Source organism: Thermobia domestica, chromosome 9, assembly GCF_964235325.1.
Source record: "Thermobia domestica chromosome 9, izTheDome1.hap1.1, whole genome shotgun sequence".
Taxonomy (NCBI): domain Eukaryota; kingdom Metazoa; phylum Arthropoda; class Insecta; order Zygentoma; family Lepismatidae; genus Thermobia; species Thermobia domestica.
The window spans coordinates 28,811,400-28,883,488 of record NC_137462.1 but is presented as its reverse complement, the minus strand read 5'-3'; the positions used below and the strand labels follow the sequence as shown (position 1 = coordinate 28,883,488).

The 72,089-nt window shown below is 38.7% G+C and overlaps 2 protein-coding genes across 3 annotated transcripts; both read left to right on the top strand.

Annotated features, from left to right (window-relative positions):
* Positions 1-21,220: 21,220 nt before the first annotated feature.
* On the top strand, positions 21,221-66,302 carry LOC145694512 (uncharacterized). 2 transcript variants are annotated; one of them, XM_081770823.1, is made up of 2 exons: positions 21,221-21,349; positions 64,467-66,302. In XM_081770823.1, the coding sequence occupies exon 2, from the start codon at positions 64,486-64,488 to the stop codon at positions 65,614-65,616; it is 1,131 nt and encodes a 376-aa protein (XP_081626949.1). In that variant the 5' UTR covers positions 21,221-21,349; positions 64,467-64,485; the 3' UTR covers positions 65,617-66,302. The 2 variants fall into 2 exon arrangements, with proteins under 2 accessions (XP_081626949.1, XP_081626950.1); XM_081770824.1 differs by lacking the exon at positions 21,221-21,349 and adding an exon at positions 21,459-21,590.
* LOC145660772 (protein GVQW3-like) lies at positions 59,872-60,276 on the top strand. Its single transcript, XM_081726178.1, has one exon. It carries the CDS (start codon positions 59,872-59,874, stop codon positions 60,274-60,276), a length of 405 nt encoding a protein of 134 aa, XP_081582304.1.
* Positions 66,303-72,089: the final 5,787 nt, after the last annotated feature.

The following is a 72,089-nucleotide window of genomic DNA, read 5'->3' as shown; positions in this document are numbered from 1 at the left end:
TTACTTTGACTTACGATGTCTTCTTTGATATTATAAATATTTCATTTGAATCCAAGTGCTTCTTCCTAGAAATGATTAGGAAGTTCTCTGGTAGCGTATTCAAGTTTCCTATTACAAATTTACTGTATTGACGCGATATAGAGAAAGGAAGTACAAAATCGGTAAACAATGAACTTTTGCTACCGTTGAACTAACATCAGCTCAAAATAACCGTTTATAACTCTAATTTTGTAAACTGAGCTTACAGTAGGCTCTAATAGAATATCTGAAGATCACAATAAAGTCCTCTCAAACAGAGAAGTAAATATAAGCTAAATTATATACAAAAACAAATGTAGGTTTGTATCTAAGGTTAACATCCCATGTTTATGCACCGAGGCTAAGAGAAAGAGTTTGTATCTGTTTCTTGGTTTATGATTTCCAATTTCTGCCAGTTTCCTGTTTGCCAGTTTCAATCTTGGTAATCAGTGAAACTCACGCGAGATCTATTAACGTCCAAGTACTAGATAAGGTGTTTACTTCGTCAAAACTATGTTATTTCTCTGTATCCTCTGCTTGATTTGCCGCAATTAAACTGTGTATGTTATTAGAGACAACAGGCTTTCACATAGAGAACATATTGTGTTTTTCTCTGTCACCATTCCACCACAATTTGTTGATTTACAAAAAGTGTTCACTCTTGCCCTGGTTCTCCATATTTAAACAACAGAAGGCGGCGACAACTTACGGCACCAGGGACTCGCTGCTAATAATAAAGAAGCTGAGACATCAGAGAAAAGGACTGAAAATTCTCAGTTTCTACAAGTGAAATTTTCTCCTAGAGTATTCTCGTGCCTGGAGTCTTGAAGCTTGGGATTTGTGAATCCATATATCAGTTCTTGGATGGACCCAGCACGACTATGCATTTGAAATGCTACTTGAATTAGAATTAGTGAAATCCGGTGTAAAAATAAATAAAAGTAACAGCCGTTCGACGCGCGTCAAATAAAAATGGCTTAGCCCCGTTGATGACTAGCTAGGTAGTTTAGGGATGAAGTTTCAATTAAAATAAAAGGAAGGGTAAGGGGGGAAAAGGAAAGAATGTCACCGAGAAAACGGCGTTTGAATATTGAAAACCGCGTAAAAAGAATAGGGTTAGTTAAATCATTGCCCATTTTTACATGGATATTTCTACATTTACGCGTGCACGGCATATACAGTCAAATAGTATCAAGAGTCACCAGCAGATAGTACAAAGCACCCGAAAAATCACATACATGGACATTCCTTGTATCTTTCCCCGTACCCTTGATATACGTACATCATATCTACTTTTTAAGAGAATGGAAATTCCTCTCTACACTGTTTATGGGAGTTTGTTTAATTCAATGTTTATGGGAATAATGAAAAATGGGAGATCTCCAAAGTCTTGACCAATCGAATGCGCAGAACATTATGGGGAAGAGAAGTGGTAAAAGAAATCCGTTCCGGGCAGAATCCTTCCAAAGTCGAACCGGAAGAGTCGATATTGGAGAACAATGCCACTCGTAATGAGCTTAGTGTGTGCGTGAAAGAAGGGGCAGAGGGACGGGGTGGTTAGGTGTTATGTATGGCTCATTTGAAGATTGGAAAATCGATGAACGACAAAAGATAAAGCGAACGAGGGAGAAAGAGAGAGAGAGAGAAAGAGGATAAAATGCCAAGCATGGTTTTGCCTCGTGTCAACTTGGCCATTCACAACGAGCGGCAATTTCCAGCCTCCCAGAAACTATGGCGAACTTCCAGACAACAACGTGACCAAGCTCATAGAGCAATCTCTCCACCCCCACCAAATCCCACATCCTCCCATTTCTCTCCAGTTTACGCCATAGTTAGCATTGTTAGCGTACCACACATTCCCCCGCGGCGGTTATTCTCTACTGTACCTTGTGGATAAAATCTAATCTCGGTCCATACACACAATGGGCCATATTAGACTTTAAATGGAAAAAGTTACTCCATCGCTCAACGTTGATTGAGATTATCCCTCATACTTCTCCAGTAGTCTATATAATTTTATAACGCTAAAGAATTCTCCTAAAAGGAAATGAAGCGTAGTAAATGTCAATAATCATTATCATGTTTTTTTTTACCTGGCGCCTTACTTGGTTTTGCCCCCTATGGTACGCTCTACTTTTTAAACATCTAATTTCAGTAATCTCTCTGTGAAGTTTCTGGCTCCATTACCACGATTGTCGTTAGAGGGGGGAATATTTTTTAGTCAAACCTAGGATTTTATTTTTGGGGGGTAACATTTTTTTTAGACATATCGTTTCTTAGAATAGGCTATTGTATTTTCTCGTATCATAATCCAATATTTTGAAGACCTTTTCCATATAGCCGGGATGGGGATGGGGATGTATAATAATAATAAATTGTAGAGTGCAAAAAAAAAATCATTCATAAGCACACAGGGGCGGATTTAGGGGGTGAGATATATATGTCGTTATATATTCCATCCCCTGGATCCGTCCCTGTGTGCTTATGAATGATTATGTTGCACTATACGATTTATTATTATTGTTATTATTATTATTATTATTATTATTATTATTATTATTATTATTATTATTATTATTATTATTATTATTATTATTATTATTAAGTATTCTGCCTTTTGTAGGTTCTAGCACTAATGAGTTTCTTCTTCTTTCTTTTTTAGTTTTACGTTTGGGAATCTTTTCTTCTATGGCGGTATGAAGAAGACAATTTCTTAGCAAGATGTATCCAATCCAATTGGTCTCCTGCGAAGGATGCTGGCTAAAAGCATCCTCTTCTCTCCTATCCGTTTTAAAACGTCTTCGTCTGTTACTCTCTTCATCTTCCAACAACACCACATTTCGAAACTCTCTAAATATTTCTTCTCTAACTTTCGTAACGTCGAAATGTATGAGCCATACAGCCCAACAGTCCATACATACAGTCCATATATAACATTTGACCAACTTCCTCCTTAGTCCAATGTTAAGCCTGCTAGTTAAGAGTGGTCTTTTCTTGTTTATTGCTCCTTTGACTATGGCAATTCTTGACCTAATCTATTTGGCCCCGTTAACCATTTCTCGTCAAAATACTTCCCGGATACTTGCAATTATCGACACTGTTCAAATCTGACCCGCAAGGATGCGTTTCCACAAGATATTCTCATTACTTTCGATTTTTCGATGTCAATTTCCAGTACATACAGCTTCCCATTGGTAACTATTTTGTCAATCATCTCAAGTAGTCTTTCTTCGGTTCTAGCTTCCGTATCATCTGCATACCTGATCTTGTTAATGATCTGCCCTCCATTCTTGAAATCCCCAATTCCCATTAATGCTTACTTTATTAACCATTTACTGTAAATGTTTCATAATTGGGACGACAAACTACATCCTTGTCTGACTCCTCTTCCAATCTCCACACTATTAGTTTCCTCTTCATTCAAACACAACTTCACTCGTTGTCCTATGTACTAGTACATGTTTTGAATGAGTCGTCGATCTCTGCAGTTGACTCCGATTTCTTTAAGTATTTTCAGAAGTTTCGTCCAATTGACTCGCTCGAAAGCTTTTCGCCAGTCGATGAAGCACAAACACAACTCTTCCTTTACATCAAGAATTCTTTCTGATATAATTCTCATCAATCCAATAGCCTCTCTGATGCCTTTTCCTTTCTGGAATCCAAATTGATCTTCTAACCTCTCATCTACCTTACTTTCCAGCCGCCTGTTCAGTATGCGCGCAATTACCTTTCCAGTGTGGAAAATAAGGCCAATGGTTCTGTAAACGCTGCACTTCTTTGCTTGCTTTTTCTTGGGCAGTGCAATCATTGTAACATCAAGAAAATTCTTTGGCCATTCTCCACTCAGGTAGATCTTATTAATAAGAGAATACAGTATTTTCATTGCATTTACTCGTAATCCTTTGAGCAAATCTGCTGGTATGTCGTCGTCTCCAGTAGCTTCTTTTTTTCGCTGTCTTTGATGGCTTGTGCTACTTAACTTTTCAATACACTGAGTCCTTTTTCGTCATCATCTTCATCCACTTCTTCCTCTGCTTCGATTGCAATATCTTTGGAGCGGTTCTGTCGATCATACGAATCTTTTATGTATTCCTTCCAAATTCTAAGGATTCTTTGATGGTCAGTGACTACATGATCTTGTTGATCTACGATTCCAAACATGCATATACTTTTGTTAGCTTTCCCTCCTGATCCTTTGCTTTCTGATACATCAGATCATATCTGCCGCGCCGTTGAAATTGATTATGTCTTCACATACCTGTTCCATATACGTCCGTCTCTCTTCTCAATTCATTCTTCATCCTTTTGTATTCTTTGATGTCTGATTTTCGCTCTTCTGCGTTCCTCCATCTTCTTAAATATCGCTTGAGTTATCCATGGTTTCTTTGGTACTCTTCTCATCCTGTCAATGTTATTGTGGAGTGTGGTGACATTTAGGAGATTATACCTCGAGAGGCGATCAGTAGATAGTGGGGTTTTACTGAAAAGTTTGTCGGTCCTCCAATGGAAGTCAATTTAAATGTTTGCTACTCGTCGACTATTTCCACCAATAAAGTGTCATTACGTAGTTTCTGTCTGTCAATATAAGTAATTATTTTATTAATAAGGAAAGGAAACAAATCCTTACGAACACTCGGATGACTAGCTTCGACATTGGCACTATCAGTGTCTTCATCCTTACAAGGTATCAGACAACAGCATCGCGATACTTGTCTTTCGTACATTCTTTACTTCAGAAGCATATGCGGTCAAGAGGAATTAGGGGTGCAAAAAGCCCATTAAAGACAGAGGCGGATAGGCATTATTAGGGAGGGCGCGGGCGCTTTATCCCACAAGAACCAGTAGCATCTTTAATGTCACAAATCAAGTTCCACAGTTTTATGCACAAGTTACACAGTAAGTCAATAGTATTAACAATTAAAACCTTATATTCTTTCATCAGCATATTATTCTGAGTTCTTCAAAGTATTACGTGAAATTTAAAAAGCACCTATACTATATCACAAAATGAGCAGATGTTTCAGTGTACTACTTTTTGATGCTCCTGTATTTATCACCTTTTCATTTGAAACACTCCTTAACAAATCTTTTCCAATAGACATCAACATAAATATTTCCAAATATCCTGAGACATGATACTCCATAACCTATTTTTAATGTATTTCAGTTTTGAAAAACTCTCATATGTTAACCTGAGTTACGGGCAAAGTCAATAGAAATTTCTATGTTCGTAGCAAACCTGGATACGCATTACTGTACAAATTACAACTCTGCAAAAATAGAAAAGTACATTGGATAATTTTTGCAACACGTTTTCCACTCACTTTCCTTGTGAAGAAACGTATTAATTTCTTCTAATTCTGAATCACTTGCGCCATCAGCACAATCAGTCGTTATCTCTCGGTTTTCTTGTCATCAAGACTGACTTCCAAGACTTCTCACTTCCTTCAAAAGTCCAAGAGAAAATATCTATTGGAAACTTCTGTACTGATTTTTTTCAGAAGGTAAGTAAGTTGAAAGCCGTGTCTGAAGGTTCTCTTACTTAGTTGAAGTTTCTAAGATCTAAACAATCCATACACTATATCGCTTCTTGAATCTTGAAGAATTACTCGAAATTACCGTATCCAATATTGTGGTGAATGCTTCGATGCAGTACCTCGTCATTGGATCATCTTCACATTCATAGGAAACATTCTTTTCCATCTCCGAAGGCGAGTTGTCGACAGGTCAATAGAAACAAATATATCACGTTCTAATTCTTCAAATTCGTTATTGGCCTATTCTGAAAAATCTTAACGCTGCATTCTTAATAGATTCCAAATCAGCTCTCTGGTCTTTCAGTTAGGACACAGCAGTCTGCATTATTTGATACGACTACAACCAGGGGTGTAGCCAGCAGGTTTGTGTAGGGGGGCCCGTCGTTTTTGAGGGGGGGCAGCTACAATGTACAAAGACAAAAAATGTGTTGCTGCTAGTGTTTTGAGGCCAGAAAAAAATAAAAATTTTGGTTTCCTTCTGGAAGACTAAAAACACTATTTTAGCTTATTATTATTATTATTATTATTATTATTATTATTATTATTATTATTATTATCCACAGTGGCGTATTTACGATTTTGTTTCGGGAGGGGCTTTGCTAATTTTCGGGGGGGGGGAGCTTTGCCTGAAAATGTGAAAATTCTGCAAGATATTTCATATAATTTACTATAGTAAGTAAGATTTCGGGGGGGCTTAAGCCCGGAAGCCCCCCCCCTAAATACGCCACTGATTATCCATAAATTATATTCAAAATAGTTTGTATTATGCTTAATCAAGAACTATTGCCCGGGACCAAACGCTATACTTTGTGCACAACTATAAAGGTAACCACGAAAGTTCTGTCCCTTTTCGTGGAGGTCTGTGTTCAATTGGACCTCACACCGTGATTGAATGCGAGTGGAGATAAGGCGTTGAGATAAGCGAGTGGAGATAAGTGGAGATCAGTTGTTGATGTGGGTATACCCAATATACTACCTGGTTGTGGAAATTCAGACACACCGTGAACTTGCGTAAAGACAGAGGGAACATGGGACATCTACAGAGCGTCATAAGAGCATGTATGCTGAACGAGTTCAAATGGAGGTCAAACGCCGCTGTAGCAGGACAGAAGATATGACAGGCCTTTGGTGAGGGTGTCGTGAAGACGCGGACATTGCAGCGATGATTTTACAAGTTTAAGAACGATGACGAAACATCCGAAAACACCACGTGCCAGAAGACCAATACATGTACAAAGAGGAACTGGGACTACAATTCAGTGTGTGGAGAAACCATTCGGCAGCACATCCATCAACTTGTGAAGCACTACAAGTTGGGTCGATGGGTCTCTCATATTTTGACTCCGGGCCAGAAGGCAACGCGGCAGTCGCCTGTGTTTATTTACTGTTTCGGAGCCATTTCTGGGCAAGGCGTTGACATATGATAAAAAGTGTGTCCTATACGAAGCTCCACGGCGCCGTCATCATTGGTTAGCATCCCATGAACCAATTTCAAAACAGCAAAAACCAGCACTGTACCAGAAGAAGGTCCTTCTGTGTGTTTGGTGCATCGTGCATCGGGAACTGCTACCAGCTGGTCAGAGTATCAATGCAACTGTGTACTGTCAGCAGTTGAGCTGTGCTCAACAAAAACTCAAAACTCTGGAGCCATCACTTCTGAATTGCAAATGGGTCCTCCTTTACGGGACAATGCTAAGACCTACGTGGCTAGGATGACTCAGGAGACCATTTTCCGCCTTGGATGGGAAACAATATTGCAACCACTATATTCCCCGGGTATTGCACAGTCCGATTATCACCTGTTCCATTCTTTGGACAATCATCTTAGAGGACGCCAGTTCAAATCCCTAGTAAAAGTCCAAAATGCACCTCATACTTTCTTCGTTTCACGGCCCACCAAGTTCTACCGCGATGGATTCCATGGCCTTCCAGAACGTTTTCAGAAGGTCGTCGATGCTGATGGGGACTATTTTTGATCTTTCAGGTTAGGTGACATATCGATGTTCGAAGGTGGTGGGTGAAAAAGCAACAAAACTTTTCTTGGTTACCTTTATATTTAAATTTAAGACCTTGTATACAGAACCTATATACACAAGATTGATTTTCTTTGAAATTTCACTTAATTTCTTTATGGTTTCCTCACAAAAATATTTATTTATTATTCGTGACTAAAACAAAACATAATTATTTTATTACACTTAGTCGAAATAAAACAGAGCGAATGAAATCCAAATTGAATAAAAGCATCGTTTCTCACCAAATTTTCCATCCTCTATGTCTTTTAAAACACTTGTTAAAGCATATAAAATATACTGTACTTACAAATCTGTTTAGTACCTTTGTTTTATGGCTGTATTTGTAGTACCTTGTTAAAACGTTTGTCTTCAAACTGTCAAATATAAATCGCAGTAAATTATGTAATCTGCTGTCACAAAAAGTATCCTATTTTTCGATCGGTATAAGGAAGAGATACTATACTATTTTTCGATCGGTATGGAAAAACAATATTTCTCCGTACTATTTTACCATAAATTATTAATTGTCAATAAACTTTGTTACTTTTAAATGAATGAAGCGAGATAATTTTACTATGATGTTTTAAAAGCTGGTCATTTGGGGGGGGGCAGGAAACCATTTGGGGGGGCCTGGCCCCGATGGGCCCCCCTTGGCTACACCCCTGACTACAACACACCAGCATCCTGCGTTTGGAGATAGTTTGACGTAGGGATCGTCACTTGAAATATTCGCAGGAACACTTGTGATGTCAGAGTTCTTTTGAGCTTGAGAAGATCTTTTATGTCATCTCGCTTTACATATACCTTCTGGGTTTGATATTTTCTGTAGAAGCAATTTTCTTTATTGTTATGGTCAACTCTATGTACAAAGTACTTTCTAGGTTCAAATAATGACCAAACTTTTTCTGCAAAGCATAGTGTACTCTACATTTTGTTTCCGCATTAACTCTAAGATGCCTTCGTTGACATTTGATCTTCCAAATGTCCTTTCGTATATAATACTCACGCATAAATACCGCACAGTCATTGAGCAAAACTAATAATGACACAGAATCAATACAATTTTTTATCAGATCGCGTATACCAAGATTGAGTATATGAGCTTAACACGACACGTGTAACTGATCATAGGTGCTTTGATGAATCCGAATATTGTCCTTGCATGTTACTTGCGCCATTGGTTGAATTTCCAATACACTTTTTAATATCAAGGTTCAACTTCTGCAGAATTTTCAGCAGAAAACCGCAAAAAATAATCCATGCATTTTACAACGGAAACAATTCTTCCTTTAACAACATACCGTAAAACAACAAAGCACTGGTCTGATGAGTACAGTCTAGTGAACAGAAAACATTCCAATTTGACATATTTCTTTCAAAATATCTTCTTTGATAAATGTGTTGATAGCATCCAAAACATAATTCACCGTGTTTTTTGAAAGTTACGTGACCACCATCCTGCTTACTTCCTCGTACATAACTCAGTTTACTCTTCTCGGTGACTTCTAAATTACTTTTATGCCATGCGGGAGGTTAAAATTTGCTTAGCGAAAGAATAATATCCAAAAAGTTTCCATGATCTGTAGCTGTGTCTTCCAGTCTATAGGCTGCTTCATTTCCTTTTCCTCTGTAAGTGAACCCTGTTTTACCAGTAAGTTTCAGCACTTCGACAACTCGATGCATTACCTGCTTTTCTTCTTAACCTGTTACTGCCGTTGTTATATCTGTTCATGAGGAAGTGGTTTCTTAATACTATGTTATCTTTTGTTAGATACGTAAGCATCCACGCTGGTCTGCTATATTTTGGAAGACTTATGTTCTCTTAGTCGCTGATAAGCGTGTTTAGTGTTACGTTCGTCACGCACAAAACCTTTAAGAAACGTGTTTGTTCGATCTGCAGAATTAGCTGTGCACACATTGCAAAAACGCATTTTGAGCAGGGCAATATGACAGCCAAGCCGTGTTGGTGCCATCTGCTCATTTATAAGCAAACTCAGGATTAAAGGGTATGCTTTATTTTGTTGATGGAATGGGGGCCGCGGTGGCTCAGTGGTAGAGCGTTCACCTCTGGTGCTTGGGGTCCCGCGTTCGATCCCAGCCCCCGCCAAGTGAACTCTGTGGTGGACAAACACCGTGTGCGTGGGTTTTTTCGGGGTTCTCCCGTTTCCTTCCACTTTCTTCATTCCACCATTTCATTCATTACTCATCATCACCGTCTCCTTTAGCCTAACCGGCATAAGCGTGGGACGTAAAACTCAAAGATTTCATTTCATTTTCATTTTGGTTGATGGAATGGAACTCAAAAACTTGAGGATATCATCCTCTTGTGTACGAGTGAAAGAGTTCGTTGCTCTGTTTGCTGCTGCATCACGCTTTTCAATGTTTTCACTGACTTCGGAATCAGCATCACTAGTACTAGAGCTTTTCTGTTCATTTTCTTCTTTGACAGCAACAATCGTAGCTGATGTTGGAAGCGCACTAATTTCAGGACTCAAGGAAGTGGGACCTTCTTGTTTATTTTCCACTCTGACAGTGACATTCGTAGCTGATGAAGTGGGAGCACTAATTTCAGTATTCATGAAACTAGAGTTTTCCTGTTCATTTTCCACTATGACAGCAGCATTCGTAGTAGATGAGGTAAGATCGCTAACTTCAATACTGTGTTCAGTCTGTTGGTAGTCAGTAGTTGATAGTCTTGCAGGTTTGGAAGCACTAAATAGGTATGTGATCTTTTTGCAGGCATCAGCATCTGCTTGTGATAGCTTTGCCTTTTTTCTACGAGGACGCATCGATTTTCATGATTTAAAGGTTGGTCGATTCAGTCCGAAATTTTCTTTTATATGGTGCATCTTGGGGGGCGATTCTTTGAGGGAGTGCACCGGGCGCTGCCCGGTGGGCCTATCCGCCCCTGATTAAAGGCGACGAAAAATGTGCAGCCCAGTGGCATAACTGAGGGGCCCACCGCGAAGCAAATGTCAAGAACTATAGGTTACAAAAAATGAGCTGAATACGGAATGTCCATTTCCCTGAACATTATTTACTTTAGAAAAGAAAAATATGCTCTGGGTGAAAATTCATCTTTTCTAGCAACACCAGTTTAAAAAATCATCTTAACACTCGAAAGTTAAGGGAAAATAATATTTGTCTTTTTCGGTGAGTATTAATTTTAATTGTAATTTTATTATATTCTATGGATTTATTAACCATTGTCTTCTACAGGGACATAATATAGTGGGAAGTTAATGGGAATGGGAAGGTGGAACAAAAATAATCCTGCGGGAGGCCGACATTCTTGCGTTACGCTACTGGTGCAACTCCGTAAAAAAGAAGGAAAACAAAACAACCTGGCTAAACGAAAAGATAGATCCTTACCACCCACAATGAAACGTAGAAGTGCAGATTTTTTAGATTGTATATTTGTTTTTTCTTCAGTTTTAAATTTAATGTTTTGTTTATTACTTACTATACTTTACTTTTTGTATTTTTAATATTTTTTCCGAGACTGAGGACATGGTCAACACGAACACTGAATCCACACAACAACAGGCCAGGAAGGGGGCACGTCTACCTCGGATGGAGGAAGACATCCACCACGGATTACCCCGATGAACCACTCCCTATATTCCTAATGGAAATTCAAATCGTTCCCACAATGCAACAAAAGTGACTCTGCGACACTACCGGCTAGATTTGTAACTAACTGTATCGTCTGCTACTGGCAGTAATTAAGTATATCATTGGCTAATTTTATCAGACTCACGCGCTCTGAATGATTTGATTCGTTCTTGCTTTTATAGTGCGGCTGTATAGCTAGGATATTTCAACATATTGTGCACTTTTTGATAAAAGCACCAAATTTGGCACAGAGCTATATAGATGTAAGATGAACAAATTTGGATGTGGAGCCATCGGCCAACTGACCCCTGGCGGCCGTGGTGGCCATTTTCCAAAATGGCCGCCATTGGACACTCGAAAGACAACAGAAGTTAGATAAAGTTTGTTGCTGAAGGTTTTAATAGATGCTTTGAAGAAAAGTATGACAGATAATTTGTAAGTTATATATATTTAGTTCATAATTTTACATTTCAGAGCATTCCCCGTCGCAAGCACACAGTGGTGTGCATTCCAGACTGGCCTTCTTGCACTTGCACTTTTTCATGCAGTCTTTGCATTTGCAAGAGACGAGCTCCCAGCAGATCTTTTCATACACGCCGCTGGCGTTAATCCAACCCCAGTCGGTTGGTGATGGCAGTGTTGGTGCAGGAACCATGGCCTGATCCCAGACATGTTCGCCCTGATATACTGCTTTTCGGACGGGCTGCTCTTGTTGGTGGGATCAGCTAGACGTTGTTTTTCTTTGCAAACAGTTTGCGACGTGCCTTGTCAATGTCAGTTTCTGTGCTTTTTCTGCCATAAAGCAGTATGATGAACCTTTCAATTATATGCATGGCGTCTTCATTAATACGATCTGGTGCAATGGGGAGAAGAGTGAGCGTCTGCGTGAGCTCAGGTAGCATTGTCACAACTGCCCATGCTGTCCTCTTTCCACGTCCGGAGAAGCAGGAGACCGTGTCGCAGCCCGAGCCTGAGCTTTTTCAGGACCCAGAGCCCGAGCAATTTCGTGGGCCGCCAAACAGTGGGACGTCTTCCCCGAGCCGAAGGATACCCACACTTCAGTTTCCTCATTCAAGGTGCGTGCCAGAGCCACCGCCAGAACAACAATATCAGTGTCTATTGTGCAGATGAGGATCTTCTTGTGACCATTGTGAGCAGCGTGGGCGGCATGCAACGTAATACGGGTATCGGCTTCCTCGTGGTTGCAAGGTGCCAGGGCTGAAGTATCCAAAAGCTCTGACTTTCTCAAGACATCATCTCCTTTAGTGATGAGCAGCTTCTTATCTTCAAGCCGGAATGAGTCGTAGAGGATGTCAGAGGAAGATAAACAGTTCTTTCTTGTTTTCGTTGACTCTGAGGAAGCTGGCCCAGTTCCCGGGTATAGTTGAATTATCCACCACGTGGCTTGATGAAATTTTGAGATTATGTGAGGCACAAAATTTGCTGGGCATATTCTTTGAAGGTTTTTGCCGTAGCAGGCTTCAGCAACTGCATGATGACTGCTCCATCTAGGACAAAGCAGCTTGTTGGAGGAACCTCAGATCTAGGCTGACTGAAGTCTTCTAGACAAATGAGAAGATCACTCTTTACACCAAACCGGATGCCACCGCCGTCGGATAGTGCAGGAGGGAAATCTTGGTTTCCATGTTTGAAGAATTCGTCTAGATTTCCATCCCCGTTCTGGCATCCAATATACAGACGAGAGTAGAGGTTCACGTCGTTTCTGAGGGATTTCATTTGCTGCTTGCCCTTTGCTTGAGGTTTTGTTGTAAGCTGACCAAATATTTTGATATTGTTTCTTTTGATAGGATCATGTATGGGTTTCGTTCTCTTCACCAGGCGTTCTTTGACAAATTTGTCAAACTGCACCTGTTCCACTTTATATGCACGACGGAGGTCGTCTACAGCTCGACATGGCGCGATCTCCTTGGTGTCAAGTACCAACAGATCTTGACTATCCACTTCAAATGGATTCCCAAAGTCTTCCATCACTTTGATCATTGACTACATCTTTTTGGAAAGCAGTTTGCACACTCGATGTCTGGTCATGATGCTTTGTGTCTATTGATCGTTCTTGGCTAGAGTCCTGGAACTCTTCGATGAGCCTGGAAACCTCTGGTTCTGCCACCATCCACCGTCGCATTGCGCTGGGATTGTCAGTTAGACCTACTGCACCTCCATCTCCTTTTATAGCTGCAATGTTCTGTTCGTGGGCCTGATCGATGGGGATTGTGGAGAACGGCCTAGTCATTTTATGGACTGTGAAATTCCCTGTGAGGAATTCATCGGCAATTTCAGGGTGTTTAGTCGGCAGTTCCACCATGTTTCGCAGATGCACAGGAATTCAGCGCGCGTAGTTGGTGTGATCCAAGGCATGGAACCACGCTGCTAGTTCTTTGAAGGCATCGACGTACATAGCAAACATGCTTGGCGCAGAGAGCGCACGTACACTAAGATCGTCAGTTCCAATTCCAGTACAGTTGCCCAGTAGTGGAACTGGGGATAAGTCTCCGCCTTTTGCTGACACCACTCTGCGAACTCAAGCTGCTTGGTGCTGGCGTCACGCAACTGGTCAATGTAGTGGTTGTATGCGTTCTGCTGCAGGATGAAGAGGGCTGCTGCTGTTACTTGATGCGCTCTCCTGGTTTGAGTGACAAGTGATGCCCGCAGGAAGGATCCACAGTCCTGGCACTGGTGATCTCTGTCTCGTCCAGTGCTTGCACCCATCCGCTCCCTCGCAACAAGTCACCAATGGTCTTCAGTGCCATCTCGATATGAAGACCTCCGAAGAGGATAACGAACTTCTCTTCACCGTACACCTGTGGCCACTTCTATTGGATTTGCTTTGCCAGTGCAAAAAGCGGTTGGTCGAATGTGAGCACTGGAATCTAGCTTGGGTTAAGATGTTCCACTGCATTCCTGACGACATCCATAGAGTGCTCGATCATAGCGACGGTATCGGCACTCTCCAGGAAGAGTGAGAATAGTGAGGTGGGGCAGATAGTCCGACTTGGGTTACTGGGCTGTAGACTTGCGTGGTATGCAGCCCATGAAGTATTTTCTAATGGAAAACTTTCTTTTACGGATAATTGGGCGTGTTGTAGCCAAAGATATTCTGTTTCAATATGTTGCTTGAGGCCGCTGCTGCATCTCAGGGATGTCACGTTGGTAACCGGTACCTGCGTGTTCTTGATGCTGCTGTTGACGGGTGGAACATCTGCATAGTATTGTGGCAAACGGTCAACTGATTTGATGTCTCTTTCGTTCGACCCTCCGAGGATACTGATGCAGCGGTCAGGAAGGAAGGATGTTGTACCAGCGAAATAGCAGTCCCATGAAATGACTGTTTTGAGGTCGTAGAACTTGGTTTATGGTTGATGTTGTCTACTGCGGTTGTGGTGAAGACTTTGCCTCTCATCTTGGGAGGGCAGACTACTTGCTTCTGATGGTAGAGGCGGCAGGCCCTGTTCCCCAACTGTGCGGAGAGGGACAGGACTCGGTCGTAGGAAATAGAAATTCCTATGTGTGACAGCTTGTCGACTAGCTTCCTTTTACGAGTGCGTGCGTGTAGCATGAGTCCGATATAAATGGGAAGTGGCGTCTCCTGCGTGGTGGCGTGCCGGTCTGGTCGAGACGTACTGCCTATGTCGGCTCTTCGGTGCTTCACACAATTGAATTTGAAGAGTTGGCTGATAGACAGTGCCGCTTGTGTAGTGCTTTCTCTAAGGTCTTTGATACTTGATCCCTCCAAGATCATAGTGACTAGGGCAAGCAACACGGATGGCACGGAATCCTGTTGACATTCTGAACGAAATTCGTTGAACCCATTGTCATCTCCGAAGATCTGGCGTCGCACAATTTGGGCAGCGCGCGCGAGATGGACAGCATCAGTATCTGTATCCAGTTCACAAATCTTTGCCAAGGCATTGCCGAGGTCTTCATTAAATGCAAGCAGGACATCGCGCCCCTGATGCTGTACACACATGTTAGGAAAGTAAGCAAGCAGTGTCTGTTTAAGACGGGTCATGTGCACTTTGCCTTCATACTTGATTCCCAACATTTGTTCCATCTGCGAAACATATAACTGGGCCAGGGTCTGCAAGTTTGAAAACCGGAGCCGTCTTGCCTTCCGCTAAAACTTCTTCAATAAACAGGAGCAGCTGTGCAAAGGCAAGCCCTTCTATTGCTTGTTCATCATTTCTACTTTTACGAGTCATTTCCTTAATCTTCCGAACGCGGTTGTAGAAATTCACGAGACAATTGCGGTGGTACTTCCCATCTTGTGCAATCACGTCCCCAGCGTTGAGTTTCGTCTGTAGGTCCATATCGTCCAGAATCATTGCACACGACCTGACACGTGAGTCCAGTTGGAATGTCGCAGCTTCATGAAGAGGGACACGACCAGCAGTTTCTCCGCAAAAGAAACATTTCACTTCTCGTTGTTTAGGCTCAGTACTTGATTGTCGTAACAGACTGCATTTTCACTTGTGGCCAGCAGCTTTCTGTACTTCGTCATCTTCGCCTATTTTCAGCTGCCTCTTTTCTGCTCTCTCTCTCTAACTTGGTTTTGTTATACCTCAGCATGCAGGTTTTGTGGTATCGTGCATTGTTTGCAACCAATGCTGCTTCAACGCCACTTCCTTCATCTAGTCGACTAAAAAGAAAAGGATTTGGGGAGAAGCTCAAGGTCATTGAACCTTTTCAGATATCCTGCGAGAATGCTGTAGCTGCTCCCCTTGTCTTTACGTGTATTCTTGGATGGATATGTTGCGACTCTTGCGTCACTTCTTGACATATGATGCATAATGACCAGTCTGTCTCTGTTCTTGCTGTTCAGCCGGAGGTAGACTGTACTATTTCTGCTTCTTCACCACGAGGCTTCACGACTTTGAAGAACTTTGACATTGCTCTGGAAACAGAGAAGGAAGAATGAGTAAATATGTAAATTAGTATTAAAAAGCAGCATATTTCGAAATTTAAAAACTAGCTCAAATTAGTGATTGTTTATAATAGTCCGGCAGTTTAGCGGGATATTTCAACATATTATGCACTTTCTCATAAAAGCACCAAAATTTACACTCCGGTAATATCGTATATCAAGTGACACTCCGGGAAATTTTTTTCAATAATTTTACCAAAATTGTGGTTGTATCTGTAGTTATGCAATGGGAATGAAAGGGTTAAGTATTACTGTTGTAGATATTGCGATATATTACAACACAGCATGTTTTTATTCAAAATATTCAATAAACATTCACTAAAACATTCAGCAACAAACTTTATCTAATTTCTGTTGTCTTTCGGGTGTCCACTGGCGGCCATTTTGGAAAATGGCTACCACGGCCGCCAGGGGTCAGTTGGCCAATGGCTCCACATCCAAATTTGTTTATATTATATTTGTCTACCTCTGTGCCAAATTTGGTGCTTTTATCAAAAACTGCACAATAGGTTAGCTAATCCGCAGTACTATTAGTAGTTTGGAGAGCCCTACTTCCTGGAGTGGCGGCACCACAGTCTCCACAGTTTCAGCGGAAAGAGCAGCTAAAACCTCTTATATTATATTATTACTTTATGACATCCACTGACCATCCACCTCCCAGGCTCTCACCAACTACCTGCGAGTCCAGTAGCGATATTAGCGGCTGAGAGGACATATAAGAACAATCAAACGAGGGGTGATATATGCATGTTAAATCAAACCGCCTTCTCAGCTCCAACCCCTCCCTGTCGACGGAGGTGGAAAAAAAGAAATGCTTTGCATAAAGTTGTCCATTTTTTTTTAAAAAAAATTAATCTGTATTGCTATATGTAGGCAGTGTAAAATGAATACAGAATGTTGTATTATGACAATTGATTGATTTGCTACATATGCGAAATAGTGAAAGTAAGATAATTAAATTCGTAGTTTATTGATAATATTTTAAGTGAATGTGAAAGAAATATGTTATAAATTTTATTTATTGATGATATTACAGTATAATTATACGTATGTGGAAGTGTAAATATATGCATAAACTGTAAATATTAAATAATGAAAAGAAGGAGTTAGAGGAACTTGGCAGAGCCTAGCAAGTAGTATGTAAACCATTACCAGCCTTGGTAAAACCTTTGTGAGTCAGTAAATTAGAGACATGAAATTTGGTACTTGACTTTTAATTGAAAATAATTAAACAAGTGGTTCAGTTTTTTTTATTTTTATGTTTAACCTAGTAGTAAAAAAATGACTGGAAATTTGACGTGGAAGGAGCTAAATGGGTGTTGCTCTTATTATAATAAGTTAAACGCAACATCAGCGCAGGGGCGTCATTTAGGGGGGCAGGGAGTGGCAATTGCTTCCCTGAGTTTGAGATTTCTATAGATTTTATCAATAAAATAGTAGTAAATCAGTGAAGTACGCGAAATTTTACTTATGTCAAGGGGTTTCCCCCCCCCAAGCAAATAGCGCTCCTGCATCAGCGGTTTGCTGTTAGTCATCCTGGATCTGAATATTACACTAAATGGTTTAAAAAAATGGTCTGTGTTAGTATTAAGTTGTATTAACATCACCTTTTGCTATGTATGTTAGCGCATGGGGACCCTGATTCGATTCTAGTTCCCACCAAGTGGACTTTATGGTGGATAAACACCGTGCGCGTGGGATTTTTCGGGGTTCTGCTGTTTTACTTCACTTTCGTCATTCTACTATTATTATCAAGGATCTTATAAAATAGAGGATTTGCCCATACGTATCTTCATCCTATTAAATCAATGAAGCCAGAAAACAACCGAGAATCGGCACGTCTGATTGGCTTCTCTCGTTTATGCCATCGTCTGATTGGCTACTTTCGTTTCCGCCATGATTGTTGGCTCAAAACATTGCGATCCTATTGGACGAAGTGAGCAGAGGAGGGGTGGCGAAACTGTGACGTATAGCTTTAAGATCCTCTATTTTATAAGATCCTTGATTATTATCTATTTCATCAACAATCCAACCTTTAGCCTCTGTACAGATTCCTGGCACGTTAAACTAAAAATAAAAGTGTTGAAGAAATATGGGGGCCGTGGGTGTTCTCCTCTCTCTTCAGCAGCACTATACTTCAAATTATAGGACTAGCTCGGGAAAGTAATACTCCCGGAAGTAGGAACTAAGCCGTGGTGGATCTAGCCCGGACAGAGGGCCTAACCCTCCCAGTTTTCTGAGTGACTAAAATAATTTATTATTAATATACTTTTGGAAGTTTATAGTAAACTCATGATATACCTATCATAGTCTTGGTGTCTGGCTTGCCCCCTCAATTTTTACCTTCTAGATCCGCCACTGGAACTAAATATACAGTTCTTATTGGTTGGCGTTATTCGTGTCTCGTCACGTAGCATACATACAGCAGAAATCAAAGACTTGCTGCTGTCGCTCCTGGTGACCGAGCCTACTAGCCTTACGGGCTAGTAACGAAAGTTTCTTTCGGCGTGGTTCAAACTCAACCCCAGCATTTTTTAATTAAAAAAAAATCATAACTTTTTTCATTTAAAGATGAAAATAATGCTCAAAAAGTGATTACTTTTGTGTAGAAAAGTAGTATTAGTAGTAGTAGAAGGAGGAGGAGGAGTATAGTAGTAGTAGTAGGAGGAGTAGGAGTAGTAATAATAGTAGTAGTAGTAGGAACGGGTTACAAGCCCCGCAGGGCACGTTTTGTTCCACCTTGAACCCCATAATTTAAATTTCCTGATCAACTTAAAACAGGTAGTGTTCGAAAACACGTACTTCCAGGAATATTAGTCTCCCAAGCAGGTCGTGTTTTAAGTTTATCACAAAATTTATATCAGGGGGCTCAAGGTGAAACAAAACGAGTCCTGAGGGCCTTCTAACCCGTTCCTACTACTACTTCTGCTTCTACTACTACTACTACTACTACTACTACTACTACTACTACTACTACTACTACTACTACTACTACTACTACTACTACTTATCTGCACAAAAGTAAGTAAATTTAAGTTTTTAGCATTATTTTCATATTATTTTAATAAAAAAAAGTGTTATGAATTTTAATTTTTTTTAAAAAACTTGGTTCGGCCGGGTTTGAACCCAAGCCAAAAGCGATTTCCGTTACTAGCACGATCGGCCACAAGGGCTGACAGTAGCAAACGTTTAATTTGTGCTATATGAGTGCTATGTGGCAAGACATGAATAACCCAACCAATCAGAACCGTGTATTTTTCATTCATACTTAAGGAAGCATTACTCTTCCGAGCTAGTCCTCTTTAAACAGCTGGCTAGGATAGCGCGTAAACAGCTGGCTATAGTAGCGCGCCAAAAATACTTACTTCCGGGAGCATTACTCTCCGAGCGGGTAGTGTCAAAATATTGAAGGATCTTATAAATACAGGATCTGCCCTTACAATAAAATCTTGAAGCCATACGTCACAGTTTCGCCACCCCTACTCTGCCCACTCCGCCCAATAGGATCGCAATGTTTTGAGCCAACAAACATGGCGGAAAGGAAAGTAGCCAATCAAACGATGTCGGAAACGAGAGTAGCCAATCAGACGTGCCGATGCTCGGTTGTTTTCTGGCTTCATTATTTAATTGGATGAAGCTATGGCGCAGATCCTCTATTTTATAAGATCCTTGAAAATAATATATATCGTTTCTTTTTTCTACAACCAGATGCAGTCCTAAGTCCCAGTCACTTATATAACTAAGTAATATTATTAATTAGGTTGTGTTAGTACATTCAATATAAAAATAGTCATTAATACTGCAATTATTGCAGATAACATGACCTTGGTATACACACTAGAATAGCGTGTATGTCAAGTTTGGCAACAGCACTCAGAAGAATTGTTTAAAAATTATAATTCTTTCACTAATTACCTTCTTATTGTCCTTGTAAAGATTTGCGCTAGGCTACAAGACATTGTCCCACTTATCAAAGATGAAATTCAAAGAGGCCGCTAGAAGTAATTAAATTAAAATATTTCATAATTTGCACATAAATACAGCACCCAGATGTATGACATAAAAGCTACAGTTCAAAAACCACAAACCAACCTGTGCTAGGTGACAATTACAAAGCACAAATACTATCTAAATGAACTAGGACAAGGCGAAGGTGCTGAACCCGAGGTAGCGCGGGTGGGGTCCGAAAGGAACAGGCGAGTCAACGACGGTAGATATACGCGTGAGCGACTTTAGTGAAAACATGGTTTTTCGCAATGATACGAGTTCCAATAGCACTTGTAATGGTTTCAGACTAGTAACGCTAGACTTGTAAATATAAAGTACAGCTTTTGTACATTGAGCAGATATACTCCGCCGGCGGAAAATAGTACCTAATAAAATTATTTTTCTATATGTACGCACTTATTTTAACCGTCATAAAGCACTTGTAATGATTTTTACACTAGTAACCTTACACTTGCAAAGCTAAAATACAGCATTATTACTTAGTATTTAATTCTACCGTGTGCAAAAGTTTGTTCCATATAAACAAACATGACTTCCCATGCAGAATATTGCATTTTACCTGTATTTTTTTGTTTTTTTAAAAAAAATGTGGTGTGTCTAAACTTGTCCAGCGCCTAGAATTGATATTGCACCCAAACTAAAGCAATCCATTGGAATTTTACATATTTTGATCAGAAATGATTAATCACCTAGTTTTTTGGGATGCCCTAAGAGTGTCTGGCTGCTAAAATCCATGAATCGGCCAATTCATATACTATTTTATATTTAAATGCATGGGTATACAAGATGAACCTATTGTGATTTTACTACCACAGAACACAGAACATTTTAACAATAATGATCACCTAACAACTTGAAGACTGGAACTGTCTGTGCCCGCGAACTACACAAAGGTTAATGAAAGTCATTCTGTTAATTAATTATCAAGTTCTTATGGATAATGTAAGAGGATACAAATGACTCTAGTATAGTCTTGAAAATTGCTACGTGCCTTTAGAGAAAGGCTAGTAAATGTGATAAAGAACTGAATGGGCAGTATTTTGTAAAGTAAATATGAGTATGGCCAATCACCAGAAGAGGAAGAGGATGTTAGATTATCGTCTGTGTTAATCCAAGTAGGGTTGCTATATATCTTCAATAGCATTTACCCGTGTCTGCATGAATCGTACGAGTGTTTACAAAGTGTAATATGACTCTGGGATGAACCCCTATGAGAGGTAACGTTGAATAAATATTTGCTCTGCTAATAGATTACAAGGGGAGCTTGCAAGTTTGGTTAGTCAGTAATCGTGGGAAGAACTCTTCTTTCTAGTTAGGTGGTAACACTGCCTTTTTTTTCTGGTGTCCATTGTTATTTTAATTCGCTTTGAATTTCACATTATAATTTACCGGAAAGTAAAGTTATCTTAATTTTCTTCTGTGCAAGCCAACAGATTCGAAACTTGAAACTTAAAACAGGTATACAGCAAACATTTTTTTTTTTGAATTATCGGATTTTTCGATTTTTATAGGAAGTAGATTATGTTAATTGTGTAATGTTTATTTTTGATAGATGCAGTCGATTTTTTTTTTGTAATTTAAATCTTTGGTATAAAGGTATTTTGTAAGATGAATATCCCGTTAATATTTAGTCGAAAATAATCATAGAGGTCTGGTTTAGTTAGTCCACAATTTGAAAACAATTTACAAATGAAATATGGAACTTGAAACTCAACGTTTGACCGAAATCTCTTACTCATCAATGTTAGGTTGGCACTGGCACACACGTTCCGGTATACCGGTGAGGTTTGAGCGTGTGTGCCAGCTGCTGCAGGCCAAGCAACCCAGGCGTAGCGACCTGTGCAGGCGACCAGAGAAGAATCGAAATTCAATTCTTACTACCTGCACAGGCGTGTAGACCTGAGCGTGTGTGTAAGTCATTTCGACACACCTGTACAGTGCTTAGGTGAGTTGTGGCTAGTTCTTGAATAGGGAGCGTCGGCCGTCATCTTCTTGTTTGCTCGTCATCTCTCGACATAGTTAAAATCTTCAGGTTTACCGTTGCGTGTGTGTGCTCTAGCTGCACAGGTATACTTTCCAGTATACAGGTACAGGTAAGGTTTGCCTGACATGTATATCGTAACGTGTGCGCCGGGCCTTTAATATTTATAGAAACATTCTAATCTGTCCCGCCCAATGTTCTTAATATATTGTAGAAGTCCAACAAATTATCTTAAAATTCTCTGCGTAATATCTGGTGAGTTACAAATATTTCTTAGGAAACTACTCAAGGTTTTTGAGATCGTCTTCCTTCTTATCCAGTGGTTAGTTTTATTCAACGATGTCGAAACGATGTTATTACAATTTTCGGGTACTTTGTAACTCCACACACACTACTTCATCTTCCTGCACATCGAAAAGCAGGGATGGTTTGAAAGTATTTTACGACAGATGATGCGTATTTTTACAGATAAAACATGCGCAATATTTATGTGCACAACACTTACAAATAGAGGCTATGTGCTTATGCTCACCACAAGCTAGTATTACATCTAATCCGAATCAGGGCAGGGCGAAGCAGAAACGTAAGCACGGAATGAGTCCGTAGGGAAAAGGCACAATGCCATACGCACAGAGACTCGTACTAGATGAAAATAACAGAGTTACTTTTGATTAGGTGTTTACGTTTTGTACAGATAGATGTAAAAACTGGAGGAAAAAGTTATTTGGCTCTGGGAAGAGTGGGTGTATCCTCTTTTCTTTTTCCTCCACCTTTCTCTCAAGCCATACATAAGTGTTTGAAAAGGAATCTTAGAAACGGAAAGAACAAAAACGTTAAGAGATATTGAGAAACGGTTTTCTTTTCGTAATCGATTGAGCGTCCCAAAAATAGGTTCCACGTACTCCATCAACCCTGTTTCAATCCGAAAGTGGCAAAAGACAACCATTTCCTGTTTCAACATTGATGACCATAGAACAAAAATGGTAATAGATAGCGACATGCAGTTTTCTGGAATCGATTCATCGTGACAAGAAAATCTACCATAACCACCCATCATACTCTACCAGAATCGAAAGTGATTCATTCGTACTTCCGATAAATTTACTGGAACTTCCGGTTTCAATTTTGATTTGTATAGAGCAAAAACGGTAAAACATATCGAGGTGCGGTTTTCTCGAATCAGTTCGGTAATAACCCTTTATTTAAACCGGAAGTGGTAGCGATCACTTGTTTCCAGTTTCAACGTTGCTAGCCATAGAACACAAAAACTATTAATAGAAATCGATTCACTGTATCAAAAGAGGTTACTATCCTCACCTGTAACACTCTATTAAACCGGAAGTAGTAAAAATCAGTCATTCCGGTTTCAATCTTGATCGCCATAGAACAAAAAATTGCAATAGATAGCGAGCAATAAGCGTTTTCTTGGAATCCATTCAATCTCTTATGGAAATATGCCACCTCCACCCGTATTACTCTACTAAAACACGAAGCGGTAAAAATTTACTACTACTACCTGTCTGAACGTTGATCACTATAGAACAGAATCGACATTAGATAGTATTAAGTGTTTTTTTTTAATCGATTCACCGTGTGAAGAGAAGATTCTATCTTCTATCTCTCTATTGACACCGGAAATGGAAATCTTCCTATCGCGTCCATGAGTTTTAAATACAGCTGTTTTAATATTCCATTCTCATAGTTTGAAAGTCTACTGTAATTTCAAAACTGTGAAACGAAACTCTCTTGTTTAAATTACGATGAACTTTTATTATGCTATACTTTTAGGCAAAAGTGTCATTTAAGTTTGACGGAACAGATTATATGATAACTGAAGCGGGTAGTGGACCAAGAAAATGGACGTCTTACTTCTCTCGGAAGTGAGAAACCTCTTTCTTCTGTTCTTTCGTGATCATCGTTTGGCGGCGTTCTTTTTTCTGCTTTGGGGGGCTATGCAGAATCAAAACCTCAAAGAACACGGAAGCTGCATAGGCCTAATGGTTTCTTCTCGAGGCTAAGGGAGAGAAGGAGTAGTAATGGGGTTACTCTGCCGAACTCTTAATAATCCAATTTTGGGTACCCATGCACCATAGTGAATGAATTAGGGATGCTTTGGCCCGGGATTACGTCACCTATTGAAATTTTGCTTATGCTTATTCAGGGGCCATGCACGATGGTACGAATGAATCAGAGGTACCTTGGCCCTGCTATGACGTCATAGAATTGGGAGTATTGGATCAGAGGTCATGATGATTCTTTAAAATTACTAAAAATATGGCCTTGATGATTCATTACGTTATGAAATAGTACCGGTTTACGAATGCTTTCGTTTCCTTTTATGGCATAAAATTTGGATATTGTTATCCTATGGACTAACACGGGTGCAAATGAAATCTTTAGTTTTACGTCCCACGCATATGCAGTTTAGGCTAAAGGAGACGGTGACGATAAGAAAGGAATGAAAGTGTGGGAGAAAATTGGAGCATAATGTTGCCCACCACAAAACTATTTTCGAGGTGTTTTAAATCAGGGACCACATACAGCAGAGGTAAACGCTCTACCACTGAGCCACCGCACCTCTACTGGTATGAATGAATTAGAGGTAGTTGGTTCAAGCTAATATGTTCGTTTGACGTCACTGAACTGGGATTGTTAGCTTGGAACTTATGATGGCTTGTTTCGTTCCCTTTTATGGGTATAAAATTACCAAAACAAGGTATGATCTCTTTCTTGATGACCTACTACGTTATGAATTAGTAGACCCCAGTAATAGTATAAATTAGTATTAGTATTAATATGAAACTCGAAAACTTTGGAGTTCCTTTGTGGCTAACCGGTTAGCGTATGCGCCTTTAACGTGAGAGACCAGGGTTCGATTCCCGGAAGGAGCTCATGCGGTTCGGATTTCACGTTAATTAGTAGGTTCTATTTTTGCTGCTGAACTTTGGGAGGAATACATGATTTTTGGTTATCCCTTTGATGAGATGAACTAACACTGGTGCAAATGAAATCTTTAGTTTTACGTCCCACGATTAGGCTAAAGGAGACGGTGACGATGAAAAATGAATGAAAGTATGGGAGAAAATTGGAGCATAATGTTGCCCACCACAAAATTACTTTGAACCAGGGACTCCATACAGCAGAGGTGAACGCTCTACCACTGAGCCACCACGTCCCTTATTGGTGCGAATGAAGTAGAGGTATTTGGTTTGAGCTAATGTGTTTGTTTGACGTCGGGCTGAACCTATTTCACTTTTGGGACTCACATGGACCATAACGAATGAGTTAGAGATGTTTTGGCCTGGGATTGCATTACCTATTGAAATTTTGCTTATGTTTACTCAGGGGCAGGGGTCACTCAGGACACATAAGATTACTTTGATTTTCATCAGGAGTTGGGGGGGCGGGAGGGGAGTATCGGACCTCGTTCCCTTTGATGATTATTGATTTTGGAGCCTTATTACGTTATATGGAGGAGTATTTAAAATTATTTCCTTAAATTTGATAAGTACTTTGTGATCCACTTTGTTCCGTTTCAGGGGTGAACATGGATACCTTGCAACCGTTCCGAGTTCGATTCTTGGTGCTAGTTTAGGAAATGTTGAATTTAACGTCCCCAGCGAAAACGATGGTGATGAGAAATGATAGGACGAAAGAGGGGAAAACATGTTCCCTTTTAGGGGTACAAAATTGCCAAAATATAAACGTAAGCAATACGTTGTACCACGTGTTTGGTCTTTTGGCCCAATTTATCCTTTTGGATGAGGTCCTATTACCTTATATAGTTATATGGGCGTATACAGGGGTTCATTATCTTTCATAAGATATGGGTATATTTGTGCACCCCTTTAAAATTTGGGTGGAGTACTTTGGCCCACACCCTTCAATTTTGGAAATTGCCCAATTTAAACATTTGGTATAATAGTATAGGGCTCTAATATATATTATTATAAATTTGGGTGGTCCACCTCGTTCCTTTTAGGGACACAAAATTACCAAATTTTACTGCAACCACGTGTTTGGTATTTTGGCTCATTTTATCACCTTGGATGAGGTCCTATTACCTTATATTGTTATATGGACGTATACAGATGTACATTTCCTATTATAAGACATAGGTACATTTGTGCACCCCTTTAAAATTTGGGAGGAGTACCATAGCCCACCCCTTAAATTTTGAAAATTTTCCAGTTTAAGCATTCGGTATTATACTACTGGACTCTAATATGTATCATGATAAATTTGGGTGGTTCACTTCGTTCCGTTTTAGGGGTACAAAATTGCCAAAATATAAACATAAGCAATATGATGTACCACGTGTTTGGTTTTTCGATCCAATTTATCCTCTTGGATGAGGACCTATTACCTTATATGGTTATATGGTCATGTATAGGGGTCTATTCCCTATCATAAGACATAGGTACATTTGTGCATCCCTTGAAATTTTTGGGAATGGTACCTTGGCCCACCCCTTAAATTTTAGAAATTGCCCAACCACGTGTTTGGTCTTTTGGCCTAATTTATTCTCTTGGATGATGTCCTATTACATTATATGGTTATATGGTTATATATAAGGATCTATGCCCTATCATAAGATATAGGTACATTTGTGCACCCCTTGAAAAATTTGGGAGGGGTACCCTGGCCCCACCCCTTAAATTTTGGAAATTGCCCAATTTAAACATTTGGTATAATAGTATATGACCCTAATATATATTACTATAATACCCCTATACACTCCTCTTAAGCTTTTTGATAAGAGAGAACCACGATACTTTAAGGTTACCTTCTTGGTGTTGGTGTTAGTTCGTGTAATTTATATCTTAAATAACATTGACAGTTTAGTTAAAATCATCTCAAAATATTTAGCCAAAATTTTTCAGTGAGTGCAAAGAGGGAATTGTTTCACGGTTAACCGCCAAACGTTATCCGGTTTTTAACTATTCGATTAAAAAATTATCGGTTTTTAACTATTCGATTAACAAATAAACGGTTTTTAACTATTCGATTAAATTTTGAGTCCACTATTTTCCAGTTATTACAAAAGTTCAAGTGAAAATTTGAAACTAAATTTTTTCGAACTCAAATTTTTTCAAATCAAAAATATTCAAACTGAAATTTTCGAATTAAAAACATCAAACTAAACTTTTCGAACAAAAAAGTTGAAATCAATATTTTCGAATTCAAATTTTCAAACAAAAGAAAAACTGAAATTTTTCGAATTATAAACATCGAACTAAAATTTGAAATAAAACTTTTCGAATTCAACTTTTTAAACCAAACAATTTCAAACTGAAATATTTAAACTAGAAATTCTAAACTAAAATTTTCGAATCAAAACATTTCAAACCAATTTTAGAACTAGAAAGTTGAAACTAAAATTTTCGACCAAAAAAATTGAAATAAAACTTTTCGAATTCAAATTTTTTCAAATCACACAATTTCACACTGAAATTTTTGAACTAGAAATTTTAAACTAAAATTTTCGAAAAATGAAATCACAATTTTCGAACTAAAACATTTCAGTCCAAATTTTTGAACTAGAAAGTTGAAACTAAAAGTTTCGAATTCAAATTTTTGAAATCAATCAGTTTCACACTAAAATTTTTGAACTAGAAATTTTAAGCTAAAATTTTTCGAAAAATGGAATCAAAATTTTCGAACCAAAACATTTCAATCCAAATGTTAGAACTAGAAAGTGGAAACTAAAATTTTTCGAATTAAAAGTTTCAACCTGTTTTCGAACTAAAAAAATGTTTATAACGAAATTTTCAAATCAAATTTTTGGACCTAAAATTTCAAACCAAAATTGTCGAACTGAAAGTTAAAGTTTCGAACAAAAGAAATAATTCGAAATTTTCAAACTTCTTGAAAATATTTAACCATAGCCGTTTACTGATTTTAAAATTTTAATTGTCTTGAAGAAATATTTGGGACTAAGTTTTGAGAGATGAACCGTTTGGTAAGCCATAGCCAGACCGAGACATTGATATTGCTTGAAATGAACTTTAATCAAGCTTTATTTCATCAGACAGTACTAACTTACGATCCGTTTTAGTGCATTTTTTGTTTCAGATCAACGGCCATCCATAATTGGACTTTTTTTTCCGTATCATCATGAAAGCACGCCAAGCTTCTTCTGGTTATAGCCGCTACGCTACGTAAAATTCTGAATCCCTACCACAGAACAACCATAAACGCATATTTCAAGACCTTGAATCGAACCTGGGACCATTTTAAGAAAAGGTTACTTACCACAGCGATTCCCATCTGATGAGATCAAGAAACCTTAAAATCAATCATGCTTGGTACTCCTTAGAACAAAACAAAACAAAATGCTAAGATGTTCAACAGGTTGACATTAAACATCTACCGCTCTCTCTCTCCCTCTCCCTCTCCTGTAATGACAAAGTACAACACAAGATAGGTTGAATGGTTGGATTTCGTAATGAAAACAAATGCGACTTCCTGTGGCAAGGTCGGTTAAGATGATTTCTGCAAGTGTCAGCATCAGCTGTACGATAACGTTTCATGGAAAGACTGACGAATGAAGTTTACGCACTGTTGTGAAACAGCGATCCTTAATGGTAGAACGGCGCAAACACTGGTATCGTATCTCAGGGAAGAAATCAAACTAACATCACAAACACGTTTTCAAGAAATCCTATTGCAGAACACGAAGCAAACTGAGCTTTGAATGATGTCGCAAAACAAATCTGCAAATGCTGCATTCTTTACCGGTGACAAAACTGAGTGATTTCAAATGCAAAATCAACATTTCTTTAAATTGAAAGTTGATTAGTTTACAGTATAATATTGTTTCAAGAGATTGGCTGGGTCGATTGATCTCATCAGATGGGAATCGCTGTGGTAAGTAACCTTTTCTTAAAATGGTCCCAGGTTTGATTCAAGGTCTTGAAATATGCGTTTATGGTTGTTCTATGGTAGGGATTCAGGTTTTTACGTAGCGTAGCGGCTATAACCAGAAGAAGCTTGGCGTGCTTTCATGATGATACGGAAAAAAAAGTCCAATTATGGATGGCCGTTGATCTGAAACAAAAAAATGCACTAAAACGGATCGTAAGTTAGTACTGTCTGATGAAATAAAGCTTGATTAAAGTTCATTTCAAGCAATATCAATGTCTCGGTCTGGCTATGGCTTACCAAACGGTTCATCTCTCAAAACTGTCCCAAATATTTCTTCAAGACAATTAAAATTTTAAAATCAGTAAACGGCTATGGTTAAATATTTTCAAGAAGTTTGTTTGAAAATTTCGAATTATTTCTTTTGTTCGAAACTTTAACTTTCAGTTCGACAATTTTGGTTTGAAATTTTAGGTCCAAAAATTTGATTTGAAAATTTCGTTATAAACATTTTTTTAGTTCGAAAACAGGTTGAAACTTTTAATTCGAAAATTTTAGTTTCCACTTTCTAGTTCTAACATTTGGATTGAAATGTTTTGGTTCGATAATTTTGATTCCATTTTTCGAAAAAATTTTAGCTTAAAATTTCTAGTTCAAAAATTTTAGTGTGAAACTGATTGGTTTCAAAAATTTGAATTCGAAAATTTTAGTTTCAACTTTCTAGTTCAAAAATTTGGACTGAAATGTTTTGGTTCGAAAATTTTGATTTCATTTTTTCGAAAATTTTAATTTAAAATTTCTAGTTCAAAAATGTCAGTGTGAAATTGTGTGGTTTGAAAAAATTTGAATTCGAAAAGTTTTATTTCAATTTTTTTTTGTTCGAAAATTTTAGTTTCAACTTTCTAGTTCTAAAATTGGTTTGAAATGTTTTGATTCGAAAATTTTAGTTTAGAATTTCTAGTTTAAAATATTTCAGTATGAAATTGTTTGGTTTAAAAAGTTGAATTCGAAAAGTTTTATTTCAAATTTTAGTTCGATGTTTATAATTCGAAAATTTCAGTTTGATTTCTTTTGTTTGAAAATTTGAATTCGAAAATATTGATTTCAACTTTTTTGTTCGAAAAGATTAGTTTGATGTTTTTAATTCGAAAATTTCAGTTTGAATATTTTTGATTTGAAAATTTGAGTTCGAAAAAATTTAGTTTCAAATTTTCACTTGAACTTTTGTAATAAATGGAAATTAGTGGACTCAAAATTTAATCGAATAGTTAAAAACCGTTTATTTGTTAATCGAATAGTTAAAAACCGATAATTTTTTAATCGAATAGTTAAAAACCGGATAACGTTTGGCGGTTAACCGTGAAACAATTCCCTCTTTGCACTCACTGAAAAATTTTGGCTAAATATTTTGAGATGATTTTAACTAAACTGTCAATGTTATTTAAGATATAAATTACACGAACTAACACCAACACCAAGAAGGTAACCTTAAAGTATCGTGGTTCTCTCTTATCAAAAAGCTTAAGAGGAGTGTATAGGGGTATTATAGTAATATATATTAGGGTCATATACTATTATACCAAATGTTTAAATTGGGCAATTTCCAAAATTTAAGGGGTGGGGCCAGGGTACCCCTCCCAAATTTTTCAAGGGGTGCACAAATGTACCTATATCTTATGATAGGGCATAGATCCTTATATATAACCATATAACCATATAATGTAATAGGACATCATCCAAGAGAATAAATTAGGCCAAAAGACCAAACACGTGGTTGGGCAATTTCTAAAATTTAAGGGGTGGGCCAAGGTACCATTCCCAAAAATTTCAAGGGATGCACAAATGTACCTATGTCTTATGATAGGGAATAGACCCCTATACATGACCATATAACCATATAAGGTAATAGGTCCTCATCCAAGAGGATAAATTGGATCGAAAAACCAAACACGTGGTACATCATATTGCTTATGTTTATATTTTGGCAATTTTGTACCCCTAAAACGGAACGAAGTGAACCACCCAAATTTATCATGATACATATTAGAGTCCAGTAGTATAATACCGAATGCTTAAACTGGAAAATTTTCAAAATTTAAGGGGTGGGCTATGGTACTCCTCCCAAATTTTAAAGGGGTGCACAAATGTACCTATGTCTTATAATAGGAAATGTACATCTGTATACGTCCATATAACAATATAAGGTAATAGGACCTCATCCAAGGTGATAAAATGAGCCAAAATACCAAACACGTGGTTGCAGTAAAATTTGGTAATTTTGTGTCCCTAAAAGGAACGAGGTGGACCACCCAAATTTATAATAATATATATTAGAGCCCTATACTATTATACCAAATGTTTAAATTGGGCAATTTCCAAAATTGAAGGGTGTGGGCCAAAGTACTCCACCCAAATTTTAAAGGGGTGCACAAATATACCCATATCTTATGAAAGATAATGAACCCCTGTATACGCCCATATAACTATATAAGGTAATAGGACCTCATCCAAAAGGATAAATTGGGCCAAAAGACCAAACACGTGGTACAACGTATTGCTTACGTTTATATTTTGGCAATTTTGTACCCCTAAAAGGGAACATGTTTTCCCCTCTTTCGTCCTATCATTTCTCATCACCATCGTTTTCGCTGGGGACGTTAAATTCAACATTTCCTAAACTAGCACCAAGAATCGAACTCGGAACGGTTGCAAGGTATCCATGTTCACCCCTGAAACGGAACAAAGTGGATCACAAAGTACTTATCAAATTTAAGGAAATAATTTTAAATACTCCTCCATATAACGTAATAAGGCTCCAAAATCAATAATCATCAAAGGGAACGAGGTCCGATACTCCCCTCCCGCCCCCCCAACTCCTGATGAAAATCAAAGTAATCTTATGTGTCCTGAGTGACCCCTGCCCCTGAGTAAACATAAGCAAAATTTCAATAGGTAATGCAATCCCAGGCCAAAACATCTCTAACTCATTCGTTATGGTCCATGTGAGTCCCAAAAGTGAAATAGGTTCAGCCCGACGTCAAACAAACACATTAGCTCAAACCAAATACCTCTACTTCATTCGCACCAATAAGGGACGTGGTGGCTCAGTGGTAGAGCGTTCACCTCTGCTGTATGGAGTCCCTGGTTCAAAGTAATTTTGTGGTGGGCAACATTATGCTCCAATTTTCTCCCATACTTTCATTCATTTTTCATCGTCACCGTCTCCTTTAGCCTAATCGTGGGACGTAAAACTAAAGATTTCATTTGCACCAGTGTTAGTTCATCTCATCAAAGGGATAACCAAAAATCATGTATTCCTCCCAAAGTTCAGCAGCAAAAATAGAACCTACTAATTAACGTGAAATCCGAACCGCATGAGCTCCTTCCGGGAATCGAACCCTGGTCTCTCACGTTAAAGGCGCATACGCTAACCGGTTAGCCACAAAGGAACTCCAAAGTTTTCGAGTTTCATATTAATACTAATACTAATTTATACTATTACTGGGGTCTACTAATTCATAACGTAGTAGGTCATCAAGAAAGAGATCATACCTTGTTTTGGTAATTTTATACCCATAAAAGGGAACGAAACAAGCCATCATAAGTTCCAAGCTAACAATCCCAGTTCAGTGACGTCAAACGAACATATTAGCTTGAACCAACTACCTCTAATTCATTCATACCAGTAGAGGTGCGGTGGCTCAGTGGTAGAGCGTTTACCTCTGCTGTATGTGGTCCCTGATTTAAAACACCTCGAAAATAGTTTTGTGGTGGGCAACATTATGCTCCAATTTTCTCCCACACTTTCATTCCTTTCTAATCGTCACCGTCTCCTTTAGCCTAAACTGCATATGCGTGGGACGTAAAACTAAAGATTTCATTTGCACCCGTGTTAGTCCATAGGATAACAATATCCAAATTTTATGCCATAAAAGGAAACGAAAGCATTCGTAAACCGGTACTATTTCATAACGTAATGAATCATCAAGGCCATATTTTTAGTAATTTTAAAGAATCATCATGACCTCTGATCCAATACTCCCAATTCTATGACGTCATAGCAGGGCCAAGGTACCTCTGATTCATTCGTACCATCGTGCATGGCCCCTGAATAAGCATAAGCAAAATTTCAATAGGTGACGTAATCCCGGGCCAAAGCATCCCTAATTCATTCACTATGGTGCATGGGTACCCAAAATTGGATTATTAAGAGTTCGGCAGAGTAACCCCATTACTACTGAAGGGCAAAGAGTCGTTAAAAGCAGTTGCCATGGAAACCAAGAAGTTATCTTGGACAACAGCCAGAACACAAAAAACGAAAAGAACATTGTCTTCTCCCTGAGTGCTAGGAGAAAATGTTAAGAACACAAAAGTCACAAGAAATACGACAAAAGGCGACAGGTTTTTCCTTTGCCTTGTTTTGTTTTTGGTGCTTCTCTTTTGTTTTTGTTTTTTTGGTAATAACGGGAAGGTTTGTGGCCAACCTATGTGGCAGCGTTCTTTTTGTGACTTGGAGTGCGAACTAGTTATGCGGTTTTGTGCTTCTTGCTTTCACTCACGTCAAGCTATATTTTTGTTGAAAGGCAATTGCATATACCTGATTTCTTAGATTTTTACTAAAACTGTTGCATGATGTGCTCGGAAGTATAACTAACCAACTCGGTGACTTAATGGAACCCGGAGGTTCAATGCTACGTTCACGAAAGCTCTCGATTGACTTCTGTCCAACTGGATCCAGTTTCTACTTTGTATTCCTATTTCTGAGAGATTCATCTTAATATTGTCTTCCTATTTGCAGCTAGGTCTTCCTAATTGTCGTTTGCCGATTGGATTTCCACTTAAAACTTTGAAAATGTTCCTACTTTCTTCCATTCTGGCTACATGACCTGCCCACCTGAGCCTCCCAGATGGTCCTAACAATGTTTTGTAAGTTATGCAATTATGCAGTTCCTCGTCATAAAGTTTCTGCCATTCTCCATTCCCATTCCTCTTGTATCCAAATATAACGTCTCACGATTTTATTCTCAAATACTTTCAATCTGCGTTCTTCCCTCAGAGTAAGCGACCATGTTTTGCAACCATACAGCACAACAGACATGATAATCATTGTATGTATTTTAAGCTTCAAATTCCTCGACGGAATTCGCGACGACAAAAGATTCTGAATTGAATACTAACATGAATTTGCGGCTTTTAATTGGCATCTAGTTTCGTCGTGGATATGGTTTTGGACTGCTAACATTGACCCTGGATTTATATGAAAGTATCTACTTTGTCGAAAGCATTATTTTATATTTTGAAGCATTCATAATTTGCAGTATTACGATCTCAGCTACTATTACGGAAATTATACGTCCATGTATTTAATTTTCTCTGCATTTACTTCTATGCTCGGAAGTGTCGTATCTAATACCTAAATTTTCATCAGTTCCAGTATGTTTATCTATTAGTTATTAATAGTAATATTTTTTATTATTTTTTCCCAACTGATTAAAACGATAATGTTTAAATAAAATGTATTCCAGTATTGCGAACAATACCTTAATACCTAGGTATAGAGGAAAAAATAATTTATTGTAGTAATGCTATAAACAAATGCAGAAATTAGTAGGGATGGTACCGAGACCGAGACGGACTTTTATATACCGAGACGAGACCGAGACCGAGACGGACTTTTAAATACCGAGACGAGACCGAGACAGACATCTATAAATCGAGACGAGACCGAGACGAGACTTAGGTCAGTCTCGAAAGTCTCGGTCTCGTCTCGAATATTGATATTGATATATACTAAAAGTGCCTTCACTCAAAATTTGTTTCGTTGCTGTGTAAGGTAATATGAGAACGGTTGCCTGATGTACAGTGGTGTATTTAAGGGGTGATTATCAGGCTCAAACCCCTCCCGAAATAAATTTGTGATCATTTTTTACATTGCACGTACAACGCAAATGTTTCTTACTCGTTCCTCAAGCCTCTCCCGAAACAAAATCCACTGCTGATGCAAATAGAATTCTCTCTCTCTCTCTCTCTCTATATATATATATATATATATATATATATATATATATATATATATATATATATATATATATATATATATATATATATATATATATATATGGGTTCCCGGGGCCCAACTTTAATTTTAAATGGAAACAAGGGGTGAGTGGTACCTCGTTCGATATATCTTTAAAAACTAAAAAGCGTTCTGGCAAAAGATGTTTCATATCGGGCACTGTATTCAAAATGGCGGGCAAGACATGTTGCCTCTGCCAGATACAGTAAAACGTGCAGTACCACTAATATGAAAATGGTTGGACATAAATGAACCGATCAACAACTCAAATAGAAAATGTCATGTGGCACATCGATTGATATTGTCGCAGAGGTTCCCAGGGCTACCCTTCATGGGGGCCAAGGGCGCAACTACAAAATTGTAAATGGAAACATGGGGTGAGTGATACCTCGTCCGACATATCTTTAAAAACAAAAGAGTACTGTTACAAAAGATTGTTCATATGAGTCACCGTTTTAAAAATGACCACCAAGACATGGTACCTGCATCAGATAAAACGTCCAGTATCACTAATATGAAAACACCAGAAAAATATTCGAATATTCGAATTCACAGAGGGTATTTATCATTCTATATCTCGGGAATGTTGCAACAGTCAAAAAAATGATTAGCAGGGCCCGGATCTTGTTGACCTAAAATTTTCTAGAAAGTGACCTATAAAATGACACTAAAATTCCTGTAAAATGTCCCTAAAATTGACAAAAATTGACCTTAAAACTTGTGTTTTCTTAAATGTTTATTTCGTAAAACATTGACATTTTTTAAATATCCATTGGAGTTTAATTAACATTTGTCACTCATATTCAAATAGTTTTGTTTCAGTTAGTTGCAGTCCATTGATCATTTATGTTCGTTGATCAATCGATTGTACGGCATTGTACGTACTGAAAGCGTCAATTCACTCCCGAGTTGAAACTAGGAAGCACTCTTAAAGAATAAAAGTTCGCAAGTGTAGACTACACGAGAATAATAGATAAAAACTCTGTTTAAAATCTTTGTACGCCTTCTAATTCATTTTTAGTTATTCATGTGATCACATTTTTTGTGGTCAACAACCCAAAACTATTCGTTCGGCCACCTACCAACCTCCACCTTTCGTCAACCAGCTACAGCTTAGTTTTCATTAGCTTGTTAAGAATGCAGTTTTTCCACCCGAATAATCAGGAAGCATAAAAAGAGATTATTTAACTTCGTCTTTTTCACATCCGTAAACAGTGTTCATTTTAAGATTTCCTTATGTAGAAGAAAAAGAATAAAAAGACCATAAGTGACCTAAAATTTACCTTAAAATATTAAAAAATGACCTGAAACTTCAAAACGGAAAAAAGTGACCAAAAGTTGATCCTAAAAATATATATTTTTAGAACCTAGAGTTGATGGATAACGTTTTTATTAGAATTTGCCTTGTCTTATGCGTAACAGAGAAAAGTTGACTTGTCAACAAAATCCGGGCCCTGATGATTAGAGTGAAAGTACCATAATGGAAAGGAAGAAATCTAACTCCTAGAAAATTATTGCTCCAACCTCATTCCGTAAGTGAATGAAGCGGGAAGGATCGGTGGAATTGCAGATGGGAGCCTTAGTTTTTGCAAATTGTATCTACGAAACAAAGTTATTTGAAATATGTTTTTATAAGAGATAAATGTCTCTGTAATGGGATAAAGTATGTAAAATTCTTGTTAAATGGTATCATCCATTTTGATTGCAGGCAATGGTTTGATGCAAAAATGAATAAACTGAAATGCGAAACAAATTTGCGAACAATGCAATTTTAGAACAATGTTTACAAACGTTGGTTTTGTTCAACAGTCGTCTGCATGATATTGGTTTGCTTCTTTTCCTTCTATGTCTTCTTGCATGTGATAGAATATGAGTTTCACTGAGATGTCCACAGTTACATTCCGAATAACTTGGTAATTTCAGTTGTGATCCTTAGTAACGAAACGGTACATACTGATGCAGATATGTCCCAAAAATCTTGCACGCATTGCGTTAAATTATCAGGGGCGGGCAAAATGTTGTTAAACTTGAATTTCACCTTACTTTTATTCACCTTATTTTACTTTATTTTTATTCATTATAGTACCAGTCATTTGTACACACAAGTGTTTCAGACAAACCATATCTATTGCAAATAAAAGTGAGGTTCTCATTTGAGGTTTTACCATTCATTCCCGCTTCACCTACTTACGGACAGAGATCGGAAAGATAATTTTCTATCATTTGCTCTTTTGCATCATGTCAATTATACTTTAATAATCTTTTTCCCGTTGCATTGTACTCCAGCCGTGGAATGATAAATACCCTCTGTGCTATCCTATACGAGTTTTATTCTGTTAATTTTTTCCAACTATTTTCATATTAGGGGTTTATTGGTACTGGACCTTTTATCTGATATAGGCACCATGTCTTGGCGGACATTTTGAAAACGGTGACCCATATGAAAAATCTCTTTAGTGTTTCAAGATTTATCCAAAGACGTATCACTTGACCTATATTTCGGTTTCAAATTTCTAAGTTTGGCCCCCTTGAAAGGCAGCCCTGGGAGCACTGCGAGAACATTACTAGACGCGCCACGTGCCTTTCCTGTTTCACTTTTTGACTGTTCGTTTATCTCCAACTGCTTTCATAATTGGTACTGGACGTTTTATCAGATACAGGCACCATGTCTTGATGACCGGCACCAGACCGATATGAAAAATCTTTTGCCATAAAGCTTTTTTACTTTTTAAAGATCTATGGTACGAGGTATTACTCGCCCCATGTTTCCATTTAAAATTTTAAAGTTTGGTCCTGGTACCCCATGAAGGGCGGTCCCGGAGGCACCGCGACAACACCGTTCGGTGTGCCCCATGGCATTTCCTATTTGAGTTTTTGTTCGGTTCATTTATGTTCAATCGTTTTCGAGATATCTTCGTGGAAAGATTAAAATGGGCCATCCCCCCTCTCCCTCTCTCTCTCTCTCTCTCTCTCTCTCTATATATATATATATATATATATATATATATATATATATATATATATACAGCCACGGATCCAGTATATGATCAAGGGAGGGGCTAAACCATGGTTTACTGCTTTATCCAGTGTAAAGAAAGTAGGATTGCAGCCCATTTTATCCAGTGTATACCTAAGCGTTAAGGGGGGCTATAGTCCCTATAGCCTCCCCTAGGATCTGCATATATATATATATAAAATGCTGAAATTTTGTATCAAGTTGGATAATTCTTCTAGATACTCCGCAATACCACTAGATAAACAAGCAATGTTGCTAAAGCAAAATAAAGTTGTATTTTCTCAATTTTCGCTACGTAAAGTATTACATATTTCTAATTTAGTTATTTAACAAAACCACAATAGCCCATACATTATTTAGTGTAACAAAGTACAACATAGTATCATTAACATCAACATTTTGGAGATCTCTAATAACTCAAATGGCATGGACAGTGCAATGCGCATCAACTTATCTTAGCGTCAAATACTATGATCATGGTATAGTATATTTCGAATGAATGAAGGAACAAATTTATAAGAAATGGAAAATTTAAATGTTCCTAAAGACTTTACTTCGAAAACGCGCTGACATATCACGTCTCATCATGTAAATGCTTCCAAAAAACTTAAATGCTTATAACGCCATTTGCAACAATTGTTATTTCAAATCGTTTCAGAGATACCAAACACATTGGTAGTGATTTTTATACTGCTTAAAATGACGTATTTGTATTAAATTTTTATAATGATTATTGCTTTCCTTTGCTTCTATAACATTACAACAATAGTTTTTGGTGGTTTTAATTACAAGTCGCAGTTACATTATTTTAAGCAGTGTTGTCCACTTAAATAAATTGCTAAATATTATTCTAAATATGTGCAAATAACGTAGATAAACTGAAAAATATTTTAAAATTACTCTAATTTGTTTTGTGGTGCAAGAATGCTTTCAAGAGACGACGTTTTTGATAGTCTTTGGGCTACTTATACTGTTAATGTTTAAGTCTTCGTTCCAGCAATACATGTAAATGCAAATTGTAACTGAAATTAAATGTAACTGATACATTTTCAGTAACACTAGTTGTTCCCCCTAAGCTTTAGGCCTGATGTACACTTCAGATTAAGACCGTGCTTAATTAAAAGTAATAATTACACCCTAATTACACTTCACTTGCTTTAGTTTGACCACCGACCACCTCAAACTCGATCCATACCATATAGCTATGTGCAATTATTCAAGGACTTATAGTTAATAATACACAGTGTTCATTTTTGTTTTGTTTTATTTCACGTCCCACAGTTATGCTAGGGAGGCTAAAGGAGACGTGGACATATAGTGGAATCCGAACCACTTCGGTCGTTCAACATTACCCCTTCCGGAAATCGAACACGGGACCACGCGAACCGAAATCAAGCGTGCTATCCGCTAGACCAAATGAGGTCCTCACATTGTGTTAATTTAAATCATTTAGTCATGTTGCTAGATCCGAGGATTAAAAAGTAGCGTGTCTATACTCCGAAAGTAGCGAATTCGAACTATTTGTAGCCCAAATATATAGAAATGAATACTGATGGTGCTAATGAAATAATTTAATATGAGCTGGAAAATGTGCTGGACGTATTGCAACAAGAAATTATGACCGACGGACGAAAACAATTCTAGACTGGATACCACGAGACAAAAACAGCCTAGGAAACCTCCGCATACAAGGTGTGACGAAATCAAGAACCACTGAGGAGTAACCTGGAAAAGAATTGCCCAAGTTAGATAGTTGTGGAGAAGACTTTGAAAGACCTTCATCCAGTAGTGGATTGATAATGGTTGATTATGACGATGGTGATGATTTTATTATATCTGGACCTCGGAGGTAAACTAAATCAAGTCATAATTTCGTAATTTTATTAAAGCGAAAAACCGTTTCCTCAACTAAGACCTATAGTACTGTTTTTCAAACTTACTAAGTAGTTACAAAGTAGTAGGATGCTTTCAGACTTACATTATTACACCACTAGAAAGAACATAGTCTATTAAAAAAGCATTCTTAACTCAATTTCGACCAAAAAGTGACTTAGCATAGTCTACCTCTAAAGTTCATATATATATATATATATATATATATATATATATATATATATATATATATATATATATATATATATATATATATATATATATATAAGACTTTTACTAGGTAAGGTAGGGTAAAAATGGATCCAAAATTTAAAGAAAGTCGTAGAGCGAAAATATATTTATGACTATTCAATCCATCATGTTGCAGCAAAACCACGACAATTAATACAAGATAAAACTAGAAAATTAAGAATCACTTGTTTTGACGAGTGAGAAAAAAAAAAAGATACAGGTAACTCGAATTACCTATATAGTTATATAATATGTATGTCCATGTTTCGCAAGTAATTTTCAATCAATATAAAATTTCAACGTAATAAACACAATTAGTTTTCTCGAATAAAGATTGCATGCACCGCTGAGAGCTCAGGAATACGATTAATCTATGTTACGGCACTGGATAGGTGCTTATGTATTGCATTACGACTTTATGAACTTGTATAAGAAACAGAATGCACTAAAAACGAGACGCAAACTATGCGAAACATCGGATTTTGAATCTAACTTGTTTTGTGATCCAACTCAACACCTCACATAGCAAAGATGAGTGTAATAGCTCCCACCACAAGGTTTAGGACGTTCGTGTTATAAAGTGTCAATTAAACACGGAGATGTGAAACGGTAATAAAGCATTTCATCAATTTGAAACAAAATACGTATACGTATTGTAGTAATAATTTACCCTATTTGTTAAGATATGAACGTTATATTCTGTTTTGAAAATGAGTTAAAGCAGAATGTATTGAATAATAAATGAGAAATTGTAAAGTTTCAACTTCGGTACGATTAAATACATTCGTGCTGGTATGTGTTGCGTTATCCGTTAGAAGGTATTGAACAATTCTGATTCAAAGGAAGGAAATAAACTACTGTATAGTACTGGAGTTAATTTAATAGAGTTTAATTGTATAGGCAGTACTGAGGCTATATGAGAGAAAGTCTATTGTTGAAAGTGAAATATGGGTTACTATTAGGGTTTTAGAGTGATATACCCACTGATCATTGATCCTGGAATACACGTATGAAAACATTAGCACTAGCAAATTAGCTATGAAGAGGTACACTATACCATAATTCTAAGTCAAAAATGAAAGGAAAAAATAAGCGGAAACGACAGACTGTACGAGAATATTACTTTCACTATTTTAATTTCACACTATTTATTTCGAGACTTTCGAGACGAGACCGAGACTTGGTACTCGAGACCGAGACCGAGATCGAGACAAGCATCTGTTGACCGAGACGAGACCGAGACTGAGACGGTGATTTTTTAGTCGAGACGAGACCGAGACCGAGACCGTTATTTATCAACCGAGACGAGACCGAGACTGTACAAAGTCTCGTCTCGTCTCGTCTCGATACCATCCCTAGAAATTAGTGTGAATTATAAAATAACAATATTTCTTGTTTTTCAAGACAGCCATTAGTCTTTCTTGTAAATTTTGTTTACAAATTCAGTTACATTGTTCTCGTCAATATTGTCAGATCATGTTATTTAACACGTTCAGCAGGACATCTGACAGTAATGAAGGTGCTATGCGTTTCGAAAATCCCCATGTGCACAACCGGTGGTGCATGCCATTCTTCCTTAAGGGGGCAGACTACTAAATATTTTTCAAAAGCTAACAATTTTTCTTTTGCCAGTTTTTCGTAAATGAAGAGAGATAATGAAATGTAACTTACCTCAGTAATAGATAATGTTATTCTACACCCGAAAATACGAATCGGAAGAATTTTCAGTGTTGCCATCCATAGAAATTACAGCGTGACCAGAATTTGAATTACCCAAAAATCTAGGTTATCGCAACGAAACTCAACGGTAATTGATGACTGATCATGCTGTCTGTGTTACTTGTTTACTACTTTTTAAATAATATTTGTATTTATTTTGTAATAACTTATTTATTTTGTAATAACGTATGCAAGGTAATACAAGATAAACACAAATATTATTTGAAAAGTAGTTAACAAGAAACACAGACAGCGCGATAAGTCATCAAGTACCGTTGAGTTTATTTTTCTAGTCGTTGCCTTAACCTAGATTTTTGGGTAATTCAAATTCTGGTCTGTGGATGGCAACACTGAAAGTTCTTCCGATTCCTATTTTCGGGTGTAGAATAACATTATCTATTACTGAGGTAAGTTACATTTCATTATCTCTCTTCATTTACGAAAAACTGGCAAAAGGAAAATTTGCTTTTGAAAAATATTTAGTAGTCTGCCCCCTTAATTGCTGACGTGTGCCACCGGCGGTACATGATTTTTATTCTGATATTCTTGGCTATAAGTTGCCAACGATCTTTTCCAACTGCGTTACTTTAATTATCTTATATTGTAGAACGTGCACAACCGGTGGCGCCCGTCGGGATGAACGTGTTAAGGTTATTAGATTTTTGAGTTAGCGTGTTTTGCGTCTATTAACGTAGACTGTGAACCGCGACCGGGCTTAAATCCGTTGCATTTGGCGGATGCATAAACTGGCATTGTGTGGGCCGTTCCCACCACAGTCTTGCTTCCAAGAAATCTATTTTCCTCACTGGTCTTGTCGCTAGCACGTATGCCTTTGGTGCATGGAGTACAGGCTTTGATTCCCGGTGGGAAAGACCTATCAATGAATGCAAATAGTGGTTCGAGTTCCTGCTTAAACTGCAGGTCCATGTCGCATACAGCGTTGATGCTGAAAAAATACCTGAACTATAGCCAACCAACCACTCGAAGGAAACTGCATTAAGGTTCATTCACATATAGTGTGCCGTTCCCCATATCGTGCCCTGACAGGCCGCCTTCAAGAAAAACCATTTCGGTCGCGGCTCGTCAGTCGCGATCTTTCGGCTTTCTTCGGAGCAAATGAAGAGACACGAAGTTGACCAAAACGAACGGAAATGGTGTAGAAAACAGCAGCAACACGGCAATATGTGTGTATGGTCGCGGCCGTGGCACACTGAAGCATGGCAGAGGAATGGCATGGGCACGGTACATTATGTGTGAATTAATCTTTACAGGATCTCGTCCGCTGTTCCATCTATGACAGTAGATACTAAAGATAGAAGAAAGGTAGAACACTTTAACATGGAATACAACACTATGTGGAAATAATTGACAGAGGCGAAATTGTGAAAACATAGATTCCTCGTGATAACGTGCACTGGCAGATTTATGCATCTTGCGGCCCTAAACAATATATGAGGACCCTCGCCCACCACTATTCACCTGACTAAGCGTGTTGACTCACCATGAACTGTAGTATACGTTGGATCAACAGTTTAGTAGACGACGTCACACAACACTTTCTGAGAGCTCCTTCGTGGCGAAGCGTTAGCATACGCACCTTTGGCCTTGGAGACCCGGGTTCGATTCCTGGCGGGAGCTCATGTGGTTCGGATTCCACGTTAATAAGTAGGTCCCGTCTCATATAACCTCGCTGTTAAAAGGGACGTTAAACTCAAAATTAACTCAACTCAACACTTTCAGACTAGTGTGGAATTATGAAGTTTTGGTAGAATTTAATTTTTGCTATTTTAGATTAATAATATAATGTGCCAAACTAAACAAATGTAAAATTTTAAAATATTAATTTGAAACAAAAAGTATTGTTGCAAAGGTTGATATTTTACAGGTGGCCCTAGACAGGTTGCCCTGTTTGCTTACTCGGAAATCTGAAGCTGATAATATAGTTCGCCTATCGGTTGGCACGGGAGACAGACCTAAGTTTCACTTCCGTGAGGGCTCATGCTGTACGGATTTTACGTCAAACCGTAGGCTAACGTAGCCTGATGCTGAAAAGGTGTGTCAGTTTCGAACTGAGCAACAATTTCCACCTGCTTTATTATTGAGAGTGAAACCAGTTTCAGATTTCATTTCTGTTAATTTTCTACTTATATTGCTTTTCAAGGCGTTTCATGTATTAAAACTCATTTATACTGTATATTCATCCTGTTCGTATGTCGGGGATAGGGTGACTCAGTGGTAGAGCGTTTACTTCTGTTGCGTGGAGTCCCTGGTTCGATCTCCCAGCCAATGAGGTTTCATTGATAGCATCGTGTCTGTGGGTTTTCTCGGAGTACTCCCATTTCATTCCACATTCTCATTCCACCAATTCTTACATCATTATTCACTTGCTTTAATCGTCGCCTCCCTTAGACTTAGGCTATTTGCGAAAGCGTTACCCCCTGTAGCGAACGCGGCCAAGGTGGCTATTCAGTAATTTTACTTTCACCAGAGTTGTAAATCATACTGTGAGCCAGTCACGGTTTGCAGGTATTTTTGCCGGGTCCAAGTGTGTAATAGCAGAGTTCCAATACTCTGCACAAACCATCTTCCAAGTAGCTGTTTCTTGCTACAATCCCTTTGCCTGGCAACACGTCTTTCATTTTTTCCCTTCTTTTTGAAATCTTTTAAACAGCAGGCGGTCTATTGTTCCGAAATGCACCAAATACGCTCGAGCCGACATTTTCTCCGCATTTTTATTGCTTTCGCGTTTGTGATTAGCCATCTACACTTAAATACATGGTCAGCGTATTCCAAGCGTACGCACGGGCAATAAATACGCTTTGCGATTGCCTCAAATAGCCGGGTACTTAGTCTAAAGTGGACGTTCAACTGAAAGATTCTATTTTACTTCTGCCCGTATAGGGCTGCGGTGGCTCAGTGGTAGAGCGTTCACCTCTGATGAGTGGGGTCCCTGGTTCAATCCCAACTCGCACCAAGTGGACTTTGTGGTGGACAAACACCGTGTGCGTGGGTTTTCTCCAGCGTTCTCCCGTTTCCTTCTACTTTATTCATTCCACCATTGCATTAATTGTTCATCTTCACCATCTCCTTCAGCCTATCCGGCATAATCGTGGGATGTAAAACTGAAAGATTCCATTGCTGTCAGTGTTCATTCGGGAGACAAAATAATCTCAAGAACTCTCAAAAGGTAAATCATCATCAAATTGTATCAGCATATAGATAGTTAAAAGTAGGAATCAAATTGGTTGATGAAGGCAACATTGAAAATGGAAACGGTAACAACAAACAATTTCTGGTTGTTACGTTGATCACTATCGACCAAAAGAAGTAATAGATAGCGAGAAACGATTTCCTGCAATCGATTAAACGCCCCTTTAAAGAGTACGTTTAATCTCCAACCTTCGATTAAACGCCCCTCTCAAGAGTACGTTTAATCTCCAAACTTCGATTAAACGCCCCTCTCAAGAGTACGTTTAATCTCCAACCTTCGATTAAACGCCTCTCTCAAGAGTACGTTTAATCTCCAACCTTCGATTAAACGCCCCTCTCAAGAGTACGTTTAATCTCCAACCTTCGATTAAACGCCCCTCTCAAGAGTACGTTTAATCTCCAACCTTCGATTAAACGCCTCTCTCAAGAGTACGTTTAATCTCCAACCTTCGATTAAACGGCCCTCTCAAGAATACTTTAATCTCCAACCTTCGATTAAACGCCCCTCTCAAGAATACTTTAATCTCCAACCTTCGATTAAACGCCTCTCTCAAGAATACTTTAATCTCCAACCTTCGATTAAACGGCCCTCTCAAGAATACTTTAATCTCCAACCTTCGATTAAACGCCTCTCTCAAGAATACTTTAATCTCCAACCTTCGATTAAACGCCCCTCTCAAGAGTACGTTTAATCTCCAACCTTCGATTAAACGCCCCTCTCAAGAGTACGTTTAATCTCCAACCTTCGATTAAACGCCTCTCTCAAGAGTACGTTTAATCTCCAACCTTCGATTAAACGGCCCTCTCAAGAATACTTTAATCTCCAACCTTCGATTAAACGCCCCTCTCAAGAATACTTTAATCTCCAACCTTCGATTAAACGCCCCTCTCAAGAGTACGTTTAATCTCCAACCTTCGATTAAACGCCTCTCTCAGGAGTACGTTTAATCTCCAACCTTCGATTAAACGGCCCTCTCAAGAATACTTTAATCTCCAACCTTCGATTAAACGCCCCTCTCAAGAATACTTTAATCTCCAACCTTCGATTAAACGCCCCTCTCAAGAGTACGTTTAATCTCCAACCTTCGATTAAACGCCCCTCTCAAGAGTACGTTTAATCTCCAACCTTCGATTAAACGCCTCTCTCAAGAGTACGTTTAATCTCCAACCTTCGATTAAACGGCCCTCTCAAGAATACTTTAATCTCCAACCTTCGATTAAACGCCCCTCTCAAGAATACTTTAATCTCCAACCTTCGATTAAACGCCCCTCTCAAGAGTACGTTTAATCTCCAACCTTCGATTAAACGCCTCTCTCAGGAGTACGTTTAATCTCCAACCTTCGATTAAACGGCCCTCTCAAGAATACTTTAATCTCCAACCTTCGATTAAACGCCCCTCTCAAGAATACTTTAATCTCCAACCTTCGATTAAACGCCCCTCTCAAGAGTACGTTTAATCTCCAACCTTCGATTAAACGCCCCTCTCAAGAGTACGTTTAATCTCCAACCTTCGATTAAACGCCTCTCTCAAGAGTACGTTTAATCTCCAACCTTCGATTAAACGCCCCAAGAGTACGTTTAATCTCCAACCTTAACTCTACAAAAATGAAAAGTGGTCTAATCTACTACAACTTTCGGATTCAATTTGATCTGCATAGAGCAAAAATTATAGCTAGAAGAGTATTCTTTTTAAAACCGATTTTGCGTTTTAACAATAGATACTATATTCTTTCTTGACCACCTGTTCAAAGCAGAGGTGAGAAAAATCAACCACTTCCGGTTTTAACGACAACTCAGTACAGAATAAATGCCTAATATAGCGAGAAACCGTTTTCCTTTCTGCAATCAATGAAGTTTCCCAAGAATAAATTTCACCTCCACTAAAATGCTCTGCTAAATCTGGAAGCAGCAGAAAATCAACCACTTCCGGTTTTAATAGCGATCGCCATAGAATATAAACGGTAATACGTAGATACGTAGATAGAAGCAGTTTTCTGAAATCAATGTAAGCGGCCGAAGAATATATTTCATCTAAGCTCCAATATCTCTGCTAAAACCGGAAGTGATAAAAATCTACAACTACTTCCGATTTCAATATTAACTGAGTATACATCACGCCATATAACTAAACTCCTTCACGTGGTGTACACGTGATACTGTTGTTTGTTTTCCTTACAGACCGTATAATCTCGAAAAATTGCTACTCGGAGCTGGTTGCGTGGTCCTATAATAGAACTCTCAGAGAGGCGAGATAGTGTGGTGAGGAACGACCTTCATCTACTGCTTTCTACACCATTTCCCTTGGTTCTTGTCAACTTCGTGTGCTCCGAAGAAAGCCAAAGGATCGCGTGCTACGAGCCATGACCAGGTTGGTTTCGCTTTAAGGTAGCTTGTCGGACCACGACACGTCGTGTGTGAATTAAAAATGACTACCCAATGAATTTTCAATGTGAAAGTCTGAAAAGAAACCTTGTGAACCACGGCACGAACGGAATACGGCATGTGAACAGTACCCTATGTGTGAATTAGGGACGCAGACAAGGTTGGACGACGACAAGCCTGGACACTTAATTTTGGTCGCTCCCGACAAAATTGGACAACGACAAGGTTGGACGACGACAAGCTTGGACAACGACAAGCTTGGACACTTCTCAATTTATCCTCTTGCGCCAGACTCGAACGAAGTCTGGACACATCTAATTTCTGGTCGCTGATGACAAGGTTGGTCGACGACAAGCCTGGACACATTCCTGGGGTGTGCAAGCTTGTCGTGGTCGACCCCGACAAACCTGGACACATCTAATTTTGGGTCGCTGACGACAAGGTTGGCCAACGACAAGCCTCGACACATTCCTGAGGTGTCCAGGCTTGTCGGGATCGATTTTAGATCGCTGACGACAAGGTTCGCCAACGACAAGCCTGGACACATTCCAATGCTAATAATTGATTACCTCGCGTAACGAAATAAGCATTTTTACGAAAAGAATTTCATAACACTAGGCATTTAACCTGATCAAAGAAAGCATTTAACCTGGTCGATGTTTAAGAACGCTATCTAGAGTCAGCGGTGCATGAAAACATGGCTTTCACGGCAGAGTCGCACGGTCCGTACTTACCATGATTTTTTGGCGGAAATATTGCAACGATTGCTAAATACTGCTTGTAATTGTTTAAGTAAAACGAAAATTTTGTAAATAATAATAATAATCTCTTTTAATAAAAGATAAATAAATTTAAAATAATTCGAAAATCCTCTAGTAGAGGGCAGTAGCTGACTGGCGAGAATCTGCCAATAGCGATATAGATGCGAGCCATGCAAATCTATATTGAAAGGCATTTATATGTATGAACTGGAAACGCCTTAACTGGTAAAGTTTGTTGGAACAGACATTTCAAATTGGGTCGTTGACGACAAGCCTGGACACATTCCTGGGGTGTCCAGGTTTGTCGCGGTCGATCCCGACAAACCTGGACACATCTCATTTTGGGTCATTGACGTCAAGGTTGGACGACGACAAGCCTGGATACATTCCTGAAGGTGTCCAGGCTTGTCGGGATCGACCCCGAGATGCTTTGACATATCTCATTTTGGGTCGCTGACGACAAGGTTGGCCAACGACAAGCTTGGACACAAAAAGTGTCCAGGTTTGTCGTCGTCCAACCTTGTCGTTGTCCAACCTTGGCGCGGTCCCGTGAATTAATCTCTAAAGTCTCGGTAGTGGTTCAGAACCCACGTTGAGAGTAGGTTCCGTCCTTTATAATTTTCGTGCTGCACACTTACTGAAACTCAAAAATAACAGCCAGTGTATAGAAAATATAGAAAATAATTAAGAATGCACCAAAGAATCTTGTGTATATTCAGAATTATCCTAACAATTTCTCCAGTGTAACACAGAAAATTTTCAAATCTCACTTTCTATGTTTTGTTTCTTGTGAAGCCACTGAAATGTGAAAAACATTCACAACTTTAGCAGTTTGTTTGAAAAGTGTTTGAAAAAAAGGCCGAGGATCAGACATCGTGGAAGAAGTCCTTATGGTCCTTTAAAATGGTTTTTACCATGTTGAAAAACTTATTTAAAATGACCCTATGTTTGTAAAACTTCTTTTATTCTCCTTTTAAACTTACTTTTTCTACAATCATAAGTTAGAATCACCTCTGAAAGTTACACAGAGCAAGAGGGAAGGGCGAAGAAGGGAGAATATATATATACAGCAGCCAAGAACAGAGGTACAAAGGAGGAAGCTAAAGAAGAAAGACGAGACACGAGGGAGAAAAGTGAAAAAAAAGAATAATACGAAGAAGGAGAAGATAAAGAAGAATGGTGCGGAGAGCTTCTTAGGGAGCCTAGAGTAACCCAAACACAATATTGGAGGCTGGTGACTTTGTGAAAGATATTCTACACATTTCACACACACACACAGATTGAAGATCAATGTTGCCAGCATTGTGGTGAAAAGTTGCCACACGAAAGAAGAAATCATCACACTATCCTGTCATCACTGGCTGAATGTTGACAATTTCTGTGCTCTACAGTCACAAGAAATATCTTCGTTCTAACCAAATAAACATTATCCTATTTAGGGTTGGCCACTAAAAGAGACGAGACGAGATAAAGCTCTTCCCAATAGAAATATACATGCTTTCGAGACGAGACAAAATTATCATGACGAGATACAATTTAAGTCAGAGCTATTTCGATAAAAAATAAGTGTACTTATGGTACTTTCCGAAACGAGACAGAATTTATATGGGAGCTGCGGTGATTCAGTGGTGGATGGATTCTCTGGGGGTTCTCTCATTTTTTCAGTTTCACTCATTCCACTATTTCGTTCATTATAATCATTACTGTCAACCTTAACATCAGAACAGCGTCAGCTCTGCCATATGTGCAACACGTGCATTTACATGAGACGGCAAGTTTCGAGCAAAATCCGTCATAAATATATTATTTAAAACAAATATTTCTTGTTGGAAACATATTTGATGCTGATGGTAGTTAAATTTACTAAGCTGACCTTCTGTTTGAATACTACATTCATAAATCATGTTTAGATCGCATTAGTTAAAGGCCACATGAACAGTGCTAAAGCAAACGGTCAAACAAAATGCAACATGAATTGCTTGATTTCTGTCAAATACAACAACTTGTCAAATACAACACCTGTTCCAATTAGTAAGCCCTAGTTATCAGAGTTTTTATATGAAAACTAGTCTTGATTTTGCCACAAACAAGTTCCTTATCATTGAAGGTGGAAACGAGTTTTTTTTTTTTTTTTTCAACAAATGTGGAAGCAAAATGAAGAAATAAAGATAAAAGAGCTAGTTGCATTGGAACTGCAAACTGATATATTGAGATTGAAGCTCGATATTGAATTCTATAAAAAGGATTACCATCTTTCCTATTTAGATGTGTTTTCTTTACCTTTCGCTAACTTAACAGATTATTATTTTTAAAAAACAGAAACAACGAAATTGTATTTGTAGTGTTTAGGCCTTTCTGTGTGCGAGTATTCTTTCCGCCCCCTTCGTGGCTTTCAAGATTTGTTCTTTCGGGAAAAAGAGGAGCAGTATTTGCACGGGTAGCAAAATGTATTTGGCTGTCTCTGTATTAGAATATAATCGTGGGACGTTACGCTAAAACAAAATGTGACGAGATAAGAAATGAAACAGCCCTTCTACTAAAAATAGATATACTTCTCGAGACGAGACAATTTTCGTGAAGAAATACGGCAGAAGACAGAGTTCTTTCAGTAGAAACAGATAAACATTTTCGAGACGAGACAGAAGAACTCTTCCCGTAAAGTCAGAAATACTCTCCTAGAAGATAGGTATTTTTATTGCGTGATACGAGAGGAGACAGATCTTTTATTAGAAAGACACGCTTGCCGAGACGAGACAAAAGAGTTCTTCCACTATAAACATATACACTTTCCGAGCCGACACAATTTTCATGAAGAAATAGATAGAAGAGAGAGGTCTTTCAGTGGAAACATATTTTCTGAGACGAGAGAGAAAGCTCTTCCGATAGAAGCAGATGTAGTTTTGGAAACAAGACTGGTTTTCATTGCGTGATACGAGAGGAGACAGCTCTTTCTATAGAGAGATACACTTTCTGACACGAAACAAAGGAGACATACCAATAGACATATACAAGGGACAGTCAAAAAATTACGGAATTTTGGTTGTAACTGTTTATTACCACAATTGCCCCTATAGGTACATATTCAAGTAATCACCTTTAAAATAGGCTCCTTCAGAGCACATACACTTGTTCCACCGCTCCTGCTATTGCTGGAAACAACGCTGAAAGTCCTGTTTTGGTCTACCGCTCCTGCTATTGCTGGAAACAACGCTGAAAGTCCTGTTTTGGTCTACGGTGGCGAAACAGTTACTTTTGAGGCCATTTCTGATTTTGGGGAAGAGCCAGAAATCCGCTGGTGCTAAATCCGATGAGTAGAGAGGCTCATAGAGGAGGGGAATGTTCGTTTTTGCGATACGTTTTGCCATACCATCTTTTAGTTCTATCCTAAAAAGACAAAAGAAGAACTTTACTATATTGTGATAATAAATAGTCACAACGAAATTCCGGGAGTTTTTGACTGTCCCTCGTATATTTTCCCAGGCGAGGCATTGCTTTCACGACATCCTTTCGAGACGATACAGCCCGAATTCTTACCCCATAGGCAACACTTATCCTAATTAATATAACCAATCAACTATATTTTCTTTTTTTCTTATTCTTATTCTATTCTTTCTTATATCATATTCTTAATAAGACAATTTCTTCTTAGATAATAATCGACTATTGTTAATCACCGTATAGTGAGGGATAGCACGGTGGTAGAGCGCTTGCCTTGAATGCGATAAAAAAAACAGTAGTTCGACACAAAGGCGCCCATCAGGGGGGAAAGGTGGGGCGCTTGTCCCCCCCACCTTTAGAGGAAATTGTGCTTCGGAAGATCGAAAACCCAATAGTTTTTTTCAAGAATAGTTACCATAAAATTTGAGACTACATATGAAATGTCGCTTATAATTGCCTCCTCTTGGAAACCACAACATGGGCGCCCTTGGTTCGACATAAACTTGTTGCTTAAGAACAACGTGGTCGTGAGTATTTTTGCGGATCATCCGTTTCCTCCCACTTTCTAATTCCACTATAATTCACTTAAGTCTTGTCATTCAGCTCCTTTGGCCTTAACTATGGAACGTTATATTAAAAGATTACATTATTATTTACTTATGTAAAACTGTCGTTTCTACTAGATCTTTTCTCATGTTTTCGTAGTGTTTACTTTGTTCCACCAAACAGTATAGTTTTCCACGCGAAATATATTTCGTTTTTGGTAACTAATTCTTCAGTGACCACTTCCTCTTGATCATTGGCCACAAGAATACTATAATCTCTCACTTTTAAAGTGATCGCACTGAGTCCTGAAGCTTGACCTAAATTAACCAGTTTCAGAACACAATAGAACACGAGGATGTCTCGCGTTATACGGATAACATTGCCATTAAGTTTCGTTCTGTTTATTTTTGTTGTTATTGTTGTTGTTTTACATTTTTGCAATTATTATTGCTACCATTTAATTCAAATAATAGTTACTGTTCCTGTTATAGTTCTTTAAGTGCTGTTTTATTTTTCACTCGTTCGCCATATCTTCTAAGTTTGACAACATTGTTGGTGAGCTTTTCTTGTTTCACGTTTTCTCAACTCTGTATTCGAAAGCATATTTTCGAAATGCATTCAGCCCTAGCAAGAAGGCATTAGGTTTGGCAACATCGCACGGAAACAAATGAATGCTGAATTGCATTCTAACGCGTTCCTACTACTACTACTTCTATTATTATTATTATTATTATTATTATTATTATTATTATTATTATTATTATTATTATTATTATTACTTTTGATATGGATCTGTATAAGTACGAGGGCAATCTTATTTTAATGAAAGAAGTTTAATGAAAATTTTAAAAAATAATCGTTAAATCACTTTTTGAATATTATTTTAATCTTATTTTAACGAAAGAAGTATTATAAAAAATTTCAAAAATAATAAGAAAAACTTTCCTAACGCAGGATTTGAACCCACTACATCGGCTACCCGGGCCGACAGCACGTGGCGTTTACTTTGTGCTATATGTAGGTCCTGACTCGTGATTGCGATATAAACGTCATTATTTTTCCTACATTGTTGCCAAGCGTAACTCCGTTCACAATGCCTTATGGTTAGAGTTCAGTGTATTTCAAAAATACGCCATTCGGAAGGCAGCTCCCCGAATCGTACCGAATTCTTCCGATACATCACACGTGAGCCACAGTTCTATGATTGGTGTAGAGCCAAGCTTCATAAGTTGTCACGTCGCAGTCGCGGTCTTGTCACGAACAAAAATACATCTGTGGTTGTACCGCTTTCTTACAATTTTCCAAGTAGCGGATAAATAAAGGAAAACAACAAAAGATATGATTGTTTGAAGTTGAACGTTATTTCTCACAACCAAGGATATTTGAGACGACACCTATTGTTTGAAGACAAATGGAAGCTATATCAGAAAAAAGTCGTAAGTGTAGTGTACATGTACATGTACAGAAACTCCCACTCGACTCCCTTCCTCTACACAAGACGACAGGAACATGATGTGCACTCGAAGGTTGTCACTGACGAACTCCCCTAAGGAGGGTTTTGAAAATAATTGAGCGGCTCGGAGGAAGACAATAGTAAGTCACATTTTTTTTTTTTTTTTTTTTTTTTTTTTACTTTCGAGCAAACCGTTAAAAAAGATTCAATATTCCTTGCAATGCAATGCAATAACACATACCAAACAAACTTCTCCTGCAATTTCCAAGCATATTTCCGAAAATAAACTACTTACATACTGTTCTGTGGTCGGATTCCAACCTCTCCCATCTAATAATTAAATTTCACCGGAAATGGCGCTTACCATTGTCTTCCTCCGAACCGCTCATTTATTAGTCCATACGATATCGTTTTGTAAACACTACTGTATTTACCTCAGTTTCTACATTTTTTTTTATATTCTTCATTTTTATATTCATCTGCATATTCTTCATTGTGTTTAAGAAATTCAATAAAATTCTAAAAACTGAGGAGCAGCTTAGGGAAGAAATTTAATTCTTACATGTTAATAAACCAAATACGGTCACCGGCATACCACTCGGCTTTCAAAAATGATTTTTTTTTTTTTTTAACAATCTCAGACTGGTTTTCAATTGCACCCAAAAGCAGGGAATCCGTGTTACTATTCAGTTCAAAATCTTTTGCTGTCACGAATTCTGTCCAGGAATTTGAATCTTAAAGTATATAAAACGATAATTATGCCTATTGTGTTGTATGGTTGCAAAACATCTCCTGAGGGAAGAACGTAGACTGAAAGTACTTGAGAACAAGATCCTGAGACGAATATTCGGATCCAAGAGGAATGGGAAATGGCGGAAACTTCATAACAAGGAACTCCATAATTTATACCGTTTACCAAACAACGTTGGGCTTATCAAGTCTAAGAGGGTCAGGTGGAAAGATCATGTAGCCAAAATGGAAGAAAGTGGGAACGTTTCACAGTTTTAATTGGAAGTACAATCGGAAAACGATCCTAAGGAAGATCTAGGCGCAGATGGGAGGACGTATTAAGACTGATCTCGCAGAAATAGGAGTTGAGTTGATTTTGAGTTTTAACGTCCCTTTCAGCAGCGAAGCTATATGAGACGTGGACCTACTGATTAATGTGGAATCCGAACATGAACTCCTGCCGGGAATCGAACCCGGATGTCCCACACCAAAGGCGCGTACGCTAACCGCTTAGCCACGGAGGAGCTCTCGCAGAAATAGGAATACAAAGTAAGAACTGGATCCAAATGGCTAAGGACAAAAGTATATGGAGAGTTTTTGTGAACGCGGCATTGGACCTCCCGCTTCCATAGGCCATAGAGTTAGTTAGTTAGTTTTATGGTTAGTTTGTTGATTTAGAGCTTAATGTCCTATTCAGCACCGAGGCTGTGCAACGTAGACGCCAGTTAGGAAGTTGCCATGTCATACAGACACCAAAAATTATTATTGACTGATTAGAACATGATTGGAGAGCTTGTAACACTGCTGAGAGAACTGGCGGGCAAAGAAGAGCTGGAGACACAAGGATGGATGGAAAGGACAAGATATGCTAAACACAAAGAAGAGGTACGCTGAAGAGCACTACAAAGAGAAAGAAAAAGCAAGAGAGAGGGAATGAATGGAGGGGTTGAATAAAATGTACGACGACTGATTTTGATAGCAAACGTCAAGGCAAAGTAGATAAAGAGAATCGTGAGATGGATACTGGAATTGGAGATCAGGACAACTTCAAAGAATGCAAAAGAGGGGCGTTACTGTATAGAAGGGAACTTAGAAATAAAGAAACACCAATAAGAAAGAAGAATGGCCTTCTTTTTGAAAAGGGGTTGCGTCGTCATTATCATGCTCTAGGGGAAGGAAAGATACGATGTGGCTGGTTCTTGAGTAGAAGACGAAGGACCCTTGGAAGCTTACGTTTTCTTGTCCTTCTTTTACGGCTTCCGTCCCACTGTTCCTGTCAACTCGTTGGTAGCTTTTAGCAGCAATTCATGAAATTCTAAACGGTAGCTTTGGGGTTTCAATTTGCTACAATATACACAAAAAGCAAAAAAAAAGTACTCTGAGAACAAAAGAAGAGGGTAAATGATGATTTTATTGAATCTTCTTTAAATGCCTTGTCTTAGTAAAGTCAATAAATCAAGAGCTATTTGGCATTAAAATAGAATCAGGATGGTTCGTTTCTTGTGATGAATGAGGTTCTGGAATCTGAATAGAATATTGTAGGGAAAATTGGTTACTTTTCGTTTGTCATTCACTGACTTTTTCCCGAAAAATCAAGGACATTATATATAGGGTGTCTCAAAAGTCCCCTGACATAAGGTAGCTCTGTTATTATCAGAGTTACAACAAAATGTAAGAGGGGAAACCGTCTCGAAATATGATGTTTCCAATCTAAAGCGAAGGAGTTTTTTATATCGGACGAACCATTTTGACTGTACACTGACTCTTTATGCGCCCAACGTTAAATGAAAATCCAACGTTGCCATTTACCTCCACGCACAACATAGGTGATTGAAGTTACTATTTGAAATGAGGATTAGCCATCGACACGTTAGCGTAAAAGACAGTAATTTGATTTACTTACGTTGTGGGTCCAGATGAATGGCAACGTTGGATTTTCTTTTAACATTGGGCGCATAAAGAGTGTACAGCCCAAATGGCTCGTACAATTTTAAAAATTCCTTCACTTTACATTGAAAACATCATATTTGGAGATGGCTTACCCTCTTACATTTTGTTGTAACTCTGATAATAACAGTTACCCTATGTCAGGGAACTTTTGAGAAACCCTCTATATCATACGAGTTCAGCTGAACTCATTCGATATGGATGAAACTTACCACGGAGGTAAACATTGACTGCTGTATAAGCGTGTAAAACATTACAGTGGGTTCTCGAATCATGAACCATCAATTTTGGGGTTTGCACTTACTAGGGATGATTCCACACCGGGACCAAGTACCTGGATAAAACCTATATATCGTCTGAAAGCTCTTGCCATGAGAAGTACGAAACCGTTTTCAAATCACGGGCAAAGCCCCGACCTGACCCTATAAGAGGCCAGTTCGTTGTATGTCACCTTCGTTATATATTCGTTCAATTGCAAGCACGCCATTTGCAACACTGTTATATTTACACTTGGTTGGCAACACTGACAACGTAGAATGGTTGGGATATGGTCACACACATAGTTTTTTGCTATAATGTCGTGTAATGTTTCTGCCAAACTTCGTGTATAATCGTCTCATCGTACGAACCTGTTTCACATCTCATTTTTACAATTGGTTGGCAACACTGACAAACTAAGGTCCTTGAGAGAGGAATACGTCCATATTATATTTTCTCTAGTGACGAATGGCGTTTATGCGACATTACATGGATATACATCCAGTGGTAGAGAAATCATCTGCCACATTGTATTTACAATTTGTTGGCAACACTGACCAAGTGGGTACGTTTGGGTGCAAAACGATTTTATCAAACACTTGCCCGAGCCACGTTCTAACAATGAGCCAAAGAGGAACACGATGGGCTAAGGTGCTTACGCGTGATGCATCGTAACATTCATTTTTAATTGTGTCGAATATGCCATACATATGGTCAAAAACACTAATAAACTGGCCCCTTGTAGGGTCAGGTTGTGGTTTTGCCCGTGATTTGAAAACGGTTTCGTACTTTTCATGGCAAGAGCTTTCAGACGATGTATAGGTTTTATCCAGGTACTCGGTCCCGGTATGGAATCATCCCTAGTTAGTCACGTTTTCGCAAACAAACAAACAAAAACCATCAAACCGAACTCATCCGATCGGGTGAGGTTAAATTTAGATCGAAATTGCACCACCCGAGCGTGACGTAATGTCACGTGGTACTATTATGGAGGTCAAGGTGGAATCAACGAGCCCTGCGGGGCTTTTTAACCCCCTGCAAAGTCGACTACTTACTACGTGACATTACACCACGACCGGATCGTGAAACTTCAGTGTAAATTCAACTACTCCCCATCCCGATCTGGGTCAAACTGTACATGGTGGTAAATCTTGACCATAGGCGCCAAGTTACTAAATGCGTGCGCAGGCTTCGACACTAGCGTGCTTTTCTTTTCTTTTCCATTTTTTTTTTTTTTCTAGTAGATACAACAGACCAATGGTTCCCAAATTTTTCCTGAGAGGCGAGAAAAGCGATCAAGTCCTGCTCAAATAAAATGAACTGTAAAATTATTTTTAAATTAAAAAGGCAAATTTTATTTTAATTTATTTTAGCTCGATTTCCTAAACTTTATATTTAACAAAATTCCTAGACATTAAGATTTTGGTTGTGAATTTCAAATGTGTTTAGCAATATTGGCAAAAATAAGAAGACAGAATACAAACTTTTAGAGCATTTGATGACAATTTGAGTGAATATAGAAAATGATTCAACTGACTTGTAATTCACGTAAAGTGTTTTTAAAAAATATAAATTAACAACATCACACACAAAAATTACACTCACGGATTATTATTATCGTTGTAATGTTACATCGTTCAATCCTCGATATGTTGTAAACCTGAAAAATCTAAAATTAGTATTGATAAAAGCTATTATTTAACACATATGTATCCCTATCTAAAATTTAACCTGGGACCACATACACTATATAGTTTCTTTTTATTATTTACCGCATGAAAGTGTAATGTAGAAGTTAATTCGAACTCAAAAATTCAGTGGGTGCTCAGCACACATTAAATACCTCGAATGGGTGTTTGAGCCCCGGAGCAGCCACGTAGTCGGCGCCTATGGTCTTGACCTACTACTGTACCAGTGTCCGAAATATTACGGTTGTAAACTTTTGGTTCCCTACTTTTGGATTTAGCGGTGTGGGCCTTCAAATGTGAGGTGTGGACTTATTGAAATTTTCGCACGGGAACCTGACAGAGTTTCACATCGTTGGACAAAGTTGTTTCGACCAGTCATTGCCCGTGAAGTCCCTTAGGATCTAAGACAGACCCGTAGCTAGAAGGGATTAGCCTGCTCTGCAATCATTTCCATCCCCCTTTTAGCTGTTTAGATTCACATATATTTATTTGTTCAATGTATTCAGAAATCCAAGTGTTTTATCAGAAGCAATATTTCACTTATTGTGCTAATCTGGCTCCTCCGTTATCAACTTATTTCTATTTATCTAACTGCCAGATGGTTTAGTCTTCTGCGTAAGACATGCTATTTATTCACGTGATACAATGAAGAGTATATTTTGTAATTAATTTTCAAAAGCTGTTAAAATAACATTAAACTGTGCAAACTGTTCAATGTATTTCAAATATTTGTTTCCATATTTAGTTCGTTAAGGAATATCACATTTCTTAATAATAGCATATATGTTTTTTTTTTTTTTTTAAAAAAAAAAAAAGAAAACTAGAAATGTAAGATTAACTTAAGTTAGACCCTCCAAATAATGGCCGCCGTCTCAGTGTTCTGGTTGAAGGCTTTATCTGAGGGGGCCAGGAAGAGCAAAATAAGAAGTTCCCATCACCCTTCATATACAAATAGGTATAAAAAAAATCCGTGCATTCACCTATTCACCTAAAAAGCGACAAACCACTAACCCCCTCGGACATACATTTTATAGTTAGGTCCTTGTATGTTAAACCATGCAAATTCTGGACTCGTTAGAACAACTCTTTCTTTCATTTTTCTTTTTATCCATATAAATCACTGAAGGTGCGATGATTGACAAACTTGAGGCACGGAGTGTCATTTAGTCAGGGCGCAAAATTTCAAAGTCAGATGTACTCGCCAATCCGAAAATGATGGTCGCCAGTATCTCTCACGTACAAATTATAAGAGATCTTTCCCCCTCCCCCTGACGACCTTTAGTATGACAAAGAAAGAGGTTATATCAGGGCACAAAATTTCAAAACCAAACAATTAGATCCAGGATAGTCAATTTTGAATTGGACAATTCATATACATGTTTAAAAATATTTTACCTTAAGACTTCACATTTGTGTAACGCGCTCTCTCTGCACAGAACTACCAGTTGTCGATTGCAGTTTTCGCAGTCGTAAAGCGAGTTTAGGCAGAAACCATTCCTACTGAACACTGGTCGCCAGCTCTAAATTTATAGTCGACAATGGCGATATGGCGACTGCAAATTTTGCGCCCCTGATTAAGTTCCTCTATCTTCAGAAGAAATCAGCAAACCAGATCCACGGGGGCATGAAAGAAGTTTATGGGGATGAAAGCCCATTCTATGAGATGGTATCCAAGTGGAAACGGCAATTTCAAACAGGACACAAGACCACCCTGAACGCCTCTGGATATGGAAGACCATCTTTTACTGATGATGCCGCCTTGACGGAGAAAGTTGATATAATGGAAGACAGGATAATAACCATTCAGTGTGTTACGTATCCAATACGTATGAGTTATGAGTCTGCCTGGAATATCATTCACAACCAGGTGCATCTTCAGAAAGTGTTAGCATGGTGGGATCCACGACTGCTCACCATTTTCCAGAAGAGAAACCGCGAGGAAACTGCATAAGAAATGTTGCGTCGCTGTGAGGTGGATAAAGGGGATTTTTCGGAAGACTAGTGACAATAGATGAAAGTTGGGTTTATCTTTATGACCCAGAAACAAAGCAAATGAACAATGAAATACCCTTCCTTCCCCAACCTACAAGTGCAAAAGTCTACCGCCAAGGTGATGTTTTCCGTGTTCTGGAACTGTGAGCGGGGATCATCATGACAGATTACCTGCCACAGGAGCAAACTATTACTGGTATCTGTTATTCTCACCTCCTGACTAAGTTATAAGACAAACTGAAGAGGAAACGTCGTGAATTGGTCACAAAAGGGGCACTGCTTTGGCAGACTGTGCACTTACTCATTCCAGCCATGCATCGATGATGAAGGCAGTGAAATTAGGATATGAAGTATTGCTCCATCCACATACTCACCAGACCTAGCACCTAGTGACCTCTTTTCACAGAAATGAAACGTCCATTCATAGAACGTATTTTGACAGTAGGTATGACATTATTTCTGAGGCTGAACTTTGGTTTCAAAGCCAAGCTGCAGACTTTTACAAAATGGGCTTAAGGAAGGAGAAGCATATCTGGCAAAAGTGTGTCACTAGACATGGTGACTACGTAGAGAAGGACTAATACCATCATGGTGTCAGAGTTCTTCAGAGTGGATTTCTTCTAAGTGATTACACGAACTTTTTGATACCCCTTGGAATGATGGTACAATACGGGCTTCCTTCGCCAAGATGGCCGTCTCTGTGGTTGGTTGGTAGAACTTTCCATCTTCTCTGAAAATTAATTCTTTGATTTTCTTGTGTGTCCTGCTTCTTTAGTGAATTAAAATCGTATTATAATTGGGGCAATGGATTGAAGAAAGATGTGTTTTGTTTACTATCCAAAGTAATAACACACAGTGAATTATGGTAATCTTGAATCATTCTTAGCAAATTACTCTAGTGATACAATTTTTCAATAAAAATTACACGGATTATACAACACAATATGGAGATTTATTTAAGCATATGGGAGTAAAAAGGCTATAAACACAGGTCTATAATGCCCGTATTCCAGCCACCTCCTCAATACATGATTAGACTGTAGTTTAGTGATATGTCAAGTGCAATGTATCAAGCAGTGCCTTCTCCAAAGTTTGCAGGTTCTAATATACCCACCCTCTTACCCATCTTCTTCAATATATTAGACATTAAAGTTAGATTCTAATGTCGATCGTCTAATCCACTGATTCAAACTATACTGATAAAGATTTAACACTGTTCTGGCGTTATAATTCACGAAGTATTCTGACCGGGTGTTAATTGGGTAATATATGGTCAGCCTAGAACTGTTATTTTTGGCTATAGACTAAAATTTGTCTCACGTAATTCTGTCTAGTGTTCAACTAGAATGCGATGGTTAGTCTATTTCCGTAACAAAGCTGTGAGTACTACGAGATCGTAGAATAGAGATAAGGATGGCTAGATTCTTTGACCTGTGGTTCAAAGGAGTACATTAGAAGGTGGGAACTAAAGAATTGGAATAACCTTTTAGTTTCTGTCCCACAGCTATCCGCTGTAGGTTGAAGGAGACAGATGATTAATAAAAGTTTGTTTATTAAAATTTAGTGTCTCTGTTCAACATGAAGGCTACCGGTGCACACGCTAACCACTGGGCTGGTTAATATGGGCGATTGTCTAACAATTAGTAGAGTTGAGTTGATTTTAGTTTAGCGTCTCGTTCAGCAGCGAGGCTATATGAGACGTGGACCTAATGATTAACGCGGAATCCGAACCACATGAGCTCCCGCCGGGAATCGAACCCGGGTTCCCCTAAGAATTAGTAGAATGACAGTGTGGAAGAAAAACGGGAGAACACTAGGAAAAACCACGGGCACGATGATGTCCATGCTATCCACCACAAACTCGTATGGACCGGGAACGAACGAAGGATTCCTCGTACTAAAGGCGAGCGTTCTATCACTGTATTTTTGAAAGAACTCAGTCAGTTCTTCCTTACATTGTTGAATTCCTATCAGACTCAACAACGAGATGAACACAGAAACATCGAGGGCAGTTTAAGGCACTCATGCTCTGCAGAGGGACTGAAACCTTTGATGGGTTCTCTGAGCTGCTGTACTCTCTAAAGAATTGGAGTAAAAAGATAGACTGAAAAGTAGAAATAATACGGGGTTTACCCGTTTCATAAATTCGCTGTAGCTTTGTTATTGGGCAAATTGTCACAATACTTGACAGACGAATTGAAAAAATCAAAAAGTTTTTTTTTTTCTGTTGCAGGTTCGTTTTTTATTTCTGTCATGAGAGCGCAGCAGTTAGCATTTATTGAAGATGGTGACAGGCATAGAGAAAGCTTCCCCATCAGGATCCTGCCGCCTACAGTCGGACAATTTGTCCATGCCGACCAGATGCCGCGGTCGAATTGCCGGTGCTGGACACCGGCGTCTTTCCGCGCGATTTTCGACCGCGACGGATAGTTGGCTTGCCGAGCAATTGGCAAACAGCCGGGAAACGAGCATTAAATGCGTCGGCGCCGCCGTTGAAAAGAAGCCGGCATAAGGAGTCAGCAGAGGGTCGGAAAGAGGCCTTTTCCGATTGTTTTGCCTACCCTGACGGTCGGCAACAGTCGGCAAAGGGCATTTTATTTTACGATTTTCGACCGCTTGCCGCCTGGGCAAAAGGTCGGCAGGTTTGAACAAGTAGATCGTCGTGCTGCCGCGGACGGGTGCGGGCGGCCTGCCACCGTCGACGGCGGTAATTCCTCTTTTCGACCACGACTTCCTGAGTTACGGTGTGCTCCACTTTCGTTCACATCAGCCTGTCCTAACAGAGCAACGACACTTCGGAACGAAGTTCAATAAAGATCAACCAACTGCCAAGTCCATTCGACGATGGTATACACGGTTTAAGCTTCAGGATGCCTCTGTTTGAGAAAATCGAGGGGTTAGCCTACTGTGACTGAAGAAACGGTCGTGGTGGGAATGATGATAAGCAACTCCTATCATTGCCTCCACGCTCTCCGTACCTAATCCCATGTGATTTTTTGTATGGGATTATGTGAAAGATATGCCTCCTCTACCAACAAACCTAACAGAACTGAGAGCTCGCATCAACAATGCTTTTCAATGCATCAATAGGGACAAGGTGCACCGAGTATAGGAAGAATTTGATTATTGACTTGAAATTTGCAAAATTGCTAGGGGGCACATATAGAACACTGGAAATATGTCACTAAAACTTTTTTGAGTTTCTCTATACGTCTGTAGCCGGGGGCACTCGGTCGAAAAAGTGTAAAACGCTTTTTCAGGCCAGCCACCCTGAATGAGGTTTCCCTCATTCACATCAGGCAAATTTCGGGATGGTACCTAACTTATAATGTCCCAGGTCGCTTCCTTCCTTCCTCAATCCTTTCTTCCTTCCCTTTCCCCGGACAGTGTGCTCGCCAAGGGATGCCATCCCTCAGAACGTAACGGGCTCAATGGCCTTAGATGCCGAAAGCCCAGAAATCTAAATCCCCCCTCTATACGTCTGTAAAGTTTTGTGACAATTTGTCCAATAATAAAACTAAAGTAAATTTATGAAATCGGGTCAATCATTTGTAAAAAAAAAAAAAAAAAAAAAAAAAAAAAAAAAAAAAAACTACCGTATTACTACCGGTACGTATGCAAGAACTGATGATTATGGCTGTAGGTACAGAACAACATCTGTTAATATCCTCTGTTAGTAGGCGTTCTGACTTCTTGTAGTACCAGGATACCATAGTTTTGACAACGGATGCCCCGATTGGCTCACCGTATCCCCGCGTAGCGTAGTCGCTAACCCCGGGTTAGATTCCGAGTGAGGGCACTCGGTCGAAAAAGTGTAAAAAGATTTTTCAGGCCAGTCCTCCTGAATGAAGTTTTCCTGGGTTTTCCTCACTCACACCAGGCAAATGCCGGGCTGGTACCTAAAAAACTTATAGGGCCCAGGCCGTTCCCTTTCTTCCCCAATCCTTTCTTGCTTCCATTTCGCCGGATAGTGTGCTTGCCAAGGGACGGGCTAAATGGCCGTAAATGCCTAAAGCCCAGAAATCTAAATCCTAATCTCGATTCTCTCACTACCTCCAGGTTAGTGTCTTCACCTGCTAACGCACTTAGAGAAGGCACTGCCAATAAGATACTATGGATGAAAATAATTAAATTAGTGTATTTCTTCAGTTGATTGCAGGTTACCAAAATGATGAGACCAAGCTACTCTTCAAGTGACCGTCGCTTTTCAAGATCAGATGGAACCCATATCACATGCACTGCCAACAGTGTGCATGTATCAAAGGATAGTGGGATCGATATCAGTTGTGGTATGTCATTGACTGTAGTGGACATAACGGACTGCATCTCTATTACCTGTGGACTCTTTAACACAGAAGCTAATCTAGTAGGTGATACCGAGATTTCGTGTGTCACGGACAGAGTGATAATTACCAGACAAGATGGTACTAACATTACCTGTGACACTTCTTCCGTTCATGTATCTGGCATACAGTACGTTACTCGGGAGAAGAACTGTGTGTTTGCTGATGGAACAGATGGTTGTCGAATCTTGTGCACTCCTCATCGAGCTGAAATTTTTTGGTCCAACGGAGCGAATATTAGATGTGATTCACGTAGCGTCAAAGGCACAAGCAAAGATGGTTTAACTGTGTTTTGTTCGTCTGGAAGAGTTCAAGTCACTGAAACAGACGGGACCAACATCAAATGTTTACCAACAAGCGTAGAAATCACAGAACCAGACGGTACGAGAAGCAAGTATGGAATGAAGGGAGCTCACACGATTGGATCGGATGGTTCTGTTGTCAATTGTAATCCTGATGAAGAAGAGCAGTCACCGGGGAGAAGTAGGTTCCTTGAATGGCATGGGCCAGGTGCTGGTGACTCTTCCGGTCTGATTAACATACGTGAACTCAATGGGCTGCAAATGATGGAACTTATGAAATACGGACTTCGCGCTATGGGTGTTATTGGACTGAGTAACTTAAGTGCTTTAGGAGTATTGCAAGCGCAACAAGAACTTCCAGATCAATCTCAACAAAGTGAACATGAATCACAAAGCAACCAGGAAGAAGATTTGGATAATGCAGAGGAAGCAATAGACAATGAAGTGTCGAAAGATTGTGAAAATTCCACCAAAGAAGAAAGTTACAACAATAGTGCAAAATTGGATATGGGACCAGGGCCAAGTGAAACAAAGGTGCCAAGTAAATCTACAGGAACCAAATCCAAAAGTACACCAAATGGAACATCCGCTAAGAAGAAATTATCTTCTAAAATATCAAGATGGCTAAATATCTTTGAAAAATCCACCAAATAAAGAAATTTATTTTCTGTATGATTGTAGCTCTTTTTTTTTTTTTATCTGCAGAGAACATTTTCTTGTATTTTTTTTCAGTTACTTCTAACCTGTGTTACATTTTTTTGTAACCGTTTGCCTTGAAAATATTACTTTCTCTTGAAGGAAAAATTTTAGCCGTAACGAAAATGTAACACTGATAAGTGAATTCATGCAATATTGAAATAATTTCGTACCTCAAGTAGCCAATACTCTATCATAAAAACAGACAGACGTTGCTAATGAAAATATGTTTGTTCATAAGTCTATAAGGAAATCTAAATTGTTTTGTAATGTCCAAGAAATTAAGCTCATGCATCGTATAGTCATTTGAGAATTTTATAGTGTAACCTTTTAATGTTTTTGCTTTCTTACTTGAAAATGTAACCATTCAGGAAACAGTTAGTCAAAAAATAATATCATTTGAGCGATTATTCATGAATTATTTTATATTTCTCGTAACAACAGTGTTGTTTTCTTAAAGATATTTTATTCGTTTAGTCAAGTTTCTGTTGATTCTAATAATTATATACAATATAGATTCAATCCTTGACATTCAGTACTAATTTTTTGTTTTAGAAAAAAGAAAATATTTATCGTTGGCTTCGAGAAAATTGTGTATGTAGCTCTCTTTCTAATATTTATTAAATCATTTTCTTATTACTTTGGTACTGTTTCTTTTTTCGTAGAAGTAGCATATGTAGAACCAAAGGATGTTATAAATAGAGGATCTGCCCGTATGTATCTTCATCCTATTAAGTCGGTGAAGCCAAAAAGCAACCGAGCATCGGTACGTCTGATTGGCTACTCTCGTTTCTACCATCGTCTAATTAGCTACTTTCGTTTCCGCCATGATTGTTGGCTCAACACATTACGATCCTATTGGACGGAGTGGGCAAAGTAGGGGTGCGAAACTGTGATATATATGGCTTCAAGATTTTGTTGTAAGGACAGATTCTCTATTTTATAAGATCCTTGGTTTATTTAATCGATTTTATCATTTTGTCAAAGATTATTTATAAGAACCTTGTGTAGAACTATGTTTAAAGGGTATTTGGAAAAGCCTTTAATAAATAATCATTGGCTCAAGAAATAACACTATTTATTCTAAGTTGCTTCTCTTCCACGGCAATGTTATTCCATGACATTAAATCTTCATGGCTTTATATAATCCAGCGACAGAGAGATAAAATTAATAAAAATTTCTTACGAAATCTTTCCTGTGTAAATTAATCCTGAGTACGAAGTACAAATAAGGTTCTTGCTCTTTAAGGGAAGCTTATGTAAACATGCTACCCAACCATCTCACCGATAGAGATCTTGTATGAGGTATGGTTCAATTGCATTAATTGTTAGGTACTTGTGGTGTATGCACATCATAAACTGGAAGTACTCGTATGATATTCCTAAATGAACAATCAACTGAACGAAAATGAGCACCCGTACTTTAATGAATGTATTACTCCGTTATGCAGTCAGATCTGGACGGTTCAAGAGAGAAACCGAGAGAAGGAGTTTGAGTATCGAGATGGTACCTATTTTTTCCTGAATGAGTCTGATTGTTTTTTTTTCTTTCTTATTTCCTTTCCTGTGAGTCCATAGCTGCCAGTTAGTCCAACACTAAAATATCCAATACTAAGCTACCGAATACTTAAGCCATTCTGGCTGACCTAGTGGGTAGCGCATTTGCCTTTGATGCAGGTGGCCCTGAGTTCAATTCTTGGTGGTTCTCTAATTCGAAATTTGAACAAATTACCGTCATTCTGATTCCATCTTAAACTGTAGTCCCATGTACCATATAGCTCCGGAGCTGAAATTGGACTTTAAACTTCAATAAACAAGCAATCTGAATTAGATAAAATTACCGTTATTTTTTTAAAGTGACATAGGCTATAATAATGAAGCCCATAGCATCGGTTAATCTTTGCTCCTCAAACCTAATTTTTCCAGTTGTGTTCAAACCCAGGTTTGGTTCCAACGGTACCAAACCAATTGCAGTACTTACGTATAAACTTAGCATGGTTTCTTATCAAACTGTAGTGTCAAACTTAGCATGGTTTCTTATCAAACTGTAGTGTCAAACTTAGCATGGTTTCTTATCAAACTGTAGTGTCAAACTTAGCATGGTTTCTTATCAAACTGTAGTGTCCAACTTAGCATGGTTTCTTATCAAATTTGGCCAGAGTCACCAAGCGATAGGTACTCACTTGGTGGAGTGCTGACTTCACATACAGAAAGCCTAAATTCCCATTCTGGCCTTGCCGCTTGGCGTTGTTCAGATACCTGGATACAATGCTACAAGCCCTAGTCTAATTCACTTAATTTTCTCTCAGATCGTTGCTCGTCTAGGGATGCCATACCTCCAAGTTATGACGGCTTATATCCAGGTTCGGTGTTTGTTTTCTTATTCACTTTTCCTCTGTAGTTTTGCAATATTGCATGACACTAAATCCCTTCCGCTACGTTGAATCTATTTGTAATATCGACTTGGCGATAACAAATTCCTGTTTCCAGTTATATGCTTACATCGGCCCACCTTAACTTCACAGATTTTTTTAGGAATCCCTTATATCCTTTGAGGAATCCCTTGAGCATGTCCAACATCTGTGACGAATTCCTGGAACCCTATACAAAGTGAGTCATACGTCTTGCAATATTTCCACAATCCAAACAGCAGGTAGGTGCATACGCCATGATCGACCATAAATACTACGTCGAACTGGTGGCCCAAGAGATAGTCTGGACAACAGACTATTTAACACGGAGGCCGCCACTTTGTCAGTTTTTAGTGGCAGTGACGATGAGTGACGTCTGCTACGTGAACTGTACTGCATAAGTTCGAAATTGGGCATAACGCTGCAGCAGTAATCCAAAACATTTGTCATGCGAAAGGCGAAGATGCAGTGAAGAGCAAATGGTTGGCTCCAGAAAATTCGTGCAAGTTGTAAAAATGTCGAAGTTCAGTCAAGGTCCGGCCGCTCCAGAGTAACAGATTCTGAAGTTACAAGAATGTCATTCAGGAAAATTTATTTACCAGCACACAACGAGTGTTAAATCAACTCAGCAAGACCCAGTTCACTGTAGTGCGTCACCATCATGAACTCAGGAAAATCATTAGGAACTGCCGCATTATACCACATGAGTTGACTTATTGTTAGACTCAGAGAAGTGTGGACGTGTACCAACAACTGCTACAAAATCCGTGTGATATTGCGTTTTCCGAAACAAGTTGTCACGTGTGACGAAAAGTGAGTGTTTTTTTCTTTCTCGAAATTCGAATGAATAAAAACAGTACTTGAGGGAAGACCTACTTCCAGAGCAGTCATCAAATAGTGCCGCTAAGAGCAAAAAGTTGTATTCTGCGTGTGGTGGAACTACGAAGGGGTAATTCACTTTGTGTTCGTTCCTAATAGTCATATCATCAATTTCGACCTTTATTCCGAACAGTTGAAACGGATGTACTGCACAATGCCAAACATGTATAATGCACATTGATGAAACGAAACCTCACTCTGCTGCTTCCCTTTTGCTACAGGATAATGCAAAACCACATTCGGCTTTAAAAATGCATTTAAAAAATCAGGAACTTGATAGCATCGAGCTGAGTTCATAATTTTTATGTTTTCTTCTTCACCAAATAATGCCCTGGAATCAAACTCCTGATGGAGAATATAAATTATACAAAGTATTAGAATACAGTAGTTAAAGTATAGAGATACAGAAAATGAGGTCAAATACATAACATAAATAGGAAAAGTGTTGGAAAATAAGTATCCTTTATGATCCATTCACCTTGCCACTATATGGTGAACTTCCTTACATTTCTCTCATTCGTGCATGCCAGAAATGCAAGAGGAAGCAAGAAAGAATACGTCTCCACACTATGCTCGAGAGAAATTGTGTTTCTTTGAACATTCGATGTTTCAAATTATAAGTGTGTGTTTTGGGGGCGGGGGGGGTTAGGAAGCATTTAAAGAAAATCATATCATAAAAAATTTAAATTTCATCTTCTACAGGCTAACAGAAGAGAGTTCATCCAATGTAATAATTCTTGTGTACAGCTATCTATGATTGACAAAATAGTTGACAGTAGATAGGGGTCACTTGGGGGCATTTTTTTTCCTACTGCGCATGCGCAAACCCTCGACGCTGATTGGCTGGCGCAGGTCACGTGACCCGGCCACGCCCCTTGACGCTGATTGGCTGGCCACGCCCCTTGACGCTGATTGGTCGGTTCCGGCCACGCCCCCGGCCACGCCCCCTGACGCTGATTGGTTGGTACCGGCCACGCCCCCGGTCACGCTCTTTTACGACCTCCTATCTACTGCGCTGACTGGCTGGCACCGGACCCCGCCCCGTTCACGCCGATTGGTCACGCTCTTTTATGACCGCCATTTTAGGAGTACCGCGCTGATTGGTCGGCGCCGAGCCCCACCCACTGGACTCACGTACCGCGCACATGCCACATTGCAGTAGAGAATACGAACACATAGCATAGCAGATAATACATAAGATTCGTTCCCTTTTATGAGCACTTTACGAACACATAACATAGCACATATAGCATAGCAGGGGTGCACTCGTTCCCTTTTATGAGCACTTTTAACATAGCAGAAATTACACAGAGACTACGAACACATAACATAGCACATATAACATCAGACTATCTAACATAGCAGGGGTGCACTCGTTCCCTTTTATGAGCACTTTTTTTCAACATGGCAGAGAATGGAGACCAATTTTTGACCTACTGTGCATATGCGCAGAAACATAAAATAAGACATAACACCCCTGTTTCCTTTTACGAGCACTTTATAGCAACATAATAGAGCAGAGAATAAAAAAATAACAACCACACACACACACACACACACACACACACACACACACACACACACACTTGATTGCTTATGCGCAGTAAAATTAAATTTCCAATTAATTACACATCGCACGCATGCGCAGAAAAATTACACTAGACTACAGCCTGTTCCAGTTGCAGTGCTGGTTCCGGTTCAATAGAGCAGACTACGTGCAACAAGCAGGTCATAAAAGACTATGACCTATTTTTCATCCCCTAAATAACATAGTATACACCCACACTTGGAAATAACACGCATGCGCAGAAACATTTATATTTCCGATTCGACCATTCTGGTAAAGAATACCACACTTATTTCTACCTGGGTCTTATAGTTTATGTGGGATACGTCCTTTCTATGATAATTTTAACCGATTTGGATGAAACTCGGCATATGGGGGTTTTCGACCATGCTGATTACCAATACCACACCTACTTTTACCTGGACGTCGTTTGTATGACACTTAAAACCTAATAACTCAAAAACGGGTCCACATATTGAGGTTGTGTTTCCACATTTAGTAACGGGTCACCAGCAACCACAAGTTCCAAAATAATGACCATCGATGTCAAAGGTCAACCTACTTAAAACCTAATAACTCGAAAACGGAGCCACATAATGAGATGGTGTTTCCAAGTCTGGTAATTGGTCATCAGGTACTACAAGATCCAAAACATTGACCATCGAGGTCAAAGGTCAACCTACTTAAAACCTAATAACTCGAAAACGGAGCCACACATTGAGATGGTGTTTCCAAGTCTGGTAATTGGTCATTAGGTACTACAAGATCCAAAACATTGACCATCGAGGTCAAAGGTCAACCTACTTAAAACCTAATAACTCGAAAACGGAGCCACACATTGAGATGGTGTTTCCAAATCTAGTAATAGGTCATCAGGTACTACAAGATCCAAAACATTGACCATCGAGGTCAAAGGTCAACATACTTAAAACCTAATCACTCGAAAACGGAGCCACATATTGAGATGGTGTTTCCAAATCTACTAATAGGTCATCAGGTACTACAAGTTCCAAAATAATGACCATCGAAGTCAAAGGTCAACATACTTAAAACCTAATAACACGAAAACTGAGCCACATATTGAGGTGGTGTTTCCACATTTAGTAATCGGCCACCAACTACTACAAGTTCCAAAATACCGATCATCGAGGTCAAAGGTCAACATACTTAAAACCTAATCACTCGAAAACGAAACCACATATTGAGGTGGTGTTTCCACATTTAGTAATTGGTCATCAGGTACTACAAGTTCCAAAATAATGACCATTGAGGTCAAAGGTCAACATACTTAAAACCTAATAACACGAAAACGGAGCCATATATTGAGATGGTGTTTCCAAATCTAGTAATTGGTCATCAGGTACTACACGTTCCAATATAATGACCATCGAGGTCAAAGGTCAGCATACTTAAAACCTAATCACTCGAAAACGGAGCCATATATTGAGATGGTGTTTCCAAATCTAGTAATTGGTCATCAGGTACTACAAGTTACAACATAATGACCATCGATGTCAAAGGTCAACATACTTAAAACCTAATAACACGAAAACTGAGCCACATATTGAGGTGCT

What these genes read in the sequence shown, in the direction of transcription:
- LOC145694512 (XM_081770823.1), top strand. Translation starts at nt 64,486, where the DNA reads ATGATGAGACCAAGCTACTCTTCAAGTGACCGTCGCTTTTCAAGATCA.
- LOC145660772 (XM_081726178.1), top strand. Translation starts at nt 59,872, where the DNA reads ATGGCGACTGCAAATTTTGCGCCCCTGATTAAGTTCCTCTATCTTCAG.